The sequence below is a fragment of the Podarcis bocagei genome (assembly GCF_964188305.1).
Source record: "Podarcis bocagei genome assembly, chromosome: 1".
Lineage (NCBI taxonomy): Eukaryota > Metazoa > Chordata > Lepidosauria > Squamata > Lacertidae > Podarcis > Podarcis bocagei.
Window position 1 is genome coordinate 141,399,770 of NC_138125.1, and position 71,464 is coordinate 141,471,233.

The 71,464-nt window shown below is 42.3% G+C and overlaps 3 protein-coding genes and 1 long non-coding RNA gene across 6 annotated transcripts in view; 3 read left to right on the top strand and 1 right to left on the bottom strand.

Annotated features, from left to right (window-relative positions):
• The first annotated feature begins 1,191 nt into the window (after positions 1–1,191).
• Positions 1,192–32,925, top strand: ACADL (acyl-CoA dehydrogenase long chain). 3 transcript variants are annotated; one of them, XM_081190275.1, is made up of 11 exons: positions 1,192–1,289; positions 7,811–7,972; positions 10,462–10,599; positions 12,572–12,736; positions 14,310–14,376; positions 15,956–16,120; positions 16,818–16,919; positions 25,098–25,211; positions 26,346–26,473; positions 29,548–29,634; positions 32,238–32,925. In XM_081190275.1, exons 1-11 carry the CDS (start codon positions 1,207–1,209, stop codon positions 32,329–32,331), a joined length of 1,305 nt encoding a protein of 434 aa, XP_081046401.1. In that variant the 5' UTR covers positions 1,192–1,206; the 3' UTR covers positions 32,332–32,925. The 3 variants fall into 3 exon arrangements, with proteins under 3 accessions (XP_081046401.1, XP_081046402.1, XP_081046403.1); XM_081190276.1 differs by lacking the exon at positions 1,192–1,289 and adding an exon at positions 1,666–1,816; XM_081190277.1 differs by lacking the exon at positions 1,192–1,289 and adding an exon at positions 6,610–6,753.
• A 9,027-nt stretch (positions 32,926–41,952) lies between these two features.
• KANSL1L (KAT8 regulatory NSL complex subunit 1 like) lies at positions 41,953–69,285 on the top strand (the record flags this gene model as incomplete). The annotated part of the gene is made up of 15 exons (XM_081163060.1): positions 41,953–42,401; positions 44,048–44,189; positions 46,289–46,486; positions 47,414–47,535; positions 50,344–50,548; positions 56,597–56,750; positions 57,143–57,241; positions 57,440–57,577; positions 58,024–58,148; positions 59,352–59,476; positions 60,650–60,704; positions 62,146–62,255; positions 66,074–66,242; positions 67,176–67,463; positions 67,552–69,285. The coding sequence occupies 14 exons, from the start codon at positions 41,953–41,955 to the stop codon at positions 67,407–67,409; spliced, it is 2,325 nt and encodes a 774-aa protein (XP_081019186.1). The 3' UTR covers positions 67,410–67,463; positions 67,552–69,285.
• On the top strand, positions 50,555–52,615 carry LOC308584960. The gene is made up of 3 exons (XR_014007055.1): positions 50,555–51,160; positions 52,076–52,095; positions 52,141–52,615. It is a non-coding gene; the product is annotated as an uncharacterized lncRNA (long non-coding RNA).
• A 1,852-nt stretch (positions 69,286–71,137) lies between the features above and the next one.
• Positions 71,138–71,464, bottom strand: part of RPE (ribulose-5-phosphate-3-epimerase) — a 7,432-nt gene continuing 7,105 nt past the window's right edge. The window contains 1 exon segment of the mRNA XM_081190315.1: positions 71,138–71,464. This exon segment is cut by the window's right edge and continues 122 nt beyond it. Coding sequence (XP_081046441.1) covers position 71,464 — 1 coding nt within the window. The 3' untranslated portion in view covers positions 71,138–71,463.

A 71,464-nucleotide genomic window follows, 5' to 3' on the forward strand; every position in this document is an offset into this window, starting at 1 on the left:
GCATGCGGGAGACAGGAACGGAAGGAACCCCATCGTGAAATGGTCACCACGTATTGAAGCATTTTTATTATGCTCTTCAGCTAAGGGCTCCCAGAGTGGCTTAAAATGATCTGTTATGAGATCTGACTCTTCCAACCTAACATGCTTCACAGGGCTGTTTGGGGGTTTTGCTGAGGAAATCCACAAAGGATTTTTTTTGTACCACATCCATATAGGATAACAGATGTGCTGCCTTGCAAATTATCTCTATTCCTTCTCTGATGTAGATGTGGCTGGTCCATATTATTGGCTGGCTGCCACAGTATTTCTTTCCATATGATGCAAACTTCACAGAAATTCAAGGAAGAGAGACAAAAATGTCTGGTCTTCAGAGTATTCTATTAAGATGCATAGCATCAGAGGTTTTTTCTAGCCAGTCTCATTGACTGGTGACAAACAGTTTTCTGAGAGACCTGAATGCAATACACGAGAGGTTTCTCTTTTCTTGGTGTACAAATACATTTCTTCTGGCTGAAAGTCACCTCAAGTCAAACAGATTCTGCAGACAATATCATATAATATATATAACAATATAATAAAAAACTTGAACAACTTGCTTACAAGAGGCAAAAGTAGTATTATGAGGGTATACTCTGGATCCCTCTTTCCTGCTAGCATCAAAATACTAGTTGCCTGTCATCAATATTTGTTTTTAATATGTTCTCCTGCACTGCCATCTTGTGGTTACGTGTAAAGAACAGTGTTGCTTTTCCACAGCCCAGCAGAAGTTCAGATAGAAATTTTACTACAGAAGGCTGCCAGTTAGCACATAATTGGTGAATAACTACTGAAAATCTAACAATAATCATTTGTTCTCTTAATAAGTGATAAACTGTGTAATATGTTAAGAACCATTAACAGTAACTCCTGAAACTATGAATACGTGAAAAGTCTGCTTCTCTTTCACCGTAATCTTTTTCATGACTAACAGACACAAACTGCTTTGGAATGTTTCGAGCTAATATTCATGGCTCCTTGCCAGCATTCTGTGCGGGTGTCTGAATATATATATTTTAGTATGCTGCAAGAAGGCTTTTAAAATAACATCTGCCATGGATGCTTTGAGATTCTTGCATTGCAGGGGGCTGGACTAGATGACCCTGGGTACCCTCCCCAACTGTACAATTCTATGATTCTAAGCAGAGGCTGGGTAGCCACTTGCCACGGATGCTTTCGTTTGCCGGGTGCACACTGCCTGCAACCCTGGGGAGGTTTGCTTGGCGCTTGCATTACCTATGTTTAGGAGCCAGGTGAAAGCATTTCTCTTCAGCTGAGCTGATTAACATTCTACAGCTTTTAAAACGCATTTGTGGGAGCGTGTGTTGGCTTGTGTTTGATTTATTATATACTTTGTACATTCTTGTTTTGTATTTTGCTGCTGTGAACTGCTCTGTGAACTACAAATTTAATAAATGCCACTACTGCTAGCGGGGGCGATTCCTGAGCCGAGGTTGGCTGGCCACCTGTCATGGATGCTTTATTTGAGATTCCTGCATTGCCGGGGGTTGGGCTAGATGACCCTGGGACCCCGTTCCAGCTCCGCAGTTCTCCTGCAAAACCAGACCATTTCCCGGCCCGCCTTCCCTGTGGAATGATCCTCACCAAGTTCTCCTGCCCATCCAGGGCTGCAGCGCGCTCTCCTGTCCGCCGGAGGGCTCCGGGGAGGCGCGGCGGCGCTGGAGAGGAAGCCGAGCGGCAAGATGGCCACGTCGAGGCTGCCGGTGCGCCGAGCCGCGCGCCTGCTCTCCTGTCTCCCCGGCGGCCGGGCGCCTGCCAGGTGAGCGCTTGGCTTGTGGGCAGGGGCTGCGGGGAGGCAGGGGACGGAGAGCGTCTTGCAGGGCGCAAGGATCCCGCATAAGTCAGTCCCCCAGATCCTCGCGAGTCTACGAAAACAGAAACCGCTCCCCTGAAGGATCTTCCGCTGAAGTTCTTTCTCTCCCTCCCCCTTTCCGTGCAACTCTCAGTACTTCCGGAGAAGAAGAAAGAACCCTTGTAAATTTAAAATGAGTTGGAAATAAATAGATCTGTGCCTGTTTATGCCCCTATTAAAGACAGCTGCCTCTTTATAACATCACTTGGCTGTAGGGGGTAGCTGTCCCCAGAATGTACAGTGGTACCTCGGGTTACAGACGCTTCAAATTCCGCTAGCCCAGAAATAGTACCTCGGGTTAAGAACTTTGCTTCAGGACGAGAACAGAAATTGCGTGGCGGCAGCAGGAGGCCACATTAGCTAAAGGGGTACCTCAGGTTAAGAACAGTTTCAGGTTAAGAATGGACCTCCAGAACGAATTAAGTTCTTAACCCGAGGTACCACTGTATTGCAAGCAGTGCCAGATTTATGTATAGGTTAAGTAGGCTGAAGCCTAGGGCCTCTAAATCTAGGGGGCCTCCCTAACCCGCCTGCCCCCCAGTGGGCAATCTCCCCTCTCCCAAAATTGCAAACCCAAGGCTTCATGCGATGGACGGGCAACCCTGTGAGACTCAGGGCCAGCCAGTGGGGCCCAGTTTGAACCTCTAGGGCCCAATTTTGTGGGGCCCTAGTTTATAGCCAAAATTTGCAGAATCTTAGAGATATAAATCTGTGTGCTTGGTCATTTTCATAAGATGAGCAAAGCCCTTAAGAAATCAGACCTGTTACTGAGTTCTTGCGCAAGTTTGTACATTTCACTTCTGGGATTTTTTAAAGAGAAGATTTTGATGAGCTTGAGAAGCAAGCAAAAGCCACCTTGCCAAATGTTAACTACAAAACAAGGAGATAAGGAGCAAGGGAACAGAAGAGCATGTGATACCTTAGATGCACTTTCTTCAAGAGATAAGTTTAGGATAAAATCCTTTATTCCTATATTAGATGCACCTGAAGCCAATTTAAAAAGAAGTGCTGTGTACAGTGATGTTGCACAATTGTTTTTCCATTCTTGCTATTCTGATAGCATCTAAGCAAGAAATTCAGCAAGGTGTTGATGGAAGTATCCCCTGGAAGATATTGACCTGAAACCTATTGATGATATTTTGCACTTTCACCTGTACATGAGACAAAGCCATAGGCTTACAGCTGAGCACTCTTTGTCTCATACAGAGCTTTATCAAATTATATACAAGGAAAAAATTCAGATGGCCTTTCCTAATGTGGAAGCAGTTTTGTGGCTATTTCTTAGTTTTATGGTCACTAACTGCTTGGGAGATAGTTTTGCAAGACCCACAAGAATTATAAATGAATTAAGGGCCACAATGTCACAAGAGAGGTTGTCCACACTGAGCATTGCATACACTGAAAGTGACAAACGTAGACAAACAGATTTTGATGAAGTTTTCTGATATCCTTTAGAGGAGAAATTGTGAATTGCAGAATTTTAAATACCCATCATCATCCGTGGTTTCTTCCATTTTCTTCTTCTCCTCGTGGGGGGGGGGATGGGGAGGGGCCTCACAAGTGGGGTAGCCTAGGTCCTCTCTGCATCTAAATCCGGCCCTGATTGCAAGGAGGGGTTTTCCTGCCACAGGTTATAAATGCCACCGGCGCAGTCTTTGCCAGAACTGAAGGGGCAAGAATGCTGAACGCTTCACCTGTTTAATTTCTGCCTGCTGCACATCTGTTGATAGCGTGCAAACCCAGCCTCAAAAAAAGGAGGAAGTGTTAATTGCTGGAGGGTGTGCAAGTGGTGCAGATAATAATAATAATAATAATAATTTTTTATTTATACCCCGCCCTCCCCAGCCAAGGCCGGGCTCAGAGCGGCTTACAAGCAATAATAAAAACAAGATGAGTGATTACAACTTAAAAACAAAAATAAAATACAACATTAAAATAATGGAACATTAAAATATTAAAATGGAGCCTCATTGCAGGAGAAGGAAAAGAAAAAAGAAAAAGGGGGCGGAGGGAATCAAATTGGCTCCAATCCAAAGGCCAGGCGGAACAACTCTGTCTTACAGGCCCTGCGGAAAGAGATCAGATCCTGCAGGGCCCTGGTCTCATGAGACAGAGCGTTCCACCAAGTTGGGGCCAGTGCTGAAAAGGCCCTGGCTCTGGTTGAAGCCAATCTAACTTCCTTAGGGCCTGGGACCACTAAGGTGTTGTTACTTATGGATCTTGAGGCTCTCCGTGGGGCATACCAGGCGACGCGGTCCCGTAGGTACGAGGGTCCTAGGCCGTGAAGGGCTTTAAAGGTCAAAAGCAGCACCTTAAATCTGACCCTGTACTCCACCGGGAGCCAGTGCAGCTTGAAAAGCACTGGATGAATATGCTCCCATGGCAGAGACCCTGTGAGGAGCCTCGCTGCAGCATTCTGTACCCGCTGGAGTTTCTGGGACAGCTTCAAGGGCAGCCCCGCGTAGAGCGAGTTACAGTAGTCAAGCCTGGAGATGACTGTCGCATGGATCACTGTGGCCAGGTCGGGGCGGGAAAGGTAAGGGACCAACTGCTTGATGCGGCGAAGGTGGAAAAATGTCGCCTTGGCTGTTGCTGTGACTTGCGCCTCCATGGAAAGGGAGGCGTCAAGGATTACACCCAAACTCTTAACGGAAGGCAATGGCACTAATTGGGCCCCCGCAAGAGAAGGGAGTTGGTCCCTCATCCCCATGCTATCCCGACCTAGCCATAGGACCTCTGTCTTCGAAGGATTTAGTTTCAATCGGCTCCCACGAAACCATCCAGCCACAGCTTCCAAGCATCTGGTCAGTGTGTAAGGGGCTGAGTTGGTGTGGCCATCCATCAGTAGATAGAGCTGAGTGTCATCAGCATATTGATGACAGCCCAGCCTAAAGCTCCGGATAATCTGGGCAAGAGGGCGCATAAAGATGTTAAAAAGCATTGGGGAGAGAATTGCGCCCTGCGGCACTCCACACACTAAGGAGTGGCGTGATGACATTTCCTTCCCTAGTGCCACCCTCTGTCCCCGACCAGAGATAAAAGAGCACAACCAGTTACGGGCTATGCCCTGTATCCCCACGTCTGCAAGGCGATGGTCCAGAAGATCATGATCGACCATGTCAAAGGCTGCTGACAAATCTAAAAGGATCAGCAGTCCTGACCCGCCTCGATCCAGTTGTCTACGGATATCATCTGTTAGGGCAACCAGAGCCGTCTCCGTCCCAAAACCAGGACGGAAACCGGACTGAAATGGATCTAATGCTGATGTTTCCTCCAGAAACCTACCAAGCTGTTCAGCAACCGCTCTCTCAATTACCTTACCCAGGTATGGAAGATTTGAAACTGGGCGGTAATTGGATAGGTCTAAGGGATCTAATGAAGTTTTCTTTAAGAGTGGACGCACCACTGCTTCCTTCAGTTCCCCTGGGAATGTCCCCGTGTCAAGGGACAAATTGATAATTTCAACCAGGGGGGTCCGCGCAACATCTGGACACTCCCTAATCAGCCAAGACGGGCACGGATCAAGGAGGCAGGTGGTGGGCCTACCAACTTGGAGGAATCTATCCACATCAGTAGGGAGTATCCGATCGAAATGGTCCAACACTGGACCTGAAGTCAGTCGAGGGGCCTCCAGTTCAGTCACTGTATCTAAATTGGCAGGGAGGTCACGGCGGAGCAACAGGACTTTCTCCGCAAAAAAGCTCGCGAATGCCTCACAGCTGTGGGTCGAATTTGTGCTTAAATTTGGTTGTCCTCCTAAGGACGTTATTGACCTAATTATTCTAAAAAGTTGTGCCGGGCGAGAGCTAGCGGATGCAATGGAAGCTGCAAAGTAAGATTTCTTAGCAGCTTTCATAGCCATCTCATAGGCTTTCATAAGCGTCCTATAAGATGTTCTTGAGGCTCCGTCACGAGTCCGTCGCCATACTCGCTCTAGCCGTCTGAGATCCCGCTTCATTTTCCGGAGCTCCTCAGTAAACCAAGGGGCCCGGTTTCGACGGGGTCGCAGAGGGCGCTTAGGCGCGATCTCATCAATGGCTGCCAAGAGCCGGTTATTCCAGTCCTCAACAAGGTCATCTAATGAGTCGCCAGGAGGAGCAGGGTTCCGCAAGGCTTGTCGGAATCTATCAGGATCCATCAGTTTTCGCGGACGAGCCCAAATAGGTTCGCCACCCGAGCCGGGGAGGAGCGGGAAGTCAATCTTGGCTTTTAAAGCATAGTGATCAGACCATGGCACTTTCACAGCGGGGAGCATGATCACATCTATGCCAGCCCCAAAGATCAGATCCAACGTGTGGCCTGCTTGAGGAGTAATTGCAGTTTGATTGTGATTGTCAATTGCCCCATAATTAGAAGAGGAATAAATTGCCATAGGAATTAAAAGGCAAGTGGCTTGTATCCTTATTTCCAATCCAGAACTCCTGTAAGACTGGAAAAACCAGCTGTGAACTCTGACCCAATTCTTGCCTGTGTTGCGCTGCTTAGATAGTTGCTGTGACATGACAAGGCTGGTGTTGGAAGATACCTTTGCTCTCTTTATCATTTAACTACAAGAGATGATTTATTAAAGGGACAGCCATAGTCTTGGTGGTTTAAAAATAGAAAATTACTTCTTTCTTCCCTCTGGCTTTAAAATATTTAAAGTTCTATTTATAACTCTCTCTCTTCTCTCTCTGATGCTGTTGACAAACCAGTCAGTGCATCTTTCACGCCAGGAGACTGTTAGCTGGTGTACAAAGTGCCAGCGTGGCACAGTTCATGTCCAGAGAGCGTTTGAGTCAAGCTAGCTGCTAGATGAATGGTTTGGAGAGGTCCTGGCAGAGGGGAAAGGGTGAGTGGAAGAGGTAGGGGAGGATCCACTAATATCCAAAAGTGCAGAAAAGATAATGCTTTCTTTTTAGAATTTACCAACCATCCACCATCCAAAAAAAATTGTAGCAATGCACAAAAACAAAGAAAAGAAGTGCAAACAAAATATGAGGTTGAAACAAGAAAAATAGATTGAAACGCATTTGTAAAACCAATGAGAACAATAGCAAACAATGCAAGCCTGAAAAGGCCACAAGAGGGCCTCATTTGACCTGAGAGTTCAAGCAGGCTGAAGGTGACCTCAGGCCCTTGGCTGCTGAGGAGTTTTGCACTCGAGCAGTAAAAACTTAAACTTCACCCAGTAGAAGATTGGCAGCCAGTGCTGATCCATTCGCAGTGGTGCCAAGGAAAAGTTGCTTCTATCTATGGTTAGGGAGCACACATGCTGTCAGCTCCCAGTTGGCCTGAGAGGACTCTTACCAGACTACATTTGGTGTTTTGAAATTGTAAATTGCATTGGGCAGAATGGCAGAAGAGTAATATATTTAAATCCAACCAATAAATGTGACAGCCAGTCCAGAGGATGGCAGCAGCTGCCAGCTTTTTCCTCTTCGTCTCAATGTTGCACTGAATACTTTAGTTATTATTTCACCCTTGTTTCATATAATTTAGGGATTGTGGCTGACATCTTTTGCAACACATCAGAATTATTAAATTGCTCTTTCCTGTTTTTGCAAGTGAGTGTGAATGTGAATAATATTAAGTTTCCCGTAAGATCAGGGAACTGAAATGCCTTTCTCAGTTTAAACTGTGAATCAGAAGAGTCTGAATCATAGCTGAACCCCACAGGGCGTTAAATGAGGAGTGGGAGAACTATGCAAACCACCTTGTGCTCCATGGAGAAAAGGGTAGGATATAAATGCAACAAATAAATAGGTTTTCAGTGGAAGCTGTGTTCTTATAACTCCCAGTTTTGCCCACATTCTTCCAGAAGTAGTTTGATTGTGACTAGTGTTTTGCTTAAAAAAAAAATCATCAGTATAAATGTGATGTTTTTCCTACAGGTCCTCTTATTTAATTTTATTTTTAAAGATATATTCAAACAGAAAATCATGAATTGGCACGCCTTGAAACCTCCTCTGCTAAAACCCTAATGGACATAGGAACTCGGAGGATCTTCTCATCGGATCATGACATCTTCAGGGAAAGTGTAAGAAAGTTCTTCCAGGAAGCTGTGCTTCCACATCATGGAGAGTAAGTTAAACATTGTAAATCTTGTGGTCTTGCCTGTGGTGGTGTTTGTTTGTTCGTTCCATTCTCCCCCACCCGCCACCTCCTGTTAGAAGCAATGTTAAATTACATGTCAGTTCTTCTAGGAGAAGAGATTATACTTTTGCCAATGGAAGTTTCCATCCTACAGTGTTTAGCAACTTTGCAGGACTGGGGTATCTTTGCTGGAACAGTGGCATGGGATAAAAGGATTGCAGAACAAAACCACACACACTGTAGTCGTGATCAGGTCTCTCTGTGGCTAAAAATCCTGCCCTCCCCTTGTTGTGCATTCACGCATTTAACATAAATATAGTTTGGCCCTTGGTTTAATAATGTAATGCAGCAGGTTAACAAAGGCTGCAACCCTATACAGTGGTACCCCGCAAGACGAACGCCTCGCGAGACGAAAAACTCGCAAAACGAAAGGTTTTTTCGTTTTCGAGTTGCCTCGCAAGACGAATTTCCCTATGGGCTTGCTTCGCAAAACGAAGCTTGCCCCGGGGACAGCGGGTCTTCTCTTTTGAAGCAAGGGGCGGCGGGGAGATCGCTTCTCCCCACCGCCCCTTGCTTCAAAAGAGGTCCAGGGCAGCGGGAAGCGCTCCCGCTGCCCCCGGACCTCTTTTGAAGCAAGGGGCGATGGGGAGAAGCGATCTCCCCGTGCTCCGAAGCCGGGCGGGGGGGTGGAAACACCTGCCCCAGCCACCCCGCTTCGGAACGCTGCTCCGAAGCGGGGTGGGGGGGGAACACCTGCCCCAGCCGCCGGGCTTCGTAGCGCTGCTGCGAAGCCGGGCGGGGGGGTGGGAACACCTGCCCCATCCACCCCGCTTCGGAACGCTGCTGCGAAGCGGGGTGGGGGGGGAACACCTGCCCCAGCCGCCGGGCTTCGTAGCGCTGCTGCGAAGCCGGGCGGGGGGGTGGGAACACCTGCCCCAGCCACCCCGCTTCGGAACGCTGCTCCGAAGCGGGGTGGTGGGGGGGAACACCTGCCCCAGCCGCCGGGCTTCGTAGCGCTGCTGCGAAGCCGGGCGGGGGGGGGGTGGGAACACCTGCCCCAGCCACCCCGCTTCGGAACGCTGCTCCGAAGCGGGGTGGGGGGGCGGGAACACCTGCCCCAGCCGCCGGGCTTCGTAGCGCTGCTGCGAAGCCGGGCGGGGGGGTGGGAACACCTGCCCCAGCCACCCCGCTTCGGAACGCTGCTCTGAAGCGGGGTGGGGGGGAACACCTGCCCCAGCCGCCGGGCTTCGTAGCGCTGCTGCGAAGCCGGGCGGGGGGGTGGGAACACCTTCTGAAGGCGGGCGGGGGGCAAAAGTCTTTGTCCCCCCTGCCTGCCTTCCCAGGGGCTTTTAAATCGCCCTGGACAGCGGAGAAGCCCTCCGCTGTCCCGGGGCGATTTTAAAATGCCGCCCGCCAGCATTTTAAGATCGCCCGGACAGCGGAGAAGTCCTCCGCTGTCCCAGGGTTTTTTAAAATGCTGGGGGTGAGAAGAAAAGCCCTTGTCCCCCCCCCCCCAGCCTTCAGAAGAGGTCCGGGGACAGACTGTCCCCGGACCTGGTCTGAAGGCGGTTTCCCTAGGAACGCATTAATTGATTTTCAATGCATTCCTATGGGAAACCGTGCATCGCAAGACGAAAAAACCGCAAGACGAAGAGACTTGCGGAACGAATTAATTTCGTCTTGCGAGGCACCACTGTACCTACTTTCCTGATAGTTTGCCCCATTAAACTTAATGGGACTTACTTCTGGTTATTATTATTATTATTATACCTTGCCTTTTTCCCCTGTAGGCAGCCTACAGATAAAAACAAGAAATGCTTAAATATAGAAAATCATTAAAAAACCATTAAGCATGGATAAAATTAAAACTATATATGTATATAATAACTATTGAAATTATACCAATAATTGCAATAATAGCAGCATGACACCAGCTGCAGTCAGTTCTCCAAAGCCTGTTTTTTTGGCTTTTGGGGACTGACTTTTGAGAACAAGGAAGTCTTCACCTGCTGGCAGAAGGACAACAAGGAGGGAGTCAGTCTAGCTTCTCTATGGAGGAACTTCCAAAGTCTGGGAGCAGCCACTGAGAAGGCCTTCTCCCGCTTCCCCACCAAGTGTGCCTGTGAGGGTGGCAGGACCAAGACAGGGGCTTCCTTTATTTATTTTAATTTGGCTGCAGTATCTCCATTGGGGGGGGGAGGGGAACAAATCCAACGAACACCCCCCCCCCAGTGCTTAAATCTTGCTTCTCTGAATCAGCAGGTGTGAGTGTGCACATGATTGAGCATGTGCACGTACAGACACATATAAGCAATCCTCAACTCTTGGTATTGTGTACAGGTTTGCTTCTAAACGTCTTTGTCTTCAGTCAATGCATTTTTATAGAGCAATTCCTCAGTTTTGTGTCCCCCGCCTCCGCCCGGCACACTGTAAAAAAGTATCCCACAGACTCCGCTCAAATCTTGTTTTATTTGCAGGTGGGAGAAAGCTGGACAGGTGAGCAGAGAGCTCTGGGAAAAAGCTGGACACCAGGGCTTGCTGGGTGTCAATATATCAGAAGAACATGGTGGCATTGGAGGGGATCTTTTCTCTGCAGCAGTCGTTTGGGAAGAGCAGTAAGTAGCAAATGCACTGTGAAATAATTTTTTCAATGTCAAATACCTTTTTGCTCTTGATTTCCTATGGCCATATATTTTGGGAACACTGCTGTTGGCTTCCCCTCCCTTTTGCACCCTGATGGCAGCATTTTAGGGTATTGCTAATTCTTCTGAAATGTATAAAGCCCTGAACAACTTGGGGTGTAGATACCTGAAGGAAAGCTTCTCTGTATATCAGCCTACCCACTTATTGAGATCTGCAGGACATAGTCCTTCTGTGTGTTCCTCAGAGCTCGATGTGTGGTGGTGACTTAGGATAAGGAATTCCATCTCTCCTGAGATACCATTGCCACTGTTGGGTCCATATTTTGACAACTACTAAAAAGTGATCTCATGTTGAGTTGTAGACTGCTTGATCGTATTGTGCAGGACATTGATTTGGTGCTAAATGGTAGACTGCTGTGAATCTGGTGGTTGTTGTTTGATGGAAATTTTATGTATTTATGCCAGCTCTTGCTGAGATGTTAAATCAGCATCTCGGCTGAAATGCTCCCCAGACTACTTGAATGACCCCCATATCAGTATATCCTTTCCCATAGAAAATTTGCACATTGCAGAGAAGGCTAGGCTATAATCCTTGACCCTGACATGTTACTTTCCATTCCATCATCATCCCCAGACTGCAATGGTACAGTTCAGAAACCCCTACGGCACTTGATTCCAGTTATCTATATTTGTGTCAAAATGCCACGCCTTCAGTATGTTGAGAGGCTAGGGTGGAATCTAGACACATAAAAAAGCTGTGAAAATTATATATATATAATTTGCCATAGCTCACCATTGCCATCTAGTGCCACATTTGTGTAATGCACTTTACAACACACTTAAAATGTTTTATCTGCAGCTGTATATCTCAGTCCTAGATCATGGTCTCTCTCTTTCTCTTTTTCCTTTAAAAAAGGAAAGGCCAGTATGCAGAACTATTGTGTGATTTAACTTATCTTTAAGGAATAATTTTGAACAAGTACCGTATTTTTCGCCCCATAAGACGCACTTTTTCCCCTCCAAAAATGAAGGGGAAATGTGCCTGCGTCTTATGGGGCGAATGCAGGCTTTCGCTGAAGCCTGGAGAGCGAGGGGGGTCGGTGCGCACCAACCCCTCTCGCTCTCCAGGCTTCAGGAAGCTCTGTGCAAACCTCCGGAGACCGGCTCCGAGGGTTGCGCAGAGCTGCCTGCAGTCCCGGGACCAGCGCAGCTCTGCGCGGCCACCGGGAGCCGGGGGAGAAGCCCTCCCCGCTCCAGATGGCCGCGCAAAGCTGCCTGCGGTCCTGGGACCAGCACAGCTCTGCCCGGCCACCGGGAGCCGGGGGAGAAGCTCCGCCCCGCTCCCGGTGGCCGCGCAGAGCTGCCTGCGGTCCTGGGACCAGCGCAGCTCTGCGCTGCCATCCGGAGCGGGGCGCTAAGCTCCGCCCCGCTCCCGGTGGCCGTGCAGAGCTGCCTGCGGTCCCGGGACGGCAGGCAGGTCTGCGCCGCCATCCCGAGCGGGGCGCTAAGTCCTGCCCCGCTCGGGATGGCGGCGCAGAGCTGCCTGCCCTCCCGGGACTGGTGCACTTCTCCCCATCGCCAGCCCCACAAGCTCGAGGGACAGCGGGGAGGCAGAGCGTGCCTTCCCACTGTTCCCCGACCTGGTTCTTCCAGCCCCGCACCTGGGGGGGAAAATAAAATAAAATTTCTTTATTTCCCCCCCCAAAAAACTAGGTGCCTCTTATGGGCCGGAGCGTCTTATGGGCGCAAAATACGGTAAATCCAGTCCCTAGCTTCATAACTTCCCCTCAGTAACAAAAACTTTAGATATCAAAAACAATGGAATTATAAAAATAATTTGATAATTAGGTTTTTCTATGTTTTGATATTGTATTTAAAAATCGGCCTGAAATCAATGTGAAGTTGCTTTTTTGAACATCTCTTGACTTCTTTTTTTCTTTTTCAGAATGTATGTTAACTGCACAGGCCCAGGATTCAGCCTTCACTCCGATATTGTCATGCCATATATAGCAAATTATGGTTCAAAAGAGCAGATTAAGAGGTTCATTCCAGAAATGGCAGCTGGCAAATGTATTGGTGCAATAGCTATGACAGAGCCTGGTGCTGGGAGGTGAGCCAAGAAATTACAAAAATTAATTGTTGTAAAAAGTAAGTCCCATTAAGTGTGTGTGCATGTGTGTGCTCTGTAAGATTTCAAATACTTTTGTCTTCCTGTATAAGGTAAAATTGGTGGACCAGTTTGTCAGAGAAAATTCCTCTAACTTTGCTGAACTAGGTCAGAGAGCTAGAGTAGTGGTCGAAAGATGGAGCTGTGACCCAGGAAGGAACCAGTTTTAATTTCTCCTCTGCCACAAATTCACTAAGAGTCCACTGGCAAATCACCATCTGTTGGCCTCTGCTCCTTGTATAAAAACAATGCTAGGTACCTTACAAGGTTGCTCTTAAGTATTTCTGAGTGTGTAGACAGGAGGAACTGTTAACACTATAAATGCAAAGCATTACTACTGTTACAAGAAATTATATGCACATGATTCCAAGTGCAGGAGGCAGAATAATTATCAACAGGAAGCTGTTATTCCAGGACTAGATGAAAAAAGAAGCAAAGCACTCACCCCTGAAGTAACATTGGATGCAAATGCTCCACATGAAAATTAAGTGTTAATGTATGCTTTAATTTTTCTTGTTACCCTGTTTTTCTTTTTAGATAATGCTTTTTTAAAAATTATTGTGGCTAATTAGGCTGCAGTCTGAACCCCCGGAGCCAGGCTGCTGGAGGAGGTTAGGATGTAGCAGATGGCCCTGCCTGCTTACCTCTTCCTGCCTCTTCCTTCTGCAGAGATCCCCATGGCTAGTTGAATGCTATTGCCAGTAGTGTTCCTGATATGGCTCTGAAACAGGGCATTATGAAGGTGGAGCAGGATCCTAAACTGGTCCATAACTTGGATAGGGGCCAATCTGTGCTGGCCAGCTACTGGAGCAGGAAAAAGAGAGAGAAAGTGCTCCTTCCCACATTCTGCCCTGGCTGGCAAGACCTGGCGAGGCTTTTGATTCTGCTATTCTGTCCCACGGCTCCTTGATGAGACCTTAGAATTGCTCATTCTGTGATATTATGGCAGCGAACAAAACTGTATTGTAACCTTTGAATAAATGTTTAAAATAATAAAAAAGAGTTGCTCCCTTACTGTGCAATCCTGTGCATGCGTACCTGTGGGTAAGCCGCACTGAATACAGTGGAGCCTCCTTACGGAGGGCAGATTTTGCCCTTATTGCAGCCCTGTTCGTAAGGGCAGTGCTATACTTTCCCCCCTTGTAGGAGTGAATGGCAATGGATCACCATTAGAATAGGATCTATTTTTTCATATCCCTTGTTAACACTGAATTTCCTCCCACATATGCCTAACTCTCTTCTGGATTCTGCTTGGGGTTCTTTTTTCTTTGTTTTTGTTTGTGTGACTATTCGGAGAACTTGCTTTTATATCTGAAGAAGAAGAAGTGTGCATGCACACGAAAGCTCATACCAAGAACTAACTTAGTTGGTCTTTAAGGTGCTACTGGAAGGAATTTTTTTATTTTGCTTTTATATATAATAGATTCCCTGGTGTGTGATCTATCTATGCTGGGGTTATTTAAAAATAAATACTGTGCCTTTTCCTCTGTACTATTAAGAACTGTTTTATTGTTAGCGATTTGCAGGGTGTGCGAACATACGCAAAAAAGGATGGAAGTGACTGGATTCTAAATGGCAGTAAGGTATGTGCAGGAAGGATAAATTATTCTGGATTCGGTGTAGGCTTCATCTTACAGCCCTTTGAGATAATGGCTTCTAAACTGGCCACGGTGGTCTTGCCACTGTACCTTTTGCCAAAGAAGCAGTGCCAAGCTGCTTCCCGTTATGTTTTTTACGAGAATTCATGCTGCTAGGTAATGTGGCTACTTCTGCCGGCAGCCTCAAAACTCAATCAGCCTAGCAGGTGCTCTTCTGTACTTCTTTTATCTGGGGAAGATATAAAGACCATCTGAAGAATTTGGCCTTTTCGTGTTCTAACATAGTTGGCCTGGACAGGGTAACCAATGTGCAAATATTTCACAGTTCAAAAGAGTTGGCAGTAGAATGGCTTCCCTGGTATGAAACTGCCTGAGGGGACCAAGGAGGCAAATAAAAACTTGACTACATCAATGCAAAAGACAAAAAAGAAAGAGTTTACTTTCTCGGTGAGTGTATTGTTCAGGGTTCAAGGAAAATGCCATGCTGGACGCCAACTGCATGCCGCCAGGTGGCTGTTGCTTTGTTATTAGATCCTTTAGTTTGAACTGCCTCTCTTCTTCTCTGATAAACGTTTGGGGCAGGGAGGAGGAGGGGGGACACCACCTCTCAGTCTACCTCCCAGCTTGTTGTAAGGATAGAATAGATAGCCCCATGTGCAGGACCCTGAGCAAATTGGAGGAAGGCCAGGATACAAAACATTTTCATCAGTCAGTACAATGCCACACAAAGTTGCAGGGCTTTTTAGGATGTAACAGCATTTATTGCCATGTTTGGGAAAAGAGACGAGAACATTGTTAATTTTTTCTATTGCTTTCACTTGTTCACGGCTTTTCTGACATGCTGAAATTAGTTACAGCAAAGTGTTCTGCAGGCTTCGGTGGCATGGTTGATTTTCAGCAGAATCCCAATCATCTTTACTTGGTCAGAATTAAGTCTCATTGTCCTCCACAGGGCTTTACAGCAGCCTTCCCCAACTGGTGCTCTCTAGATATTTTGGACCACAGTCTCCATCATCCCCAAGCAATATGGCTTTGCAGTCTGGGGCTTGAAGTCCAAAACACCTGGAGGGCACTAAGTTTGAGAAGTCTGCCCTAGTTAAGTGTGCTTACTGGGCTAATGTTTGGTTTGCTGCTTCTTTTTTTAAGAGCTTGAGCTGCATTGGAAGAATTGTGAGCCTCTTTTTTCCCATCTGCCTTACTCCTTGTGATGGGGATCACTTGGCAGTGGGATATCTTTGGGTCTCTTCTGTATCCTGTCCTGTGAACAAGAATTCAAAGTGATCTTGATTAAACTAGACAATTAGCACGAAAGCTGCAGGATAAAACGAATAAGCAATGGTTTGCTCAGAGAGAAATCGCCAGTAAAAACTCGAATGGCTGACTCTATGGTAGCATTGTTGTGATGGGTTCCCCTCTCCTCCATCTGAATGTTCATTGCAAAGCACCGCTGCATTGTAAATGGCTGCAGCTGCTTTGGAGTTCCTTAACAGAGACCCTGTCTCCAAGACAAAGAAAGTCATAACAATAGTATGTAGCTACTTTATCCCACTCCACTGTATTGCAGGTGTTCATTACTAATGGTTGGATGAGTGATGTAGTAATTGTCGTGGCTGTTACAAACCGTGAGGCCCGTTCCCCTGCTCATGGCATTAGCCTCTTTCTGGTAGAAGAAGGAATGAAAGGATTCATCAAAGGGCGTAAACTTGAGAAAATAGGACTTAAAGCACAGGTGAGTCGTGGGGGTCTGAGAAGCCACTCTGATGATTGCCTGTGATGAATGCAACTTGAGGAATGACGTAAATATTCTAAAACTATTAAGAAGTGTATTATTTAGCACTAAAATAGACAGCAAAATTGAAAGGTGGGTGCAGGACCACACATCACAGAAAGGAGCCCTTTACCCAGAAGCTACTTGTGCAGCGGCATCCCATGGTGGTGGCAGCCACCTTTGGCATCTCATGTGTCTGCCCCTTTGACACAAAGTGAGCTGTGGGGCAGGAACCTGATCTTAGCATCAAAAGTGGTGCATTGGTGAAGACAGCTTAACTTCCACTGCACCAGTTCCCCAAGGTCAGTTTCCCAAACTCCTGCTCTGTGTATGTATATATGCCCCAACCCTGTTCCAGTAATGGAAGTGAGCCCATCTCACTGGGTTGATGGAGGGGTGGGATTTGTCTCCTGTCCCCCATGCATGATGTTAAGTATTAGGCATACCCTACGGCTCACCAAGTGTTGGCGGTGGGACAGACATTTGAGACAAACATGGCTACTGCTGCTACATTGCATTTGGTCCTTAGAAAATGGATGTGGTGAGCTATAACTTTCATCAGCAGTTAGACTTCTGAGCCTGTGTGTATGAAGGGAACAAGAAGCAGACTTGCAAAATGGTGTTGGCAAATTTTCTGTGTGATTTTTTTAAAAATTAGGACACGGCAGAACTGTTTTTTGAAGATGTCCGCCTGCCTGCTGGGGCCTTGCTTGGACAGGAGAACAAAGGCTTCTATTATCTAATGGCAGAGCTTCCTCAGGTAGGGGAGACATAAAACCACACTGAGGCACACAAAGGCATGAGTTGTTCATTGCAGCAAACTGCCAGCGACAGATCGCATGGTGTGACATTTGATCTCCGACACAGGATTTCAGCAGCCACCACCTGCTGATCTCAGCGTGGGGTTTTTGCTGCTTCATGTTGGAAATACTGCATTTGAAACTGACGTGTGATCTTCTTTCTACTGGGTTACAGACCTGTGTGTTAATTTAAGAGATCACAGCTTCCTAAGAAATGGTTTGATAATGTAACTGATTTTTGCCATGCCAGTTTAATATTAAAATGAATGTGGATGGACAATTTGATTTCAAATTATGATACCATATTGATTAGATTTGTTGCAGACGCATTTGATCACAGCATAATGGATAACTGTTGTTTAACATTAGTGACTCCATCTTCAGCTGTTCCATTCTGGAGCTGGCACAGCGAAAAATGAGGGAAAAAACCCCGTCCCATCCACCTTCTAGTCTGGCTGGCGCAAGTAGCAAGACAAGATGAGGCAGTCAGTGTTCTGCTCACTGTCTGGGGTAGGGTTAGGTCATATCTGCTTTTCAGTATTGTGATATATCACCTGCTGAACATCATGTCATCCTGATATCTCACAATGTCTGAAAAAAGGATGTAACTATGTAGAGGCAAATGGGGTAATGTTTTGGCAACAGCTACTTCTTAGGAGTGTAAAATTGATACCTTTTTACTTATCTTTAACATATTGCCCCGATTCTCGTAATTTGAAGATAGCTTCTGCATATGGCCCTACATGCATATATTCCACGTCCAATTTTTCTCAGGATGCATTGTTATGCGCCATCCCAAACTCAAAGAGCGGTGCAAGATTCCAGGCATTGCAGGTGCGCTTTACATGGAGTCTGTTTCCCTTTGGACAATGAGGCATAGGAAATCATAAATATGATTTATTTACACACACACACACACATATATACAACCTGAGGAATTTAGGGTGTGTGGCACCCCACAAACTCTTAACAATATATTGTGTGTTCAGAATGTACATACATGAGGTGCATGTACTTAGGTCCCCTGTGTGGACAGGTTCTCAGGCGCATGGATGCAAAGTGGTAATCTCAACCCCCCCTCCCCCCGCTGTGCTTATACGCTGCACACTTTGGCCATCAATATAGGGCTGATGCTGCTATTCTAGACACATGTCTAGCAATTTGGATCTGGGACTAAAAATTTTATATCCAAATTGAACCGTGTGGGGATTTTGAAGAATGTTGAAAATATTAGAAGCTTAAGACGACTTCCGGTGTAGCGCGTTCCTGTTACAAGCGGGGGTTTGACCGAGAGGGAAACCCCGGGCTATTTTGGGGGATTGGGGGTGTCTCAGGGCGCGGAGACCCCCCGAAAAGCCTCTGGAGGGTGTCCAGAGGATCTGGTTCCCGCTTAGACCAGAAGCGAGCAACTGCGTCGTCAGGTAGTCTCAGTAGAGGCGAAGAAAGCGGCGGTGTTGCCGAGCGGGTCGAGGGAAGCCATTACCGACCTCCTAATAGCGAAGCCCCGAGCTTGCGGTGAGAGCGCTACATTCCTAAAACAAGAGACTCCGACTTGGACTACCGTAAATTTTTATGAAACTAACAGCGGGAAAGTCGGGGAGTAATAAGAAGCAGTAAACGAGGTTCAGCCTGGTGCCGAAATCAAGCCTGACACAGCGCGACTGCAGTGCAGGGGTAAAGTGAAAGTGAGTCGCTTTAACGGATACTATGTTTTTCTTTTATGTATCTTCCCAAAATTAACATTTCAGTGTAGAAACTGTGTATCAACTGAGAGGTGGGAAGAACAGGGAAACCAGGGCGAATTGATCGAGCTGAAGGTCCTTGAGGAAACGGAGGGCTTGAATAGAGGAAGGGGCGCTTCTCTATTTCTGTGTTTAAAACGCAACGGAGATAAAACCGGAAGAGAAGGCTCCGTCGCCATTGTAAAGACTCTGAGCGTAGCAGATTGAGGAAAGCACAAAGGACTGGTAAAAAGTAAAGCAAAAGGAAAAAAAAGGAAATGAAATTAATCATCAATTGTTACAATTCCGGCAGCGGGAAAGTATATGCATGAAGAGTCATCTGTAAATTTTGCTTCCCGTTTATGTGCTCTTGGAGTCTATGGACTTGTACGACTATACCTCGGGAAACAACGCTACTTTAAAGGGCTCCGGAGCCTCCTGGTGGCGAGGAAAAGGAAAAGACTAATTGGCTTCCAATTTTTCTTACACCTCCTTTTGCTCTCTACCTTCATTACACATTTTGGCATATTAAGTCCGAACTGCCAAGAGAAAAGGACCTATTAGAAAAATAGGATATTGTTATACACTGCTATACCTTTGGACACAGCGTACTTTCTCTCTTTCCTCTGCTCTCTTTTGTTCTTTCCCTCCCTCCATCCCTTTTTTTTTGAAGAGTCCTAGAGACTTTTAGAGACAAGATCAAGACTAGCTGGAACTAAAATCTTCTCCCTCGACACCTCTCACTTCAATTGACTTTTTTTTGTACTAATTTTTGGACTGGTAGGAGAGACTGAGTTACTGGAGAAACAGGTTACAGTGACATATTCGCAAACACTCGTATTCTTAAGGGACCACCAGGGTTGAGATTAAGACCAACAGGATTATTTGACTCAGAAATCCCCCCTTATCTGTTTCTCCTTTTCCATCACCCCACTTTTCTTTATACCAATCCCCCCCAGTGTGACCAACGGAATATCCGGACTAACTTGAGTGGGGACAGTAAGGACCACTAGAATAACCATATTCCTAATATTGTAAATATTAATGTGGGGGGAAAATAATTGTGTTCACTATCATTTGTAAAAAGGAAAGCCTGGTCGGTAAGCATAAACGAAGGAAACTCTACGGAGTGGGGCAACTTAAGAATATAAGATGTCCCACACGGTGAAGAAAGGTATAAACGGGGGGACTCCAGGGGAGAGGAGAGGGTCTAAACAAGAGACGGATTCAAAGACAGATATTGTGAAGATGTTAATGGAAATTAAACAAAGTCAAAATAATTTAGAGAACAAATTAGAGCAAGTGGACAACAAAATTGGACTATTAGATAAAAAAATGGATGAAACAGTTAGTGAACTTAAAGGCCAAATAAAAGAAATATTTAGGAGAACACAAAACGTAGAGGAAGGATTAAAGAAGACAAGATTAGAAGTAAAAGAATTTAAAAGGGATAAAGAAAAGGTTAAGATGGAAATGATGGAATTGAATAGAGTACAGGAGGAGATGAAGGACGCGATAGCGATGAATGAGCTGCGACAGAGAGAAGGGAACCTTAGGCTGAGAGCTGTACCGGAGACACAGGGTGAGAATATTAGGGAAAAACTGATAACGGAATTGGCAGAATGGTTGGACATAACAGTAGAGGAAATGGCTCAAAATGTGCAAAATGCATTTAGGATGCGGATCAAAACAACAAAAGCAAAAAAATTTACAGGGGACTGCCTGATTACATTCAAGAATAAGGAAATGAGAAACAGGATTTTGCAAAAGAATAGGGAAAAGAGGTTGAATATAGAAGGAAATTATATAATTTTCTTTAAAGATATTCCAATCAGGCTACTTAAGCGAAGAGACCCTTATAAACCACTGGTACAGACGTTAAAGAAACACAAAATAGAATTTAGATGGGAGTTCCCTGAGGGGATTTCATTTGTGTATAGAGGTAAAAGACATAGATTATCCAACTTAGAGGAAACTGGAAAATTTCTGAGGAAATATAAGGAGTTGAGATTGGAAGAGAGCGGAACAAGGGGAGCAGAGGGAGGATTGACAAGAGATTCTAAGACAGAAGAGGTAGAGGAAGTGAGTGGAAGTAGTTCGGGTGAAGAGGAAGAGGGAGAAGAAGAAGAACCAGCAAATTTATAAAAGTAAGGAAAGGCTAGGTATATACCAGTTAACATGGGGTTAAAAATCTGGAGCTGGAATGTTAATGGAATGAACGAGAAGAGAAAGAGGAATAAAATTGAGCAATTCTTAAAGAGGAAAAATTTGGACATTATCTGTCTTCAGGAGACTCATGTAGCTAAAAAGCATAAAAAAATATTAATCAATAGAAGGCTGGGAAATGAATTTGAATCCTTGGACAGAGAAAAGAAAAGAGGGGTGGTATTGTACGTTAAAAATAAAATTGAGGCCAAACAGATTTTTAAGGATGAGGAGGGGAGGATGGTAGCGGTTAGACTCAATTGGCAAGGAGAAAATGTGGTTGTTATTGGGGTGTATGCACCAAATGGCAACAAGACCGACTTCTTTAGAAACTTAGAAGAGAAAATACTAGAACATATGGACCAAAAGATCATTCTAATGGGAGACTTGAATGGTGTGGTTTCGTTAGAGGCAGACAGACTAAGAGAGGGTGTAAGTAAAGAAGGGAAACTACCAAAATCCTTTTTTTCGATGGTTAAAAATTGCAATTTGGTGGATATTTGGCGTCTGAGACATCCATTGGAAAAGCAATTCACCTTTTACTCCGAACCACACCAATCGATGTCACGGATAGACCAGGTCTGGATCTCGAGCGAACTCTGTCCAAGAGTTAAACAAATAGAAATAAGACCAAAAGTAATTTCAGATCACAGTCCGATAGAATTAGAATTTGAGAGTTTGGAGAGAAAAACTTTTAGATGGAGGCTAAGAGAATACCTCCTTGACGATCAAAATATTGTAGAGACTGCACAAAAAAAGCTAAAAGACTACTTTGCAGATAATTGTGATAAAGGGACGAAGATCAATGTGATATGGGACGCAAGCAAGGCAGTAATAAGAGGATACTTTATCCAGCAGAATGCGATCAAAAACAAAAATAGAGAGAAAGGGAAAAAAGAAATTCTAGAACAAATAATGGACAATGAACAAAAATTAATCCAGAAACCCAATTGCCAGAAAATAAAGGAAAATATCAAAATTCTACAAGCGCAATTTGCCACTATAATAAACAGAGAGGTAGAGTGGAACATAAAGAAATTAAGGCAAAAGAACTTCGAATTTTCAAATAAATCAGGCAAATGGCTTGCATGGCAAATTAAAAAAAGGAAAGAACAAAGTGCAATAAACAAAATTGTCGTAGAAGGAGAAGAGATAACAGAACCAAAAGGAATCAGGAAAGAGTTTCTGGATTACTATAAAAGCCTCTACAAAGACAAAGAGAGAAACAATTTAAGGAAAATAGAGAGATTCTTGAGAGACAAAAAGGTGCAGAAAATCCCAATAGATAAGAAACAACGATTGAACACCCCAATTGAAACAGAGGAGATAGAGGAAGCCATAAAAGATTTAAAGAGAGGGAAGGCCCCGGGTCCTGACGGTTTTACTGCGGGTTATTATAAGGAGATGAAACCTATCCTGGTGAATCCTCTGAAGGTGACTATGAATAACATTTTGAAAAAAGGAGAAATTCCGGAGACCTGGAAAGAAGCATTTATTACATTTATCCCCAAACAAGACGCAGACTTAACCCAAGTCAAAAATTATAGGCCGATTTCTCTTCTAAATACAGATTATAAAATCTTCGCCGGTATCCTTGCGAGAAGATTGAAGTCGTTGTTATCAGAAATTATCCACAAAGATCAGGCTGGCTTTCTGCCTGGCAGGCATATGAGGGATAATACAAGAAATATAATTAATATGTTAGAATATCTGTCGGTCAAAATTAATAAGCAAGTCATAATGATGTTTGTGGATGCAGAAAAAGCATTTGACAATGTGATATGGGACTTCATGTTGAAGAATTTGGAACATATGGATGTGGGCGAGGACTTCTTCAATGGGGTAAAAGCAATATACAAGGAACAGAAAGCCAAACTGATTGTAAACAATATAGTAACAGAGGAAATAAGGATACAGAAGGGAACAAGACAGGGATGTCCTCTTTCCCCGCTACTATTTATAATAGTCCTAGAAGTCCTTCTAAACTCAATCAGGCAAAACAAAAAGATAAAAGGAGTGACAATTGGAGAAAATGTGTATAAGACTAAAGCATTTGCAGACGATTTAGTAATAATGACTGAAGACCCAGTGACTACAATAGAAGAAGTGCTAAAGGAAATTGATCAGTTTGGGAAATTGGCAGGCTTCAAGCTAAACAAGGGAAAAACGAAAATGATAGTCAAAAATGTGGACCAAAGTGTAATAGACATAATCCAACACCAATACCAGATAGAGGTGGTTAAGAAAGTGAAGTACCTTGGAATTTGGATAACACCCAAGAATATAGATTTGTTTAAGAACAATTACGAGTCGGTGTGGAGAGAAATAAGGAAAGATCTGGAAGTGTGGGGAAGACTAAAGATGTCATTTTGGGGAAGGATAAATACGATCAAAATGAACATACTACCGAGGGTACTGTTCCTGTTCCAGACTATCCCTATAATTAAGGGCAGCCGTATTTTTAAAGAATGGCAGAAAGTCCTCTCAAGATACATCTGGCAGGGCAAAAAACCCAGGATTCAATTTAAACTTCTAACAGACATAAAAGAAAGGGGTGGGTTCGCTCTGCCAGACCTGAAGCTGTATTACGAGGCATCATGCCTCTCCTGGTTAAAAGACTGGATAAATTTAGAGAATAGGGAGTTACTTGATTTAGAGGGCTTCGATAACAGATACGGCTGGCATGCCTACTTAGGATATGAGAAAAGGAAAGTACATAAAGGGTTTGGAAACCATGTCTTCAGAGGCCCAATTATTGAAATATGGGAAGGTTATAGAAATTTATTAGAACCTAAGGTTCCACATTGGTTCTCACCTCTGGAAGCGATGAGTGTGAAGAAAATCAATATGAGGAGTAACTGGGCGACATATAGCCAACTATCAGTTAAAGAAGATGGGAAGTGGAAAATAAAGCCCTATGAACAAGTTAAGGAACAGGTGTATGATTGGTTACATCATCGTCAAGTTAACGAGATGTTCAGGAAAGATATTAAAGAAAGAGGGTATGCGGATAAAGACTCCAAATTCCAGACGGAAATTATAAATAACGATGTAAAAATAATATCAAAAATGTACCGGATGTTGCTGGATTGGAATTTAGGAGATGAAGAAGTGAAATCAGTAATGATTCATTGGGCTATAGATGTAGGCCATAGTATACAATTCGAGGAATGGGAGACATTATGGAAAGAGGGTCTAAATTTCACAGCATGTATAACAGTAAGGGAAAATGTAATGAAGATGTTTTACAGGTGGTACATAACACCTGTAAAACTATCAAAAATGTACAAAGTATCCAACAAATGCTGGAAGTGCAAAGATAAGGAGGGCTCCTTCTATCACATGTGGTGGGAGTGTCGGAAAGTTAAAGAATTCTGGGAAAGAATATATGTTGAGTTAAAGAAAATCTTGAAATATACGTTTAAAAAGAGACCTGAGATCTTTCTGTTGGGGTTATTAGGGAAGGATATTGAAAAGAAAGATAGTAAATTTGTATACTATGCGGTTACAGCGGCAAGGATAATTTGCGCCCAGAAGTGGAAAAAACAGGAGATGCCAACGATAGAGGAGTGGAGATCAAAGTTACTAGACTACGCAGAGCTAGACAGACTGACAGGAAAGATCAGATACCAAAGAGACCAAAATTTTGTCAAGGACTGGGGAAAGTATGTGGAGTACTTGGAATGTATCAGTGAGGGAAAAACAACGTTAAAGGGATTTAGAGAAGCACTGTGAAAGGACTAAGAGTTATTGTTTCAAGCAAATAGAAGCTAACAAAGAAGTCTAATGACAATACAAATTAAGAAATGTGGGATTAGGGGTATGGCTACGAAAGATTTACGGACAAGCTGAAGGAAGTCCACAAAGAAATGACAATGTAAAGTTTTAAGTGAAAAATATCTTTAATGTATATATATTGTGTGCGGGGTGGTTGGATTCTCTTTCCTTTGATATGCTTTTTTCTTTTTTATATTTTTTTTCTTTTTTTTTTTCTCTTTTCTCTTTGGAAAATCAATAAAAATGAATTGGGAAAAAAAAAAAAAGAAAATATTAGAAGCTTAATTCTGGTCCACGTCACTTTTTAAAGACTGGGAAGACTAATTTAGCTTGTGATGAAAGGGCAGGGAATATCAAATACAGAACTCTGCATATGAATAGCTTTTCTGTGGTAATGAGCACATATGAGAATGCTTTCTCCCTCCATCTCTTAAGGAAAGGTTGTTGATTGCTGATATGGCAATTGCCAGTTGTGAATTCATGTTTGAAGAGACAAGAAACTATGTTAAACAAAGAAAAGCTTTTGGAAAAACAGTTGCACATTTGCAGGTAAGCATTTAGGCATGTTTCTTTGTCCTATAAAGTCATAATAAATGTCTTAATCCCATAAAGCATATATTACTCTGACAAGCTCTGACACCACACTTCAGACTACCGGTTTGATTCACCTAATGTGCAATCGGCCTTTCCCCCCTCTCCTTGGCCCCAGATTTGACTCTAGGGTAGCTGGGAGAACCTCCTGGATGGCACATGGGGTAAGGGGAGACGGTGGCATCTGACAAACTGCAAGGCTTGCGCTGGTGGAATGTTCACCACAGCGAGACATTGAATTCCACATCACACTAAAAACATAGTTTAGCAGCATGTGCATGAGTCAGTTCACCATTTTTTCCTCAAGAACTTAATTTTTACAAGTGTAAATTTTAGAGAAATACATAGAATTGGTCCTGGATACAGGACAGCACGACAAACCTGATATACCCTGAGAAAACAGTATCCTTCCAGGTGAAATGAATACTTTCCTTGCTAGCAATTTCAAACAAAATCTGGGTTCAACCTCATATAATTTATTGCCTTTTCTCCCCTACCTCACCCTGCCTTCTGTCTTTATACTGGTTCTGTTCTCTCTGCCAAGCGGTGCTTCTCAAACTTGGGTCTCCAGCTGTTGTTGGACTACAACTGCCATCATCCCTGACCACTGGTCCTGCTAGTAAAGGGATGATGGGAGTTGTAGTCCAAAAACAGTTGGAGACCCAAGTTTGGGAAATACTGATAGGTATCCACTTCTCACCAGAAGCTTTGCCTGTATTGTCTCATTTCCGTTTTCCCAGGCACCTTCCACGTAGCACATCTATATCTGTGCTTCCTTGGAGCACCTCCACAGGTTTTCCTGATGCTACAGTGGCTTACCTTCGCAAATGTTTCCTAGAGTACACAGTGTAATGTACATTTTAAGAATAGTTTGGAACTTTGTGGGTGGTGCATTCTGTGCAGTGGGAGAGCAGAATTGAACCTGCCAGCCTATGGATCATTAACCCACATAAAATATAGGAGAGGTACATTATGGGGTGCCTGACCCGATCTTCCATTTCAAATAGCCCTCTTAATTTTCAGTGCTGCTCAGTTCTAATGGATCTTACTCCCAGGTAAATAAACTGTGCATTTACTTTCTTGAATTGGAAGACTGTGCAGCACAAGCTAGCAGAACTGAAAACGCAAACATGTGTAGGTCGTACGTTTCTGGATAGCTGTCTCCAGCTCCACTCCGTGAAACGGCTGGATTCTGCCACCGCTTCAATGGCCAAGTACTGGTATGTGTGTTAAACAAGTTATCTAACTTTCCATATAACATCTCTGTCTTTTGAACAGTTACATTGAACATAACCTCATATGGTTGACAGGCTGTGAAAGGCCTTTCTTACAGGGGTGCGAAGAATTTCCTGGGGGGTGACAAATGTCTCCATAATCCTTCCTTCAGTTTAATTTTGCTACTTCTGTGCACAAATTGTGCCCATTGTGCTAATGCTAATCCTTGCACTTGTGCAACTATTTAGGTCTGGATGCTCCACATGAGGCCATTCAACACTTAAGTGCAAGAAAGTTAACAGTAACAACAAATACATCCTGATAGGCTGCCACCACAAACGAAATGTGAAACCTCCCCCCCCTAAGTTATCCTTTGCCAGCCTGGGGTTGGACTAGATGACCCTCTGGGTCCCTTCCAACTCTATCAGACATTTTGGACTTCTGCCAGCAAAGGCTCCTCTAGGCTCTTTGGGAGGGTGTCTGAGCCCAGCTGACAAGGACTTCTCTGCATAAGCCAAGCTCTAGAAATATAAACAGTAAGGAGCTTGATATTTACTTTGCTACAGCTGTGAAATATCATTGGAACACAAGGGGGTAGCTTAACAGCCTCCAGCACACAGGGGAAATTGTTAATGAGAAATACATTTTAAAGCAGTGAATTTAAATGCCCAAGTATTTAAAGAATGTTTGATGAGAGGAAATGGAAGGCGACTATCACACACAGGCTTGCAAATAAAATCAGTAAAGTCAATCTAACTTTGCTGATTATACCTTCTTGCCTGACCAATACAGTGTTCCTTGCGAGAAAGAAGTTCTGAAAGAGAATGAGAACGTCTTTAGGTTCCTGATTTAGATCAAGCCTGTCATATTTTTTGGAAATTGGAGACCAACAAAAGCTGTGGTCTTAATGGAGGTGCATTGTTTCGTGAGACCGATGGCAGGAGAGTCTCTGCCTTTGATGTAAGGGGTCTAGGCCGCAGACCAGAAATTCATTTAGTGGTTGGTTCCACTTCCTTGATAATTCTAGACTTCTACTGCAAATCAGTTAGCTATTGTGAAAAAGGGGTTAATGCGAAAATGTGCACTGGGAAATTAAAAATGCAATATATATGCCTATTCAGTATTCACCATAGTGGGTGTCAAATACCAGGCATCAGGAGGCACTGTTGGGAATATTTCAGGATGTAGGGGGGTCGTCACAATAGCAGCAGGCAGGGAATTAAAATGGAAAGAAAACAGAAGAATGTGACAGAGGGTTGTTTCTTGATTGCTCGTCACTAAGAATACTAGTCACGGTCACACCCCATGCAGCACTTGTAGTAGCACAGATGCTGCCTCTAGATGAGGAAAATGCCTTGTCCTCAAAATAATATGATGCCATGAGTGAGGTGAGGTCTATATACCAAATGAACACTGCGTTTATTGGCTATGAACTAGTCTGGAAAGGCAATTAGAAAGTAGGAAAGAATCTGGCTGCATGACTACAATGCAGTACAAATGGGTGAGACCCCTTTAATAAAAGACTCTGGCACCCATTACTGGAAATTACTGGGTTCCTTAGATTTGGAAACTGGGTATGCTGGGTTGGTTTTAAAGCAGCGTTGGCTACTTGCAGTCCTTGAACTGAATAAAGTTTGTCAGCTGATTTATTCAGGAAGATCTTGTATTTCTTTTTCTCTCCCTCCTCCTCTTTTGAGGTAGACTAGTCATCTTGACCTCAGCTGCTAAATTGCTCTTGGCAAAATACAGCTTGAAGAGACCATGATATTAGAAGTCTGGCTTCCATAACAATGCTTAATTGCTGAGCTGAATGGCTTTTGGAAACCGTAACATGATCTTATTACAAAGCGGCTGAAGGTTTATCAAATAAGTAGTTCCATATAGCATGCTGCATAAACATAGACTCGGTATTTTTCACCAAGCATTTCCCCAAATCTCTCTGGCTCTTCAGGGTGGAAATGTTGCCCACTTGCCATGTTATAACACATCCTGACCTGGGCTGCCTCTTCAGAGTTCCATTTTTCATTAGCCAGAAAAAGCCGCTGGGTTGTTATTGCTGTTACATATTAACTTATGTTTTACCAGACAGAGTTAGACAAGTAAAAACAGCTAAGGTAATACTTTGTACTGATGCCAGATTGAATTAACTACATGGTTGAAAGAAATCAGATGCTAGATTAGAAGGACAGAAAACATTTTTGTGAGGCTATACTGATTTTTCTCTTGTGGAAACTATAGAAAGAGAAACACAGAGTCCAGATGGGGTATTTCCAGTTATGGAAAAGAAATTTGGGTATAAATGCCTGATAGAAAAGTAATTTTACTTAGCCTCTAAGAAAAGGAAATCACCATTGTCTTTTTGTCTGTGCAGAATGATTAACTATAGTCATAACCACATGGTGAATACTGCAGCCCATGGCACCCATATCTTATCCCCTAATAAAACTCCTTATAGTTTCCTTAAATAAAGCGGTTTCTTGGTATCATTACTGAGTATGACTCTGGCTGTATTCAGATAGCGCTGTTCTCTTTTTACTGCTGCATGGGAAAAGATCCTAGAGTGTGTGTGCACATTCTAAACTGGAATGGAAAACTCAGCGCTGGGACAAAAGTACCAATCAAACTGTGTTGCCTAGGTAGTGCTTTTATCACTAAGGAAAGCATTACATAAAACCAATCTGTTGCTGGATTGTAGGGGGCTGGATTCAACTAAGGGTTTCCCACTACTGGAAGCCAATTCAAGGTCTTGTTCTAGTGCAATATGGCTTTCCCCTGTTCTCTCTCTTTGTACCCCCCTCTCCTTCCAAATTGGCTCGGGAAGGTCTGGAGAACCCCCAGAACAGGATGGGGGGGGGGGAGATATTGTTCCCTGGCAGAGTGATCTCCTTAGTGCTGCATTGAATTCCCCTCTAAATGTTGCATCAACCTGCATTTGAAACCTTTTCTACAGCCAATACATTATTTTGAGCATCATGCAAGCTATTTCAAAATGGTGATTATTAAAAGATCATGGTGGTGCAACTTATTTAAGAGATCTAAGCTCAACTGCTTTGGAAACAGACTTTTCTCTCTGTTTAAGGGCTTCTGATCTCCAAAACAATGTGGCTACTCAGTGCGTGCAACTCCATGGAGGATGGGGATATATGTGGGAATATCCAATTGCAAAGTAAGTACAACTACTTTTTATCCTCACAGGCATGCCTGTTGTTTGGGAAAAGCTGATCATCCATAAAGAGAGATGTTTCAGTGGTCTTTTACTTATCCAGTTAAGTCTACAAAGCTGTGAAATGATGTTTGTGTTCTTTAAGTACAAAATGTTGACACGGGAATTTTAATTGAGCCCCTGTGTCCTCTCTGTGTCCAGTGACTGGTTGAAACCTGAACACTCACCTTTAAACAGGATTAAGGCAGTTTCTTCCAAAATGTAAAACTTCATTATCTATTGGTTGTGAAGAAGAGGAGTTGCAGAACATTATAATCAATAGGTCTAGAGAAACTGAGACTGGTGCTTGAGCTGAATTACTAACCAGTTTCTCTTCAGATGAGAAACTGTTATGACAGTGCTGCCATGCAGATGTTTCAGCATCATTATTAATATGATTTAAGGATGACAGTGGGCCAGTTTGGACCTCACAAGCTGCAGCAACGAACGGTACTTAAGATCCCAGTTAAGTAATGTATGGCTCCGGATGTATTGGATTTAGAAGCAGTAGAGACGAGATTTGGATGGCATGCCTATTTAATAGATGAAAAAGTGAGAGTACATAAAGGCTTCCTAGGGCATATAATCAGAAAATCTATATATAAAATATGGGAGAAATATAAAAGACTTTTAGAACCGAAAACTCCCTGGTGGGCATCACTAGCAGAAATTGTCGCAGTGAAAAAATTAAATATGAAAGAAAATTGGGCTACCTATAAAACTGTATTAAAGGAAGAAAACGGGGAATTGGAATTAAAGGACTACACAGAAATTAAAGCTCATATTAGTGATTGGTTTCAATATATTCAAATTAAGTATAGATTAGCAAAAGACAAAAAGTTAGGATTTGAAAAAGAAATATCAAAATTCGATAAATATTTAATACAAGAAAAATCAAAAAATATATCTAAATTGTATAATCTGATTTTAGCGTGGGAAACAAAGGATGAACTGGTTAAAGCATCAATGATTAAATGGGTGCAAGACATTGGAAAAAATATTATGTTTGAACAATGGGAAAAATTGTGGAAAGAAGATATGAAATTCACCATGTGTTATATACTGAAAGAAAATTACCTTAAAATGCAACATAGATGGTATTTAACACCTGAAAGAATAGCAAAAATGAATAAAAACTGTAGCGATATCTGCTGGCGATGCAACACGGGAAAAGGTACTATGATACATATATGGTGGAATTGTTTAAACATCAAACAATTTTGGGAAATAATATATAATGAAATGAAAAAAATGTTTAGATACTCATTTAGGAAAACACCAGAAGGTTTTCTATTGGGAATAGTACCAGGAAGCCTAAAGGAAGAAGATAAGACCTTATATTTATACGCAACAGTAGCAGCAAGGCTATTGATTGCGAAAAACTGGAAAAGTGGTATAATACCGACAAAAACAGAGTGGCTTGCCAAATTATTGGAGTATTACAATATATCCAAAACAATGGAAGAAATTGGAAGGATTTCAAAAGAAAAGATAGATAGGGACTGGAAGGTGTTTAAAAGATACTTGCAAAATCATATCGAAAAATCAGAACTATTAGAATAAACAAGTTCCGTTTCAAATACTGAAATATCAAATAAGATGGAAAACAACGTGTAATAGAAAAAGAAGTATGAAATTAGGGTAAAGGTGTGTGAAAGAAAGTAATAGAAGTGGAAAGATATTGTAATTGAGTAGATTGGAAGTCAAACACAAAGGTGGGGTGAAGGGTCGGTGGATGGTGATGGGGAAAGGAACTATTTGTGGGATTGAGTGTAAGTATGTTTGAATATTTTTAAAGATTGTATGAAATGTATGTTTGTATGCTTGTATATGTGTATTAATGATAAATAAAATTATTAAAAAATTTAAAAAAAAGTAATGTATGGCTCATCACCCAACCTTTGGGGTACTTTGAGATACATTATTTGTCTCTATGGTCAAAATTATGTCCTGTTGTCTTTTCAAACATTTAAGGTCCCATCATTTTATTCCTAAGAATTACTGTGTATAAGACTAGGTCTTTTTCCTAAAAAATAATGTCAAAAATTAGGGGAACGTCTTATAGACGGAAAAAAAAGAGATTAGATAGATAGATGATAGATATTGCTTGCAAGGAACTTTATTGGAAACCTCTAAACACACATGGTCTTTTATGGACAGACCAGAACTTCTTTTGAAATGACTGAAGCATCTGGAAAATAAATTAAAAATGGTTATTATTAACAAGAATATAAATGTTAGACAGTGTGCTAGTGTAATCATCAATATGACAATTAGCTTTGTATCTTACTTTCTCCTTGTTGTTGTTACTTTTTAAATATTTATCTTTATAAATAAATAAACAGCATAAAAATAATTTTCTCCCCAAAGCTTAGCATAGTGAGGGAGAATGTAACAGACTCTGATGAAACAATTGCTCTGTAAAAACTACCGTAATTTAAGCAATGCACACTTGAAGATTAAGAGCAGTTTTCTTCCAGGATCCAAGCTTGTGCCCCTGATGACACACGTTTCTCTTTAGAAGTACTAATATGTTTTGCAATCTACTCATTGACATTTTTCTCTAGATCTTTTGTAGATTCTCGTGTTCAGCCAATATATGGTGGTACTAATGAAATAATGAAAGAGCTCATTGCTAGAGATATCGTGATCGACAAATAGGCATCTATTTATACTAACGGATAGTTCCAGATCCCATTTCCACTGATAAGGAATTACATTGTGCCAAAAATAAAAATAAGGAGACAGTATGGGTCTAATTGAAGAAGAAACAGCAGCAAAAGCCTGTTTAGACATTAACAATAAAAATGTTTGTTTTTGTTGATCTCCAATGTTTAACTTAGAATAACTGTTAATGATTTAACTCCCCAAATGCAAAAAAAACTCTTACAAGTATTTGGACTACAAGCACAAAATTCATGATGTCATCTAAAGCTGCATTATTTAAAACCTAATGCAATTCTCTTCTGTTCTGTTGGAGGATGATGTGAAAGATTTCTACTGTAGAAACTGTTAAGCTCTTTGGAAATAAATGTAGGCCCATTTCTGACAAAAAAGAAATAAATATACCTCTTCTAATGATCTGAATGGGTATGCTTCCCTATAAGCAAAGAAGACAACAGGTGGGCAGTTAATCTTCTAATGTTACAGATGATTGCACAAAAAGAGTGACATTTGTATGCAGCCTAAAGTGCCTTCCAACATGTAACTGTATTTTGTATATGACAATAAAAGAAAAAACTTAAATAATAGTAATATCATAGTCCAATAATATCTTTGATATCTTTTGAGTCAACAGCTTGAAAGTGTCATGGTACCTGAGGTGCTCCAAACTGCACTGCAAGATGTGACACACTGGATGTGCAACATGACACCTATTAAATGTGGCAATAGTGCTTAAATAACTTCAGAGACCTGGTACCTAGTCATCAATTAAATCAGGGGTTGCCAGCCTTTTGAGGCCCCTGTGCACATTTGCAAACTGGAGAAATGGTCATGGGCGCTACCCAAAACTTGCAATCAAGCACATAACCCTCCTATTTGATTGGTTAAAACAGAATACTTCTTTGGAGTCTAATTTCAGTGGAGGAAAGAGACTCAGTGGGTGCCATGGAACGATTGGAAGGCTTGCCGATTGGAAGGTCGGCAGTTTGAATCCCCACGATGGGGTGAGCTCCTGTTGTTCGGTCCCAGCTCCTGCCAACCTAGCAGTTTGAAAGCACGTCAAAGTGCAAGTAGATAAATAGGTACTGCTCTGGTGGGAAGGTAAATGGCGTTTCTGTGCGCTGCTCTGGTTTCGCCAGAAGCGGCTTAGTCATGCTGGCCACATGACCTGGAAGCTGTATGCTGGCTCCCTCGGCCAGTAAAGCGAGATGAGCGCTGCAACCCCAGTGTCGTTCGCGAGTGGACTTAATGGTCAGGAGTCCCTTTACCTTTATGCAAAGATTGCATGGGTCTAAGAGTCTCTTACATTGACTTACCTTGCCATTTTGCCCTCTTCTCCCCTGTAACCTTATTCGTAGTCCTATGTGGACAGACTTACATGGAAGCTAAGCTTCTTTGAGCTGAGTTCTAGGGGCGGAGGGAGGGGTTGCAGCCTCAGAAGAAAGCTTGGGGACAGATGCTGCTTTGTTGTGAAATAAATGGTTGGTTGTGCTCAAAGACTGTTGAGTTTGTCAGGAGTTGCCATCTTTAAGCTTTATTCTTAGAACAAGTGCTGCGATTTGAGTGATATCTCCAGGAAACACACACACAATTTATGCATGAAAGCTTTAAACTGTAGAGCATAAAACTCTTAACCTCAGGGTCGCGGGTTCGAGCCCCACGTTGGGCAAAACATTCCTGCATTGCAGGAGGTTGAACTAGATGGCCTTCGTGGTCCCTTCCAAGTCCACAATGCTATTGTGAGAGAGAGAGAGAGAGAGAGAGACACTCTCTCTCTCTCCCCCTCCCTCCTCTGGAAGTAGATCCGCCGCCCACGCCGCCTCATTTGCATAGACCCGCCCACCGCCCCTCCGGATTGGCCGACCGACTCCCGCGGGAGCCCCGCCCACCCCGCCTAAACTACCGCCCGCGCGCGGCCGCTCGGGCTGCTGAGGCAGCTTGGCTCGGGAGCGCCGGGCGGGCGGCTGTTGGGAAAGGCGGCGCCGCCGCGAGTGCGAGAGACGGGCAGAAGAGAAGCGGCGGCGGCGGCGGGAGAGGAAAGCGCGAGTCCCGCTGAGGAGAAGTTAGACGGGGGGAGCGAGACCGAAGTTGGCAGGCAAGTCCGGGCGGAGGGGGAGGGGGGTCGCGAGGGTTCCCCTGAGGGGCGGAGGGAGAGGCGGTTGGCTTCATGCCGAAGCAGGGGCTCCTTCGTGGCGCGCGGGCGACTCGCCTCCCCTAACGGCAGTGGAGCGGCGAAGGGGGTGGGATTTGGGAGAGTGATGGGGTGGCGGCCAATGGGGGGGGCGGGGCGGTGGCGTTGGAATGCGGGGGGGGGGAGCGGAAAGTAGATGCTCGCGCGCCCCGGCGGAGGGAGGGAGGGGGGGTGGCGTGACGTGGAGCCGTGGGGGCGGAGCCAGCGCCCCAGCCGGGTGTATCGGGAAAGGATGGGACAAGCTTCTCGGGAAGCCCCGAAGGAGGGTCGGGGAGCAGCTGCGGGGCTCTGCGGGACAAAGCCCCGAAAGACCGGAAATGGGAACTTTTGCCTAATACAGGTAGGGGGGGGCAACTGCCGCATTTGTCTGTCTTTTTTACTCACACTTAAATGCTGTTTTAGATATGAGTGATGCCTGTGAATCCGGATATATCGCCTCCTTTAGCATTACTTCAGCCTTGCACTTTCCAACACAGTTCGTTCCCTCATGGGGAAGTACCTAGGTATATTAGTTGCTGGAGAGTACTGGTATAGAATTGGGATGTGGGTGGCGCTTTGGGTTAAACCACTGAGCCAAGGGCTTGCCGATCAGAAGGTCGCGGTTTGAATCCCCGTGACGGGGTGAGCTCCCGTTGTTCTGTCCCAGCTCCTGCCTACCTAGCAGTTCGAAAGCATGCCAGTGCAAGTAGATCAATAGGTACCACTCCGGCAGGAAGGTTAACAGCGTTTCTGTGCGCTGCTCTGGTTCGCCAGAAGCGGCTTAGTCATGCTGGCCACATGACCCGGAAGCTGTACGCTGGCTCCCTCGGCCAGTAAAGCGAGATGAGCGCCACAACCCCAGAGTCGGCCACGACTAGACCTAATGGTCTGGGGTCCCTTTACCTTTACTGGTATAGAGTGCTGTTGCACTTGCCCTGCTTGCAGGCTTCTCAAAGACATCTGGTTGGCCACCGTGAGAGCAAGATCAGTGGCAAACTTTGTGTTTTGAAATTTCAGTGCCCAGTGTGGGTGAACCAGGCGTACTCCCATAAATCTGCCTCTGGTTAGATGGGCCTTGGGCCTGATCCAGCAGGGCTTTCCTTGCATTGTTATAACAGTCAGACTGGATGGGACAATGGCAGACATTCAGCTGCTACCACAGCCCTGTGTACTCGGAGGGGCGGTTTGAAGTGTTATTACTTGCAGGTGGTAATGGTGAGCATGCCTTATTATACCTAGGAAATGGAGTTAATGAAAGCCACATTGATAAATATTTATGGACTGCTATTGAGTGAATGGAAATGACTGCTTCAAATGTATGCTTGTAAATGTATGTAACTTGGCTTGCTGCCAAACCTTTAGCCTTGCAGATAAAAATTGGTACAATAGACCAGGATAGAAATCTCATCCACATTTCCTACAGTCATGTGGGTAACTTGTTGGACTTGCCACTCAAGATTTTCTGATATAAGATGAATTATTAATACCTTCCAAAATGGTAGCTAACTGTATTGAAAGGTTGCAGTGTTTGAGACTTCTTAGTTTAGATTAGGGCTTGCCCACACTTCCACTTGTCCCTCCTCTTCCCCCTTGTTTACCACTGAATTGGAATAAATGTCAGTCAGGTTTTCTGCGGATTGACATCAGGTTAAGTACAGTGGTGCCTCGCAAGACGAACGCCTCGCAAAACGAAAACCTCGCAAGACAAAAGAGTTTTCCGTTTTTGAGTCGTTCCGCAAGACGAATTTCCCTATGGGCTTGCTTCGCAAGAAGAAAGCCCATTGGGAAATCTCCGGGGACCTCTTTTAAAATGCTGGCGGTCGGGAGCAAAGACTTTCGCCCACCGCTGGCCTTCAGAAGAGGTCCTGGACCTCTTCTGAAGGCCAGCGGGGGGCAAAGGTCTTTGCTCCCCCCCCGCCTGCCTTCCCGGGACAGCGGAGACTTCTCCGCTGTCCCGGGCGATCTTAAAATGCTGGCGGGCGGCAGCGAAGCCTTTGCTGCCGACCCCCAGCATTTTAAAAGCCCCCGGGGCAGCGGAGACTTCTCCGTTGTCTCGGGCGATCTTAAAATGCTGGCGGGCGGCAACGAAGCCTTCACTGCCACCCGCCAGCATTTTAAAATCGCCCCGGTGCTGGTGGTCGGCAGCAAAGCGCTCCTGTCCCCGGAGCTTGCGGGGCGGGAGGTGGGAAGAAGGGCTTTTCTTCCCAGTGCCAGCCTTCAGAACAGCCTTCTGAAGGCTGGCGGTGGGAAGAAAAGCCCTTGTCCGTCCCCCCCCAGCCTTCAGAAGAGGTCGGGGGACAGACTGTCCCCGGACCTGGTCTGAAGGCGGTTTCTATAGGAACGCATTGATTGATTTTCAATGCATTCCTATGGGAAACCGTGCTTCGCAAGACAAAAAACTCGCAAGAAGAAAAAACTTGCGGAACAAATTAATTTCATCTTGCGAGGCACCACTGTACTTAATTCGTTCTGGAGGTCCGTTCTTAACCTGAAACAGTTCTTAACCTGAGGTACCACTTTAGCTAATGGGGCCTCCCGCTGCTGCTGCGCCGCCGGAGCACGATTTCTGTTCTCATCCTGAAGCAAAGTTTTTAACCCGAGGTACTATTTTTAGGTTAGCAGAGTCTGTAACCTGAAGTGCCTGTAACCCGAGGTACCACTGTATTCTGATTCAGCGGTAAAGGGTGGGTTTTCCCGAGGAAAGTGGTGGGGCAAACAGAAAGCCACTCAGACTTGTTTTTCTCCTTTACTTATAACACTAGAACTTGTACAAGTTCAATGAAGCTGAATATTGTAAGATTTAGGACACACCAAAGGCTGGACTTATTCATGCAGCACATAGTTGAAGTATAGCATTTGCTCCCCCGTGAGGCAGTGATGGTGACCAACTTGGATGGCTTAAAAAGAGGATTAGACAAAATCGTGGAAGAGAGGAGCTGTCAATGACTAGCAGCCCTGATGACAGTGATCTCTCTCCACGGTCGGAGGCAATAATGCTTCCGAATACATGTTGCTGGAAGCCACGGAAGGGAAGATGCTGCTTGCAGGTTTCCCACATGCATTTGGTGGGCCCTTGGCTCATCTCTTCTTATGTTCGACCATTTGTTCAGTGTGCTTGAGTCCTCTCCAATACTTAATGTAACTTTTCCAGGTTAATACTTGAGATCTTCAGCTGGAATTTGGAGAATTGGATGTGTTCTATATGCAAACTTGCCCTTTACCACATTAAGCTGCTCTTTGCCAAATAAGTATATTTTTGATTAAATGACATGGTTTTGTTTATCTGGTAGTTAAAGCAGTACAACAGCTGGGGTAGAGGACTCAACATCCTTCCTTATGCTCTCCAGCACTTCCCTTTTATAGTTGTCAGCCTCCTCTAGAGGAGAGATGAGGGAGCCAGTTTTGAATCACGAATGGACTTATCCACCCAGGGGTCCTTTACTTTTACAATGTAGCCTGGTGAGAAGACCCTGTCCCCTTTGTTCTGTACTAACAAATTGTATAAACAATTTCTTTATAACATTGCATTTTTTTCTTTGATTGTTGAGTTGTTGACTTTTGTCCTATTTGAATATTGATATTCTGTTTAGTAAGAGAAATCTATGAAGGCATGCAGATGGGATTTATATTTGCTGTTTCAGTATCTGCTAATTGGACAAAATAACGTTTTTATGGAATCACATTGAAACGGCTAGTCTTGAGGGAGTCATTTTCTACAAAGCATTTATGGTAGTGTTTTTAATCTGTTGAGTGTATCTATGAAATGTTAGTTACTGAAATAAAGATGACTCTGAGCTGTGTCAATAACTGTGTGATAAATCTGAAGTGTTCAAATCTCTTAGTGGAGCTCTAGTGTGAAGCTGTAAATTTATTTCTTTTAATGCTATTGTCACAAATGTATTTAGATTTGAATTTGAACTAGTATATGCACATAGTTGTCTGCCTTATGCATTTTAATCTATCATGGTACCTCTGGTTGCGGACAGGATCCGTTCCGGAGGTCTGGCTGGATCTCGAGGTTTTCGCAGCTGGAGGACCACTTCTGCACATGCGCGCGCAGCAAAACCTGGTAACATACTTCTGGGTTTGCTGCTTATGTATCCTGAAGTTTATGTAACCAGAGGGTTACGTAAGCGGAGGTACTACTGTATTTTGGTAGTCTCTTGGTTTACTCACTGTGATTATCAGTGTAAAGTGATAGGAGTTCAAAGTTAAACTTTCATTATTCTGTTTCTCTTTATTGTTAACAGATCAACATAGTGAAATATTTATACATTGCAGCTGGCAAATGTTTTGGGTATGAACAAAAGTAGTCATATTGGAGTTTTAAAAAACTATTCGAAGGCATTGCAGGTATTTCCTAGTTTTTGAAACCCTGCAGCAGTTTTCAGCAAATCAGACAATATTTTTAAGGGTCTCACAGAAAACCAATAAGGATGCAATCCCGTACATAAGTAGTGGAGAACCTCCAGCCTGCAGCCCTAAATAGGTGCAGCAGCCCCCCCCCCCATGTGACCTGTGAAGCTCTTTGGTCAAGCCACACTCACCTGCCCCTCTGTCCAGTGTGACACACGCAAAGACATAGGTTCTTGCTAAAGTGAAGATTGTGCTGTCTTCAGCACTTGTAAAGCCAGAGGGTTTGGCAGACACTGACAACCAGCTGATTGGTGGCACTTACAAATTACTGTGTCTTAAAAATAGGGGAAGATGTTTCATCTGACATCACAATTATGTCAGATGTTAAAGAGTTGGATAGGCCCACATGTAAAAAAGACTTGTGGAAATCTGAGGACCTAAGGTCTTAACCAGCTGTAAATGATTCCCAGCCCCCGCTGTATGTGCTTACCTGGGAGTAAGTCCCATTGTGCTCAAAGGACTTATGATCTGAGGAGACATGTATAGGATTGCACCATTAATTGCTAATTAAATGATTTTTCAGGATCAAATAGTAAAAAAAAGTTAATTCTGAAGACATAGAATAGTTTGAAAACAATATTTTATTGTACCTGAAGTTATGTTTCAGTCACTGAAGCTATTTCCTTTAATTGAATTAGTGTTTCTCTGGTAGCTTCCTAGAGAGCATTTCAGGTATCACATTTTAATTTTAAACTTTTAGATCTTCCCTTAATTCATGATATATATTTTTAAGGAATGTTGACAACTGGTTTTGAGTCTTTTTAATTATAGACTTGTATTTAATTGATTGCTTTTCAAAAATTTAATAGTTTAATTTTTACTTAAACTATATACTGTCATTCAACAAAAATTCTCAAAGTGGTTTCCATAGTAAAATTTAAGTAACAATTAAAACACATTTTATTTAAAGTTTTCTTTATATTTTATCTTCTGTTCCCTTTTTTGTACACACTGTTCTGTGATGCAGCTTGTTAAAATATACAAAAAGGAAAAGAAACTGTGTTAGTTCATAACAAAAATTACACCTGACTAACACCTTTATTTGGACAACTGAAACATCAGTTTGGATGGTAGGAGTGAGGAGACAAAGGCAGGCTTATGTTGAAACTACCAAGCCTGAATTTAGTGACTTCAAAATCAAGCCACCTTTTCTCTCTCTTTCCCCTTTCCCCTTCTCAGCATCTAGCCTGATGAAGAATTCTGGAGAACAGGAAAGCTTTGCTCACTATTTTGTGACATTCTGGTTGGTCCTAGTAAAGGCATTGTGCACTGTGGATAGTTAACAGATGCCAGACTTTCCCTTATTTTTTTCCTTACTGTAAAACAAAGTAAAATGCTCTCCCTACCCCCAGCCTTTGAAGTACAGCAGCCAGAAAGTAAACAAATTGCTATAGCAAGAAATTTCATATGCTGTTTATATTTTAGGAATTAGGAAAATGTGGAGAGATGAACAAAAAGTGATAAACTGTTAGGCAAGATTAAATATATGAGGATAGGAAACTGTTCAAGCTGGAACATTAAAAATAAAAACATTGGAGAGAAAAATATAATGGATGTTTTTATAGGACTCCTATTTTTAATTGGATGACTTTTAAAAGAGGAAAATTAGGATATGAAAACTGCAAATAATTATTTTGTATAAAATTGAGAATAATGGGAACCAGGCTTACAGAAAGAATTACAGATATCCTCCTGGCTGTGAAACAATGGTCTGGTTCATATGATCCAATCCTGATTGATTAAGCTTGGGTATGCCTGAGCTTTGTGCACTTTCATCATGCTTTAAAGTTGTCTTCCTAATCTTGATTTCTTAGAAAGCCATTAAATGTAATTCATAATTCACCCATAATAGGGGTCTTTTTTGCCATTCGTGCAAATGAAGTAGTGAATCAGCAGCAAAGGGGTTGCATGGGCACACAGCTCGTGTATGTCTTTGCTTATTGATAATGAAAATATGGGGGGAGGGGGGAAATACCTGCAAACAGAACTGATTTATATATTTAAAATAGTAACAAGCAAAAGCATACCTAGTTATGGTTTCAACATGGCCAGTATTCTGGTGCACCTAAAAATATTACTACAGCCTTTGTTGTTGTGGCAGATGTTCTGAATTAGATGTTTCCATAGATTCAGAGAGCTCTAGAATTGGAAGGGACCCTGAGGATCATCTAGTCCAACCCCCTCAATGCAGGAACACAGCTGTCCCACCTGAGCTATCCAGGCACATAATCGCGGAACAGTTGATAAGATTATTTTATTTTCTTAAAGAGGAACTGCAAATTATATCTGGAATTTATGGCACTGCAGAAGTGGAAATTAACAGTAGATATTATCAAAACAATAGTTTTATTCAGTATTTGCTTTTCTTACAGGTTGGGTGTAAATTGCTTACGACAGCTATGACACCTGCTCTTCAAGAGAAAGCAATGAAAGGGCACGGTATCTGCTTATCATCTTCCTTGTCTTCAAGAGTGATGGAGTCCAATGATGCATTAGGCATGGGAAGTACCAGACCAGTAAAAGAGAAGATGAAAGACGGGTCTGTCACAAAAATTACTTGCTCCATGCTGGGGTTCCCCATTCCTCAAGCCAACCATAGCACTGATTGCTTTAACTTAAAATACTTGGGTTCTCAGTCTTCTAAACACTATCCAGTATTAATGAGCCCCAGTTCTACTTTCCATGTAAACAATAAAAATTGTGTGCAGAGGAACTCAGAAGAGCATAGCTGCTCCAAAGTGAGAAATCCGTTATGTAACAGCACTAATACACACTTCAGTCAAATTATTAATTCAGAATCTGGGGAGCAGGTCAGAGGGGAAACTTTATTAGGATCAACAAAGAACTTACCTGAAATGGGAAAACTATTTGATTCATGTTTAACTGAATCCCGCAATGTAGAAGAAAGGCAGCTTCCTAACTGTAAAGGGTATCAGAAGAATGGCTTTTTGAGCAAGGCATTATTTATTAATCCTGAGACAAAAAAAGGAGACCTCTTTCATCAAGTGTGTGATGATGCCCTGGAACCAAAAATGAACTACAGTCCCAGTACTAAAGAACAGGAATTGAATTTTCATTTACTTCAGTGTGTAAGCAAGCAACAGGCTTTGCTCAGCCGGGCCAAAAGAACTCAGAAACGTTTGCAAATACTCTTGGCGAAGCATGTTGTCAAACACTGTGACCAGCAGATGAAATGCTTTGTGAGACGCCAACTACAGAGAATGAAAGCCTTTCATGATCCATCCGGTGTTTTGGGTGGCAGCTATCATAGATGCACCAACATTAAAATGGAAAACATAGAGGCTAATACAAGTAAAGATATACAGCGTGATTTTGATGTTTCATCTGATGAAATCAAAGTGTTTGCTCGCTCAACAGCTGGACTCCTATTTCATGCGGAAGAGAGTTTGGATTCTGATGCCACTTGTAGCAGCTCAAGTGAAGATGATGATGAGCAGATTTCCAGAAAAGCTATGTCAGTGTAGGTATTGAAAGAATTGCTGAACTTCTGTGCTACAGTCCTGCATGCTCAAGTTCCATGTAAATCTGTGATATCTCTGTACATAAAGGACAGAAGATGTGATATGTTAATGACAGGATCTCCAAATCTTTTATTTTTGGAGTCAATTTCACTAAGTTGATAAAGTTTACTGATGTAAATGGAACTGCTCTTTGATCATAGCTTGTTATATGAGTCAAATTTTACAGTACAGGCAATCCTTGCTTTGCATGGGGGTTCTGTTCCAGACCCCCCATGTGCATTGGCAGGGCCAGAGTAAAGCGTTCTGCCCCGCCCCCGTTCCACTCTTTTAGTGATCAGGTCACTTCTGGGTTTGGCACTGTTGGGAGTTGCCTGTACAAGCAGCAAATTAGTGACACTATTTCAGCACCATTGAGATGTGTTCCCTGTGGCTGGTATCATCCAGCTGTGTCATATTTTTACATCCATTGAAGTAGTTTTCCAAGGTGTTCCCAAACACAGCTCATTATAGTAGTCTAAATGCAAATCATCTGGGAGTGTGGACAAAGGTGACAGCCTATCTGTGCTTGAGGGCCTGTAGTTGGCTCACCAAGCTAAACTGGTGAAAGGCACTTCATGCATTTATTGTGTCACGGTGGCGCTGTGGTTTAAACCACAGAGCCTCTTGGGCTTGCTGATTGCAAGGTTGGCTGTTCGAATCCGCGTGATGGGGTGAGCTCCCATTGTTCTGTCCAAACTCCTGCAAACCTAGCAGTTTGAAAGCATACCAGCGCAAGTAGATAAATAGGTACTGCTTCAGTGAGAAGGTAAATGACATTTCTGTGTGCTCTGGCTTCCATCATGGTATCCTGTTGCGCCAGAAGCAGTTTAGTCATGCTGGCCACATGACCCAGAAAAGCTGTCTGCAGACAAACACTGGCTCCCTTGGCCTTAAAGCAGAGATGAGTGCCACACCTCATAGTTAAATTCGACTGGACTTAATCCTCCAGGGGTCCTTTACCTTTTATATATTTCAAGTCTGGATTGCCAATGTTACATGGATGGTTCTCTCTTATGATTTTATTGGCTAACGTATGCCAATAAAGGCTAAATGAATGAAGGTACTTCATGCCACAAATGCCACTTGGACATGGCCATCCAAGTTAATGTAAACCTGCTTAAGCCTTAGGGTCTGTATCAATTGCCTATGTTCTCTAGGCATTTGATTTATGGGAACCAGGAACAAGGCCTTCTCCGTAGTGGTACCAAAATTATGGACTTCATGTTGCACTCATGTTCTGCTTTCAGGCATTTGATCCACATCTTGTTGGCCAACAGGATGCTGGACTAGGTGGGCCATTGATTCAGCAGGCTCTTACTATGTGCTATATAATAATAATAATAATAATAATTTATTATTACGGCTATGTTTTCAACTCTGTGCAGAAATCAGACTCAATTCAGCTCTTTCTGTTTTTAGCAGATGCTTCTAAAAGGCATTTTATGATATATTCACTGCTGTTTTAACCTGTTACTTGCTAGTTTGTATCCCCAAAGGCTTCTGGGGGGGGGGGAGTGTCAGATTTGTGATATCCTAAGGACTGTTTTGAGTTGTCTTTCTAAAATAGTGATTATCTCTTCTAACCAATGTAATGTGTTCTTCCTAGTAACTATAGATCTGACTGGAAATGGCTGGTAGACAGAGCTAATGTTGGCTGTCGCTGGACATGGCTTCAAGCCCAGATTTCAGAGCTAGAATACAAAATCCAGCAACTCACTGACCTTCACAGGCAGATTCGTGCCACCAAGGTATTGTCAGTAAGGAAGAAAAATGGGTTATTGAAATAAAAGATTGATAAATGTTTTTTCTCTGTGTTCTGTGGTTTCTGGTATCTAAGCAAAAGCCATTATGTAAACTCTACAAAGGTCAGTGAAATAGTAGGCTGAGTTTGAGTGTTGTGTTTGTTTGAAAGTAGGATTGTGGTCCAGAATCCATACTAAGATTTGTAGTTTACTGGGCGGCCTTGGGCAAGTGACTGTTTCCCAGCTTAATTTATTTCATTCTTAAAAAAAAGAAAAGAGGCGAGGGGGTGAAATCCATCTTGTTTTGTTCTTGTGGTAGTGAAGCTCTGCTGTGAAGTGTAGTCATAGACTGGGAACAGTGACATGAGAGAGAGATAGGGACTGGTATGAGGAGGATGAAGAGAGGGTGCTTCTTATTTTGGTTGTTTGGAAACAAGTAAGTTGTGTGCATTGGGATGGACCAACCAAAACATTGTCTATAAGTCTCCAGTATAAGTACAGTGAGGAAGCAATAATTAATAGACAGGACTCCTCAAACACAGTCATAAACAATCGATTAAAATAATTTAATCTTTTCTTGAAGTGTAGCTAAACAGAAAAAACACAGATAGGCCACAACTATCTTTTCCCAAGGGGTGGAGAGCATGGAAGAAAATGTTATTGGAAGCAGAGAGTTGTCGACCGGTACCAGCAATCTGAGTCTTGGTTTTTTAGTGATACCTGGTTCCTTGTAGATTAATCCTTATGGAAATAAAGAAAATAGCTGTCGTGGGCAAGTGAAAGCAGATCTTTACCCCCCCCCCCAAAAAAAAATAATAATTTGTATTGGTTTTCATGTAAATACAAGAACAACATGTAACTACAGTAACTTGTCCAGTGGCACAGTCTTAATAAGTTTCATATGCAGTACACAGTACACGAGCAATAAGCTTTTTTATGCATTGTCAATTCAAGTATCCTCTCCACAGAGGATAGCAGATCTTTATGCATATATTGAATTGCCTGGTGATTACCGTATTTTTCGCCCCATAGGACGCTCCGTCCCATAGGACGCACCTAGTTTTTTTGGGGGGAAATAGGAAAACTATTTTTTTGAAGAAAATTTATTGTGCACTTTGCATGATGATTGAGTTCTTTATATAAGGTAATCCAATAAAGATCATGCTTGGTAATCTAGGGGGACAGATTTAATTTATTTTTAAAAATTAAATCAAATCTTTATTATTACAGTCAACGACCAGCATTAAGGAAACAAGATAAAAGGCACATAGAATGCACTATCAAAATGTGTATAATAAAGAAAAGGCTGGTACTCGTCAATCCAGCATCTCTTCTCAAAGAGCTGGAAATCCAAGACCTCAGCACATTGTAAAACCTGGAGAGGCTCATATGTATGCAGGCAGGCAGGCCTGCAGATAATCTGTTTTGCAAACTAACACTGTCCCAGAAACAAACAAGTTGCCAATATGTGTTCCAAATTGTTGACCATATAAGCCTTCTAGCTGCACCTTTTGTACCAATTGTCTTCAAAGGCATTTCCATATGGAGCAAAGGACAGTAATCCAGTCTCAGTTGTGAACAGAAGATGTGTCACTGATGCAAATCTTGTTTTTTATTATTTATTGCATTTATATCCTCCTCTTCAAGGAGCTTGGTTCTCCTCATTTAATTCTCACAGCTACTCTGTGAGGTAGGTTAGGCTGAGAGGAGGTGACTGCCTCGCAGTGAGATTAATGTTTGAGTGGGGATGAGTGGGCTGATTTACAGCAACTTGCAGGTCTGATTGCTGAATCATAGTTAGTGTTTGGGCAGCATCACATCTACACTGGCCCTCAGGATGTTTCATTTAGCAGATGAAACTAGAAAATGATACAACAATCAATACATAGATTTGTATGCCAAATTTTTGAACTGGAGCAGAAAATCACTATAATGTTAGCTGCTTGCAAAAATTGACGTTGCAGCTTTATTGTCTTGTGAGATTATTCACCTTGTCTGTATACAGATCACACTTTGAGCTCTAAATCATTAAAGTGTTTCAGGGGGCTGCAGCAGTTTGAGAGATTACATTTGTTACACAATTGTGTTCAATTGCTGTTGTCTAGGGAATGGTGATCCTAGAAGAATTTCCAAATCCAAAGGACTTCTTGAAGAAACGAACACAATTGAGGGACCATGAAGCTTTATTAAACACCACAGGGAATTCACATGCTTCCCTTGAGAGGCAGGATGCTTGGCCGGAACATGATTTCGAAATGTCACCCAGCAGTCCAACTCTGCTTCTCCGCAACATAGAAAAACAGGTATTCAAGTGAGAGTGAGCATCAGATAGAATTAGATAATTTGTAGCAAAACTCAGGTACGCTGTAATAGCTTATTAATAAAACAAAGTTCCATATTTCTGTAAGCATGATCTGCATAAGTTGCAGGAAGTGGGAGATTGTGTAGTGGTTTTTGTACACTGAGAAGGCATCTTGGAAGCTGTAGTGTTAGACTTGGTTTGGCAGGTCTTAATTCAGAAATTTACTTGTGAAATTCACATTGTCCAATAACAGTGTCTCCATTTCATCTATCTGTTATGAGGATAAAGTGTGATATATTTTATGTATGCTACTTGAGCACCTTTTATGTCACCCATGGCAGGGGGTTGGACTCGATGGCCCTTGTGGTCTATTCCAACTCTATGATTCTATGATTCTATCAGCATGATAAAGTCAAACATTTCAGTTTCAGGCAGGAGGGCTGTGGAAAAAAGTCTTGGTTTTTCATTTCCCTCCCTGACTTTTTCCCTTGCCCTTGAGCTTAGTATTCATAATTATAGTGTGATTTGCAAAAGAGATTGTTTAATGTGACCATTACATGAATGTGTTTTGTGTTTATCTCTCTAGTGCAGGGGTGGGGAATTTATTTGGTGCAGTGGTTCTGATCTTTATCTTCCTTCTACCCCCACGGGCCAACTTTGACAGGCGAGTGGGACCACCTACCTGTCAAATCATCTGAAATCATAAAGTCAGGTGGGGGCGGGAGAAAAGGTGGGGCTTGGTCAAAAGAGGCTTTGCAGATGTTGCTGATTTGAAGTGTCTGCAAAGTCCCTTGCACTGTGCTTTCCTGAGCACCAGCTGATTGCTGGGTGCTTTAGAAGCACTGTGCTTTGAATATAATCCTGAGTTCTTTAGACTGTTATTTGCTGTGCATTCAGTTCAAGGTTTTCCCTTTGATTCTTCTTTCAGAGTGCTCAACTGAGTGAAATAATCAGCAGTCTGATTACTCCTCTCAATCTGTCTCCCACATCATCTCCTATTTCCTCAAAGTCCTGTAAGCAGAAAGAGTTGGCCAATGGCATCTCTATAAGGTAAGTGACACTTTCATGTATTTCATAATAACTGGATATTTAGCATTTGGGGGAATGTAATATAAAATGACAGTACAACTATTGTTGTACAACATTATTAACATTATTAAATAATAATACAACAGTATTATTATTTAAACAAACTTGCAGTAGTTTAGTATTACAAGGCTGCAATCCTATACACACTTGGGAGTATTGCTGCAATCCTAGCCCGCCCCGCCCCCAATACCTGAGAGCCCCGCCCCCATAACACTAGAACTTAATTCCGAGTAGACATAGCATTGCATGGTAAGTACTTTTAAACTCAGTAGGGCTTGCTTGTGAGGAGACATGTATAGGATCAATGTGTTTTTAAAAACTCCCTGTTTGATAATAATGAGGATGCTGTTCAGAAGAGGCTGACATGTGCTTTGAAATACTGTATATGAATTGCATAGAGCAATTACCAAGATAATAAATATATTATTTTAACGTAATATTCTCCTATTGTAATAATGGTGATATATGATAATGTAAAGCACATTAATACTACAATATAAATCACATTTATAAAGCTAGTAAAGCAAAATATAAATGAGTTAAGACAATAGACTTGGAAAATAAGGTTGTTGTTCAGTCTTCTAAAATCAAAATAGTCATTCTATCATGCAATAGGAGAGGGTGAGAGATGGGATTTCAGTGCTTCTCCATTGGTTCTGCTGAAGGACCAGCAACTTTGGGCTCTTTTCCAAATTGTTCCATTCCAGCTGAACATTACAAGAATGCCGTAAGGAAGAACTAGTGTTTGAGCTTGTTTTCTTGCTATGAAGTCCTTTTCCTTCTGTGCCATGCCTTCTGGAATGTAAGCCTGGGAGCAGGGACTGTTTTATTCCTAATATTTATGAGCTGCTTTGGAAGCTTTTTTTTCTGGCTGAAAAGTAGGATAAAAATGTGTTAAATAAAACATAAATTAATTTTTGTTAATAATGATTAAAGATGATTGGATTTAGATGGTGGAGTAATGAGATTAGGTCGTATTCTAATGAGATTAAGAAATCTCAACTAAGAAGATGATTTCCCATGTTTTTAAAAGCTATTATGGTCTGTCTTGAATAATAAACTGAGGATGTCTCTTTAATGGTTCAACTTCACTAGGGGTCAGGTCTCATTTCTTTGCCACTGATACTTCTCTATGCTGTTTTTCTTGGGAATATTCATGTTCACAGTTTATTGCTTGCAGCAAGTACCTCTGTGGAAGTACAGTGGTACCTTGGGTTAAGTACTTAATTTGTTGCGGAGGTCACTTCTTAACCTGAAACTGTTCTTAACCTGAAGCACCACTTTAGCTAATGGGGCCTCCTGCTGCCGCTGCACCACTGGAGCACAATTTCTGTTCTCATCCTGAAGCAAAGTTCTTAACCCAAGGTACTATTTCTGGGTTAGTGGAGTCTGTAACCTGAAGCATATGTAATCTGAAGCGTATGTAACCCGAGGTACCACTGTATAGAGAAATTATGGAGCAATGTTGGAAGGTTTAGAAGTTGGGCTCCCAGCTTTAGAAGATCTAATTACAGTGGTGCCCCGCAAGACGAAATTAATTCGTTCCGCAATTTTTGTCGTCTAGCGAATTTTTCGTCTTGCGAAGCACGAAATCCCATAGGAATGCATTGAAAATCAATTAATGCGTTCCTATGGTCAAAAAAAGTCGAAACAAAGCCAAATTTGGTACAACAACAGTTTATTAACTGCTCTTTAAAGTCACACATACTGTAAAGAGCAGTTCAAAAATTGAAGGGAAAATAAATTAACTTTATAAACAAAACATGTCTTTGTTTTTAGACAAAGGAAACAAAGCCGCGAGACGTTTTCGTCTTGCGAAGCAAGCCCATAGGGAAATTTCGTCTTGCGAGGCAACTCGAAAACGGAAAAACCTTTCGTCTAGCGAGTTTTTTGTCTTGCGAGGCATTCGTCTTGCGAGGTACCACTGTAAACCAATATGAAGAATAATGTATGGACAAGCAAATCAATATATGTACATTGCCTAGAGCAGCCTTTCTCAACCTTGTGTCCCCAGACGTTGTTGAACTACACCTGGAGTACTGTGTCCAGTTCTGGGCACCACAATTCAAGAAGGACACTGACAAACTGGAACGTGTCCAGAGGAGGGCAACCAAAATGGTCAAAGGCCTGGAAACGATGCCTTATGAGGAACAGCTAAGGGAGCTGGGCATGTTTAGCCTGGAGAAGAGGAGGTTAAGGGGTGATATGATAGCCATGTTCAAATATATAAAAGGATGTCACATAGAGGAGGGAGAAAGGTTGTTTTCTGCTGCTCCAGAGAAGCGGACACGGAGCAGTGGATCCAAACTACAAGAAAGAAGATTCCACCTAAACATTAGGAAGAACTTCCTGACAGTAAGAGCTGTTCGACAGTGGAATTTGCTGCCAAGGAGTGTGGTGGAGTCTCCTACTTTGGAGGTCTTTAAGCAGAGGCTTGACAACCATATGTCAGGAGTGCTCTGATGGTGTTTCCTGCTTGGCAGGGGGTTGGACTCGATGGCCCTTGTGGTCTCTTCCAACTCTATGATTTATGATTCTATGATTCTACAACCCCCTTCATCCCTGACCACAGGTCTGGCTAGCTAGAGATGATGGGAGTTGTAGTCCAATAGCACATGGGGCTCCAAAGTTGAGAAAGGCTGACTTAGAGTATATCACTTAATCCTGAGTACACCTTCTGATCTTGAACATGGTGTATGGAACTCAAATATTATATAATATGCAGGGCTTATTTCTGACATCCTAGGATAATTCTTTGGTGCTTTTCAGAGATTCAGAGAACAATGAGGAGATATCATGCACCAGTAGTTGGTTGGTTGACCAACAACACCTGAAGAGGAGGAGGAAAGAAAAGGCGAAGTTGAGAACATCATCTGTTGCCGTGATATGCACATCTGCTCGCACTAGACCGCTTCAGAGTTTCCAGAGGAGGAAGCTGTACAAAATGAGCACTGCTTTCAATTCAAACCAGCAGGTACAAATGCATGTTTCTATCTCTTTAAGAAAGTATGTTAAGGTTCCAGCTTTGTGTGCCAGATTAGTATGGGTGTGTATCTACTACATGCTCCTGCTCTTGTTCTGTTCTGTGAGATCCTAAATTAGGGGAGAAAATTTTCAAGAAGCAGGTCAGACACATAAGGCTAAACTGGATTTCCTAAGTTGGCCTTGTTGACCACCACAACTTCCTTTTTCTAACTAGGTGTGATGTTGGATGAAGCATTGTATATATTCATCCTTAAAAATAAAATAAAAAACCCAAATTCGATGATTCTAAATTATTTTTCTTTGCTATCCAATGTCTCACCCGTGGGGGTACTCCTGTATTGTCACCTGGATCTTCCCTTTGGGGGACAAAAGAACAGGAGAGAGAAGCGAGATATATTATGGATTAATTATACAATGAGTTTCTTTCATGTGACCATTTATATGAGTCCAGAACTGAAAGCATCTTCCATCTTGTTGGGTCATATCCTTACCCAATTTTCTGGATGACAGCCCACCATGTATGGCAGTGAGGTCACTTTGACTTGACCAGTGGGCTGGGCTGTGTTAACAGGCCACATTCTGCTTCATATTAGTTACAGTGGTGCCTCGCAAGACGAAATTAATTCGTTCCGCAAGTCTCTTCGTCTTGCGGTTTTTTCGTCTTGCGATGCACGGTTTCCCATAGGAATGCATTGAAAATCAATTAATGCGTTCCTAGGGAAACCGCTTGCCAGGCTGGCGGTGCGGAGAAGGGCTTTTCTCCGCACCGCAAGCCTTCAGGACAGGTACGGGAAGAGAGGGGAAGGCGCGCAGCGCTTTCCCTCTGTTCCCGGGGCTTGCGTGGGAGGAGGGTTTTTCCTCGCCGCCGCCAACATTCAGAACAGCATTCTGAATGTTGGCGGTGGGAAGGAAAACCCTCCTCCCACCCCAAGTCTTCAGGAAAGCCATCCGATGCCGCGTGGCGGGAGGAGGCGTTTCCCCCCCCGCCCGGCATCGGAGCTTCGTTCCGATGCCGCGCGCCGGGAGGAGGCGTTCCCCCCCCCGCCCGGCATCGGAGCTTTGTTCCGATGCCGCGCGCCGGGAGGAGGCGTTCCCCCCCCCCCCGCCCGGCATCGGAGCTTCGTTCCGATGCCGCACGGGGGGGAGAGGAGGCTTCCCCCCCGCCCGGCACCGGAGCTTCGTTCCGATGCCGCGCGGGGGGGGAGGAGGCGTTCCCCCCCCGCCCGGCATCGGAGCTTCATTCCGATGCCGCGCGGCGGGGGGAGGCGTTCCCCCCGCCCCGCCCGGCATCGGAGCTTCATTCCGATGCCGCGCGGCGGGAGGAGGTCCGAGGACAGTGGGGAAGACGCGCTGCGCTTTCCCGCTGTCCCGGAGATTTCCCTATGGGCTGTCGTCTTGCGAGGCAAGCCCATAGGGAAATTCGTTTTGCGAAGCGCCTCCAAAACGGAAAACCCTTTCGTCTAGCGGGTTTTCCGTCTTGCGAGGCGTTCGTCTTGCGGGGTACCACTGTATTTAGGTAAAGATTTTTTACAAATGGTTTAACAATTGAGAGTTAATGTGGAAGTATATAAGGAAAGAAAGCAGTGTAACTGAGCTATTTGTTGCATTCAGACAACATGACTGAGCACTGAAATGGCTTTAAGAGGTCAGCTAGGTTGAAGTTACTAATCAAGAAAGTTTTTTGCGAGCAGAAATGATATGCCTCTTCAGATAAAAACAGTATCTTCACTTAGCTTCTACTGAAGCCAAGTGAGGCTAACATGAAATTACAGTCCACGCCCCCCAACCAACAAGGAAATGCAATCTGATTTTACTACACGTGTCAGCATCATTAGTACAATACTATACTGCAACATGTGGAAGACAGGAGTGCCTGGTGTGCTCTGGTCCATGGGGTCATGAAGAGTCGGACACGACTAAACAACAACAACACTGCAACATGCTGCCTTGTTACTTTTGACAGCAAACTTCAGAATTCAGAAATGAAGCAGTAGTATTGTAGTCTGCTCTTTCCACCTAATACATATGTCTGGACAAAAATGGCAATTGAAAACTATCATACAGTGGTGCCTCGCAAAACGAAAAGAATCCGTTCTGTGATTCTCTTTGTCTAGCGGTTTTTTCGTCTTGCGAAGCAAGCCCATTGACGGATTAGCGCTATTAGCGGCTTTTAGCGGCTTATCTGCTGATCGGATCAGCTGATAAGCGGCTTAGCGGCTTAGAAAGGGGGGGAGGAGGAAAAAAAACCAACAGGAACTCACAAGACATTGTCGTCTTGCGAAGCAAGCCCATAGGAAATTTGTTTTGCGAAGCACCTCCAAAACGGAAAACTCTTTCGTCTAGCGAGTTTTCCGTCTTGCGAGGCATTCGTCTTGCAGGGCACCACTGTACTTTGCTAAATCATAGTTCTGTATAATGAATTCTTTGAAAAGCAGGACTTGGCATGCAAGTAAACCCTGTATTGAATACTAAGTTGTTTGCTACGGAAGCAATGACAAGCTTAAGTTGGATGTCTCCAAGAGCTGTTGTAAGACACAGAGAAGGAAAATTCCAAAACAACTCTCAGTTGTATTTGGGCTTCAGAAGTGTGGGAGCACATGATCTAAGTTACAGAGAGCTACTCTTGCTGCCATCAAAAACTTGTAATTGCTAGCTGTTTTCCGAGTCATAGCCAAAGGCCTTAGTAATTTGGGAGTTTATTGAAGATTGAGTTACGTGTTTGTTGTGTGTGTGTGTGTGTGTGTGTGTGTGTGTGTGTGTGTTAAACACACATTTACGTATATGTAGCCATAAATAGATGTATTTGTATGTATGTAAATGTAACTGTTTAAGCCATCCAAGCTCTTAGAGACATGACAGAATCTTCATACAAAATACATTTTGTTTGTACAATAAAACAAATAAAACATTTCATATATGAGTTTCTTAGGAGTCAGAGGCCTAAAACTAATAATAGTTCAAAATCTCTCATATCAAATTAATGTATCTGTTCTAGTTTCAGAGTCTGGTAAAGGTGATGAGAGCATAAAGATTCCCCCCCCAAACACTTACCTCTGAGGAAGTATGTTGCCATCTAAATCTGCTGTTTCTTTTTGGACTATTTATTTAATCACAAAACCTTACACAGCTGGCAGTGCTCAAGTTTAAAGGAAATTGAAAAGCTGTATCTTCTCTTTGTCTTTTTTTAAAAAAGATTTTTGCTGTTCCAAGCTAGCTTAGTTTTCCTCTTCATAGGCTCAGAAGTGCCTTAAGCTGATCTGTGTTAAATTAAGATTCGACCTAGCATAAACAGCTGCAAAGTACCTGAACTGAAATAAATATTTAATTTGGAAAATTCTGCTTTGCTTCTGTTTTTGCAAATGATCTTAAAACTTAAAATCTTAAAACTTTTAAAACAAAATATAGCATATCGTGTGTATAGAATCATAGAGTTGGAATAGACCACAAGGGCCATCGAGTCCAACCCCCTGCCAAGCAGGAAACACCATCAGAGCACTCCTGACATATGGTTGTCAAGCCTCTGCTTAAAGACCTCCAAAGCAGGAGACTCCACCACACTCCTTGGCAGCAAATTCCACTGTCAAACAGCTCTTACTGTCAGGAAGTTCTTCCTAATGTTTAGGTGGAATCTTCTTTCTTGTAGTTTGGATCCATTGCTCCGTGTCCGCTTCTCTGGAGCAGCAGAAAACAACCTTTCTCCCTCCTCTATATGACATCCTTTTATATATTTGAACATGGCTATCATATCACCCATTAACCTCCTCTTCTCCAGGCTAAACATGCCCAGCTCCCTTAGCCGTTCCTCATAAGGCATCGTTTCCAGGCCTTTGACCATTTTAGTTGCCCTCCTCTGGACACATTCCAGTTTGTCAGTGTCCTTCTTGAACTGTGGTGCCCAGAACTGGACACAGTACTCCAGGTGAGGTCTGACCAGAGCAGAATACAGTGGCACTATTACTTCCCTTGATCTAGATGCTATACTCCTATTGATGCAGCCCAGAATTGCATTGGCTTTTTTAGCTGCCGCGTCACACTGTTGGCTCATGTCAAGTTTGTGGTCAACCAAGACTCCTAGATCCTTTTCACATGTACTGTTCTCAAGCCAGGTGTCACCCATCTTGTATTTGTGCCTCTCATTTTTTTTGCCCAAGTAAAGCAAGAGGAATGGAAACCTTCACAAAAATAAGTATATTCCTCCTACAGTAACATTTCATTAATCAGGTTTTTATTTCCCTAAATATAGCAATATGATATTCATAAGAATAGTTTTCTCAGGAAAAAGGAAAGAAAAGAAAAAGGTCAGAGCCAGTGATTGAAGCTAAAAATGTTATGTCCCAATAAAACTTTGTCTTCACCTAAAAGGGGGGGGGGTAGTAATTTTCACCTGTTTAGAGTAAAGCAGGGTGGTATCCAGTGCTGGCTGTTTACTAGCAGGACAGGAGAGAGAGGCATTTTTGCATGTTCCATCTCCCTTGTACTCCAAAGGATCCCTTTTCAATATTGTTTGCATTTCTATTTAAAAGCTAAAGGTTGCAATTTCAGCTGGCTGAAGATCTTTCATTGCAGTCAGAAGTAAGCACCACTGAGTTCAGTGAACCTTGCATCCAGGAAACTATCGTGCTTATCCTCTTTTAAAATTCTTTTATTGATTTTTCAAAATAACGTGAGTGGTAATCTGTGAAAAGGGGTGCCATATCACTATAAAGTTAGTATCTTCTCCTTTTCTGACTAATGCCTTGACTTCCTTTGTTAATTTTTTAGAGACTGCCAATGTCCATGCTTTTTATTTCCACTGTGATAATTCCAAATGTTCTAGGGACTTTCAGTTTTGAGCAATAGGTTGTCTAGTAGCTATAAAAGGAAGGTGATTAGTTCTTTATTTAAGGATGATAGCAGTATCATCTTTAAAACTTGATAGCAGAACCAAGGTTGTGGTGCAAATAACTTTTTGGTTTGTAATCTAGCCAACCTCATTAACAGAATTGTTCCAAAATAGTTGCAGTTTTTCACATGCCCACCACGTATGAATAGTTGTTCCCCTTACACTTTCTCCAACAGAGAGGAGAAATGGTTTTATTGATGTAGTTGCACCTCAGAGGGGTCTATGTAAGACACTGAGAGTGTTTTCTTTTACACATGTGGATACTGATTTTTTTAGCCCACAAGCTTTGCCAATCTGCCCCTTCAAATTATGGTTTCTAAATCTGATTCCCAAGTATGTTTTATTAAATTTGTTTGGCCCAATTGTATGTCATGTACTATTTTGTAATTATTGATAATACAAGTATGTTTTATTAAATTTGTTTGGCCCAATTGTATGTCATGTACTATTTTGTAATTATTGATAATACATGTTCAGATTTTGCATTAGTATTCATAATTAGAATTTCAAATGGAGTTAGAGGCATAGAAGCATATGCGATAACTGTTGGACTTGCCAAAAAGTGTGTAATTTGATGCATATTCAGCCAATTCCCGATGTTTTGTCTAGCTTTACATATTGATTGTTCTTATGTTCTCCTTTATTTAAAAGTTTCTTGAGCTGTCATGCTGATCCTAATAAATTTGGTATTGTGTTGCTCTTTGGTAAGTGTGCAAGCTCACACATAGTATTTAGGGGTGTGGGTTGTGGCTTTGTGAAATGTAACTTCAAAATTTGACACATTCTATATGACAAGTAGAATAAATTGGAGCATGCCCAATATATTTGCCTGCAGGTTGATGTTAGGTGACTTTAAAAGGAGTTAAGAAATTCATGGAGGATAAAACTAACAGTCATTATTAGTCATGATGGGGGAGCAACAGCAGGAGGGGATAATTGCTTTCATTGGATTTTTGGGGTAAACAGAGAATGGAAGTTAAGAAAAATATTACAGATTTAATTTAGTAAAGTCAGGGATAAACTGGCTGAAGAATACCTATATCTGGAGCAGTAGTCCTGCTGTCTTGTCCAGCTTGAACTTCAATCTGTTGACACGGTTTGCTTTAGAATGTGAACAAGCTTTAAAAAGTTTTAAATCTGTGTGCCACCTTACAGGCTATGCAACTGAGAGATGCCTTGTTTAATACAGAAGAGGTGGTTCCAGCCTCCATGTGGAGTACATATGAATTGAGCACCAAGCCCAGGACACAAAAACAACTCATGTTAGAATTGGACACCTCATTCCATCCCGTCTTATCATTTCCTTCTGGTAAGTGGTTGCTTGCTATCATATGTACAGCAGAACATCCCTTTTATTGACTATTTTATTATTATGCTGTATTTTCTGCATTCCTCCAAGGAGCTCAAGGCAGTGTCAGAGCTCCCCTGCCCCCATTTTGTTCTTGTAAGTACTCTGTGAGGCAGTTAAGATTAAGAGAAACAGTAACTGTCACTAGGGGAGCTTCTTGGTTTTGTACACTCCACTTAGCATTTTCTCCACAAAACTACTGGCACTTACATAGTGGAGAGTAGGCCAGACTTCATGAATTAGCCTTTGAAAATAGGCATGCAATGCACATGTAAGTGAAAAGATTTTGGGGATAGTAGATTGCAATTAGATGATTTATATTTCTTTACCTAGATTGAATCTCTATTTTTCAGACACTTCTCTTCATGTACACTTTAAGACACTGCTCAAGAATTATGAGGTCAAAGGTGAATCTGCCCTTGGTTTAGAGTTAAAAATGTCTCCATCAAATGGTATGCAGTACATAATTTTGACTTTTTTTGTTTCAAAATTTATTATTTGACATTGTTTTGTTGATTTTTCTCCACTGTACTTTTTTTTTAACTGATGGGGATGAATTTTTACATTGTAATTTAAAGTGCAAATAGAAAAAATAGCCTTCCTTTAAACTGAGAAGAAACAATAGTAAGATAGTGTTTATTTTGTTGTAGAATATTTTCATTATAAAGGTCCTCCTCAACAGTGGATCTGTGGATTTGAATCCAGTTTCAAACATCAGACTGTGTCAGAAGCATCTGAACAGCTGCTAGAGGGAAGAAAGAAAAGACATTTAAGTGAGACAGTGATTGGTAAGTTGCCTAAGCTATCAGGAGGTCAGGTAAATGACAAGTCCCCAGCATACTGTCCACAAGAAGAAAGTAGCTGTTTGCAGTGCAATCCTATACATCTCGATTCAGAAGTAAGTCCCATTAAGTTCACTCGGACTTGCTCAGAGGGAAGTGTGTATAGGATTACAGCCTCAAATGGATGTTTTGTCAAACTCTTGAGGATTGCATTCCAGCTGTAGAAACCATGTGGTACTGTGGAGAATAACGATGTTTGCATTTATACAGATAAGACTCTCTTAACAGTTTCATTGTCACTTCTTGCTATGTTCCATTTACTTTTATTATAACATCATGTGGAGCAGCTAAGTCGTAATTGTAGTAGTTGTTCAGAAATATCGTTCATTACATACAACTTCATTTTCTGAAAGATAAAGGACTCTTCCCCTTTTCTTTCTTTTGTGTGGCAGGAGAAAGTAGTAAGAGATGTGAAGCATTTTCCTTTCAACACGCAGAACCAGAATCCCAGAGTCCTTTTACAGGAGCAGCCAATGGAGACATGATGTCTAGATCAAGTCATAGTATATCAACACAGGTATGCTAAAATTATTGTACTGGAAGATTAGCAGTCTAGACCAACCTTCTCCCACCTGGTGCCCTTCATATTTTTTTTTAATTGGAGCTCCCATCATCCTGGCCATTGACCATACTGGCTGGGTCTCAGGAGTCAGGTAGGGTGAGTCTGGTCTAGAGGGGCTGATCTGCTTCAGATGTGTTGCATAGTATAAATTACTCTCTCAACAGCTAAATCAGTATGCAAATCCTGGCAGGTGGAGAACAATACAGATGTGCCCCCAAGCAGCCCCAGCTCCAGCATGGTCCCTGTTCACATGAAAGCCATGATACAGGATACATGAGAAGACCATGTTGGCGAAGTCCGATGGATAACAACTAAAGGGTGCCAAGTTGAGGGTTGTTGCTGTCTCAGCACCATCCTTTTGCTTCCTGCAGTGCACTGGCTATGGAGTCAGCAGTAGGAGCATGTCTCCTGAGGAATGTAGCAAAGGAACATATTCCAGAGACACTCTGTACCATAACTGGAGATATTAGGGACAATATAGGGGAAAAAAGTTGTACTTTAAAAAGGAGTTAGGACCCTTGTTCGTTTATAGGATACCTTGCCCTTCAGTAAAAAAAACTCTGAGCGGCTTACCAAGACCAGCTCTAAGACAGTCATTGCCCTCAGGCTCACAGGCTAAAAAGACTTGATAGAAGAGGAAAGGACTAGGAGGAAGAAGCAAGTTCCAGCACTAATTCTTAAAGTTACAGCTGACATCAGTGACATTTCAGGCTGTCTTGTCCTTGTCCATCCTTCCCATGAATCACTCTTTCCACTAGACCAGATGTAGGAGCAAAGCTGGTGGTGATGTCTAGGTAAGGAGGAAAGGGCAGCTCTGGTACACAGTTTTTCTCTTGAAAAGGAGACTTGATGGCAGTTAAGACTCCTCACACAGGAGGGCACTCGGTGGATTTACAACAAAGCCAATAAAAAACATTTTACTTTGATAATTTAGTATATCAGTTTGTATTTCCATGAATTAATGATTATATATTAGTTTTAAACCAGAGCTTGTTTATAGTACTGACATTTTTCTGTTGGGATATAGTTTCAAAAATTTCTGATCAGCTTTGAGTATTAAAGATGGTTTTCTAGCGAGTTCTGTGCACTTAAGTTTACTTTTGACTTTGAGTGTCCATTTAATGACATCCAATGTATAATGTTATGATTTTTGCACAGCTCAATTCAAGACGTAGACTGAGAAGTGAGAGCTCCTATGATATAGATAATATTGTTATACCTATGTCACTCGTGGCACCGTCCAAGCTGGAGAAACTGCAGTATAAAGAAATTCTCACTCCAAGGTACAGTTAATTTGTGTCCATTCATAAGACAGTGTGAAGCTATATTTTGCTAGGGCCATACTCAACCTTAAAAGTACATTTGAGCCAGACTAGGAGGCCAAATTGCAAATGTTTCTTATCTCTAGAAAAACCCATATTTTGATGATGTGGGGAGGAGGTAACTCAAAAGGGCAAAGGACAGCTTACTTTTGCCACTTTCTTCTGCAGCAATGAAACTGCCACAATGCATCAGAACAGCCCAGGTGTACGCTGGCATACATGTTTGAGCATATATATTCCTCCCAGTGGGTTATGTTCTGGAATACACATTCAAGAATGCATCAAAACATTCTGATAGAACTGTAGCCATTTCAGAATTTCTCTGTGAAAGCAGTCAGGATTTGCTTGCCCTTAACTGGTTTCAGCAGAGCCAAATCCTGATTAGTTCCATAACACTGTCATGATTCCTGACTGGACAGGACTGTAGTCAATGAGGAGCTGTCCTGCTTTTGTTTTATTCTGTTACATTAAAAATGATGCCAAAGCATCAGTAGGAAATTATGCCTGCAAACAAGTGTGAAAAGCAGTATTAAAAAACTGGAAGGTGGGGTTCAAAAGGCTTTATCCACCCCATGGAAGCATGTTATTTGCCATTAGAACAGAGGACAAATATTTTAAAGTCTCATGCTGAGCCAGATAAATTAATTGCGTCACTGATATCAAAAGCTCTTTAAGCAGTGAAAGCAAAGAGTCTTGATTTTGCATCATATGAGGCTTCTTCAAATGTGTTTAGATTAAGTTGCTTTGGTCAGTGTCCAGAATTCATTGAAAATCATCATAATTCATGGGTACATGTCAATCCTAGATTAAATTTGTGCATTTTTCTGCTTTTCAAGTATACACCAGTGAGTTTTTACTGTCAGATTTAGTTAACTAATTGCAGCTCACTTTGCCCATAAAGCAACCAACTTTATAGTACTTAGAGGAGGCAGATGAGCAAAATAGTGGCTAGAGAGCGTCCAGTTCATATCAGCTTATAGTCAATGGATTTAAACTAGACAAGCACTAACCATACACAGAAATTCAATTATTTCATTTGTTGAATTAGTGTATTTGTAGTGTTTACTATGCAAAATGATTTTTCACAATGTGACAGAGATGAATTGTGCATTGAGGAATCTTTTTCATCAACAGCTGGAGAACTGTTAACCTCGAGCCTTTGGGAAGCCTGCATGAAGAAGAAGAAAAGGTTGGTTGTGTTTCCATCCATCTGATAATTTATAACATTGCTTTTGTTTTATCCAGTAGTTTTGTAGATCTCTTAGAGCTGGAATAAACCTCCCAAAATAAACAGTATCCTTGACACACACTTGCATGTTTATGAATTGTACAAGCGAGGAAAGGAAACAATAAGATCAGAAATATTGTATGAATGTTTTCTTAAGGTATTGGCTAACTAGTGCTTGAAAGTTCACAAAAATAAGTTACATCAGCCTTTTCAGAAGTACACCTTGAATGACCCCAAAGCCATTTTCACTTGCAACATCTACTGTTAAATTCTGGCTGAAATATCTTTGCTGAACAAGTTTTTTTATGGGTTATTGGAGAACATATGTTCCTGCTTCAGTCTTTCAGAGGGGAAACTTAGTCAAAATCAAGCAAGCTGTCACCCATTTCTCAAAATTTGCTTGCCCTGTACTGCAGGGTTATCATGTTCCTCCTTCAGCTGAAAATAGTAATTTAATGAATGACATCTATTTAGACAGGGCTGCTATATCACATACACTGCCATATTTCACAATCTGGCAATGCAAAAAGTAGAGTAAGCACATTTAATAAATCATAATAGAGCCGCACACGGACACCACAAACCTAGATTTATATATTCACGGATGCCAGGGAGGTGCAGGTCCTGCAAGTCCTATACACAGTGCATTGAACAACCCTACAGTAGGCACAGGCAAGAACTCTGGTTACCTAAATCATTTACCTAAACCAGTTTGGTTTTACATAGCTATCACTGCTCTTTATGCCTTTTGTTTCCCCCCCCGACCCGATTTATCCCAACAGCACCCCGACCTATGTGTACGTCAGCCTGCGAGTATATTTCATACCTCTGATGAAATAAGCCTGCTCCACCCAGCTCCGCCCCCTTTCATGACCTATTTATGATGTATTGGGGCTACTTCAGGTTTGGGGCAATTGCGCATCTAACGCACCTAAACCGGGCGTTGCCTGTATAAACAGCTTCATGTAGCACTAAAATACACGTTCTGACCAGAAATTGACCAGAATCAGTTTCACATACTGTATAAACATTTTAAAGTAATACTCTGTCCAGGATAGTAAAAGAATTGTGAAAGAATTGTGTCTTTTTACGGTCGAAACATTGGTGTTTTATTCTTACCAAAAAATTAATGTATGTTCTAGAGATGTGTCAAGTTTTAAATTTGTATAGCTATAAAATGTGTTTTATAGACATACATCTAGGTTGCTTTTTTGCAGTTTTTGTTGATTGGTTTGATTTCCTTTTGGTTTTCCCACAAAAGCTTATGCTACAATAAATTTTGCTAGGCTTTAAGGTGCCACAAGACTCTGGGCAAGATCCAGCATCACGACAGTTGATACAACATCATTTCCCCTCTTCCCCTTATAAACAATGTTTATAATCTGGGCACTTTAATATTTAGGCAGAAGATCTGTCCGATGATGCCTATGCTTCGCGTCATGTAAACTACGAAGACAAAGAGAGAGCACGGTGGTCGCTGTGGCAACAGTGTCGATGGCCCAGAAGGAACAGGCAGGTTGATACCTATATAAGAGAAATGGTTTAGTCATGTTGGCCACATGATCTGGAAAGCTGTCTTTGGACAAATGCCGGCTCCCTCTGCCTGAAGCGAAATAAGTGCCGTGGTTCATAGTCACCTTTGACTGGACTTAACCGTCCAGGGGTCATAGAATCATAGAATCATAGAGTTGGAAGAGACCACAAGGGCCATCGAGTCCAACCCCCTGCCAAGCAGGAAACACCATCAGAGCACTCCTGACATATGGTTGTCAAGCCTCTGCTTAAAGACCTCCAAAGCAGGAGACTCCACCACACTCCTTGGCAGCAAATTCCACTGTCGAACAGCTCTTACTGTCAGGAAGTTCTTCCTAATGTTTAGGTGGAATCTTCTTTCTTGTAGTTTGGATCCATTGCTCCGTGTCCGCTTCTCTGGAGCAGCAGAAAACAACCTTTCTCCCTCCTCTATGTGACATCCTTTTATATATTTGAACATGGCTATCATATCGCCCCTTAACCTCCTCTTCTCCAGGCTAAACATGCCCAGCTCCCTTAGCCGTTCCTCATAAGGCATCGTTTCCAGGCCTTTGACCATTTTGGTTGCCCTCCTCTGGACACGTTCCAGTTTGTCAGTGTCCTCCTTGAACTGTGGTGCCCAGAACTGGACACAGTACTCCAGGTGAGGTCTGACCAGAGCAGAATACAGTGGCACTATTACTTCCCTTGATCTAGATGCTATACTCCTATTGATGCAGCCCAGAATTGCATTGGCTTTTTTAGCTGCCGCGTCACACTGTTGGCTCATGTCAAGTTTGTGGTCAACCAAGACTCCTAGATCCTTTTCACATGTACTGCTCTCAAGCCAGGTGTCACCCATCTTGTATTTGTGCCTCTCATTTTTTTTGCCCACGTGCAATACTTTACATTTCTCCCTGTTAAAATTCATTTTGTTTGTTTTTGCCCAGTTCTCTAATCTGTCAAGGTTGTTTTGAAGTGTGATCCTGTCCTCTGGGGTGTTAGCCACCCCTCCCAAGTTCTTTACAAAGAACTTGCAGCCTCATAGCCAGTTATCCTAAGAAACCAAACGTATGATATGATATTTTTCTGGAACTATTTTTTTTATAATGATATTTATTGAAAAAAGAATTTTTAAAATTACAAAGAAAAAAAAAAGACAAAATTACAGAGAAAAAAGACAAAAACAGAAAAAAATAAAAACATCATTTTCAGATTCTCCACTTTCATTACCTTCTTTCCATGACCTCCTCCTCCTCCCATCTCTTGTATCTTGATTAATAATTGTCCTTTTCATAATTCATAATATTCTGTCATTACATTACCTTGCTCTATTTTCATCTTACCTTATAAAAAACCTTAAAACTTAAATCTTATTTTTACCAGCTTCTCATAACCATTACCTTTTTACCCAGTTCTTTAAACATTCTTACAAGAGCCAAGTAATTTCATTTCAACATTTTTGCAACGTTCATAAAACATTTCTGATGATAAAAAAACAGAATAAAAACAATCCAATCTTCTTCCAGCGTCCCCTCCCCCCGGTCCCGGGATTGTCAGTCCTTTTTATCCCATTAGTCTGGCACATTAACCTGGTGATCTTACATCCGAGGCCTTCAAATCTCTTCCATGTCCCTTCCGCAGTTCTTCTTCATATTTTCCTTTCACTCGTGGGAACTCCAGCTTGGTAGTGTTTTTGACCATTTTCAACAAATCAGCCCCTTTCTCATAGTCCAGACTAGACTCCATGTGGTATTTTAAAACATGTTTCAAATTCCCTCCAAGATTGGAAGTCCCAACAGCTCCAAACCTCTGACGGCCCATTGCCAGATTCGGAAAGTCCAAACATCCCTGCATAGGGGGGTCAGTCCAACCCCCCATTTCCAGCCAAGCTTTGTCTTTCCAAATCTGGTTTTTTCCAAGTTCATTTGTCAAATCCAAAGGTTCATTTTCTTGCTGGGCCAAAAGTCCCTCCATCCCTGGCGCCCAAGATTCAGCAAGGTCCTCTTCTTTCAGTTGTTCTGTCATGGCACGCTCCTGTTTTGGTTCCTGGGTGGGCTCCATATAGTTTCCCACTACCTGTTCAAAGGTTCTGGCCGCATTAGTCATAAAATCCGTCTTCTGACTTAACTGATCCAATAGGGCATTTATTTTACAGAAAGCACCCAACAGTGCTTCTTGAAGGCATTGTCCTACAAGGTCACAAATCCTTTCCCACAGTTGTAATCAGTAACAGCTGCAAGTTCCCAGGATTTAGTTACAATTTCACAGTTCCCCTCCAGGGGGAAAAACTTCTGGTTGTTCTTTTCCTTGAAAACAATAGCAACAAAGTTTCTTTTTTAAGATATTTTGTCCATATTCTTTTAAAAGACGAAAGGAAACAATGGAGTCACAATGTTTCTCTTCTTTTAACTGTCTGTCAAAGCATTTATTTCTGGTCAATGAGCTTCAAACATCAAATCTGACACCCCGCTCCAGGGTCAGGACGGTGGAAAATTACTTTGCTTTAGCTTCACTTCTGCAGGTTTAAACGGCTCAGGAAAAAGTCCCCCTTCTTCTCCTGCTACCGAAGGGGGGTTCAGTGATTTCAAATGATGAAAGTCGATCCTTTAAACGTGATTTTTAAGGCTCTAGTTTGCGTTGTCTTTGCTTTGTTCTGACTATAAGGAAACGGAAGGTGACTTCCTGTTTAAACCTTCCCGTTTCAGTACCAAATTAGGGTTAATGTTCCAGTACTCACGGTTGGTTATTTTAGATGCCAAATTGTCCCAGGAAAAAGGCAGCGCTCTCCGGCAACGGCTATGCGGCTTCGCTCCACAGAAAAAGCAATTAACTCACAGCACCGCGCCACTTCCCCCTCTTCACTTCAGATCCCGTTTGTGGGTTCCTTTGTGGGTTGGGGGACGCTAAGGGTGCCCGCAGAGTCCCACGGTCACAGGCTTCATCCGCCTGTGATTTCCAAAAGGGTCCCCGCTACGCCGCAGCGGAAAAGACCCGTTTCATGCGGAGCTAGTCCCTCCAGTTCAGAGGGAGTCCGCCATTGCCGGTGGCGCCACCCCGGCAATAGTTTCTGAAACTATTATTGCTCAAATAGCGCCCCCCAACCCAATCAAATAGCGATATTAAAATTTCACAAAAATATATTGCATGTTTCACACACAACTTTGAATAACTAAGGAAAGTGTTTATTAAATGCTGTTTAATGCCCTGTCCCAGTAAAGATTATAGAAAAGGATGTGGCAGGACAGCACACAGGAGGGTCCTACACTTTGCTACTCTTAAATGCAAGATTTCTTATACAGGCAACTTTCCATTATGCACATTCAAGGCATGCAGCGCTGCAAACCCTATATGCATCGCTGCAAACCCTGCAAAAATTGCCCTAAAAGAGTGCAAAAACGAAAATAATGCCTAGCAATCCTACAAGCCTTTGCAATTCCATGAGCCTTTGCACCAACCTCAGGCCTGTGGAAAGTTGGGAGTCTGCGCAAGGAGGTTTGGAGGGAGCGATTGTGGTGGAGTTTTGTTTTTTTAAAGGGCTTTTCAAGGGTTTTCCGGAGCTTAGAGGTGGTTTGCAGGCTTTCTCAGTGGTCTTCCCCATATATGTGATTTCATTTACCATGAATGTATGGTGCCTTGGAATGCAACACCCACACAAATAGGGAATTGCTTGTATACAGTTGTCTGCATTCAATTTTTGGGTTTTCCTTTCAAAATATTAAGAAATTTTAATTCTACCCCCTTAAAATATGACAGCATCTTATTTTCCATTAGATGGTTTCTGTTTGGAAAAAACTGGAGCTTTGTCTCATTAATAGAACATATAGCAGAAGTTCTGACGGACAAGATCCAGCATTGAAAGAAAAACAAGGCAACACTGACTTAATATCTGATTTTTCTGAAAACATTGCTGACGCTACTTCAGAAATCCACAGTTCTCTCTGCCTTAGGGAGTCACAGTCTTCAGAAAGAAACCAAAAAACAAAGGTAAAATATATATATTTAGTAATAGCTGGGTATGTTAACTTGAGTCGCACTGACAGAAGGGACCAAAACCTGCTATCTATAAACCTTTTTGCTTTAAATTATTTAGCATTATATGTATTAGAAGTGTAAAACTAATTTAAAGGTCCACATTGTGGTGGTGGGTTTGTTTGTTTTTATTTAAAAAAATTTAAAAAACAAATTAAAGCTAGTATTTTTTGTTGACTATACTATACTGTTTTTAATTGTCCTATGTAGCAGTCACTAAGAATGTGAGCTAGAAAATCCCTGGTCATCCCTTACCTCAGTCCTGAATAAAAAAATTCCTTCCAGTAGCACCTTAAAGACCAACTAAGTTAGTTCTTGGTATGAGCTTTCGTGTGCATGCACACTTCTTCAGATACACAGCACACGAAAGCTCATACCAAGAACTAACTTAGTTGGTCTTTAAGGTGCTACTGGAAGGAATTTTTTTTATTTTGACTATGGCAGACCAACACGGCTACCTATCTGTAACTCAGTCCTGAACTCACTGTGGGGTGTAATACTACAAATCTAGCCCAGTGGGGCTTACTTCTGAGTAGATATGTATAGAATTACCCTGCATGACTGAAATCAAATGCACTTTCCTTTAAGTAAGTCCCATTAAACATAGTAAGCTTTGTTCTGAGAATTCAGGGATTGGATTGCAAAAGGCCTCAAGAGAGGAGGCACTAGATCTTGGTTTCATAACCTTTATCAAGATGTTGTTGTTCTGGGGAGGTAGCAGGCAGGAAGGTTGTTTGTACTACAGAGAGAATATGTGAAGAACATCAACATTATTTTTTTGTTAATTACAAAGACTGTTCATAAAGTGGAGGATAAGCAATGTTAAGAAAACACTACTGCTTATTTTCAGTTGAATTCACCTCTTCCTCTCTCTTTCATTCCTTTCAGTCTGTTCTTTGGGAACGCCGGTCTTTTCCACTAAAGGTTGAAGAAGCAGGTGCTTTACTATGCCAAGATCAGCAAGAGAATTCGGATGCGGCCATCCCCAGTGACTTTGACTGTACCTCACATGCTGCCTTCAGTTTACCAAATAACCAGCCACAAAAGAAAAGCTCTCCCAATGCGCTGGAAGAGTACAACCAAGTTCACTTGGGAATTGGCAGCCTGAAAAAACAGAGGTGACAGAAAGTAATGTGGCTCATCAAGAAAGCTGACAAAAGTGAAAGAATGTGTAAGGTAAAAATATTTTAATGCTCCTAAAAGTGCTAACAGCTTTTGACTCACAGTATTTTAAATTACAACACAGATTTTGTCTTTTTTATAGTTTTGACAGGCAGGATAAGAGCCCAAGAGATGTAAAGAGTGAATGCTCTTAAACTGCAACCACCTTTGCCTACACATCTGAAAGGAAGACCTATTTTAAATGTACGTATGGTTGCTGTGCAGCAGAATAAGGTTTTTCCCCATAGCTATGCAACAATTTCAAATGAACACAGAAAAAGCTACCCAAGAAGTTGTTTTTGTAAGTGGCAGGAGCACACAAGTCTACTGTCCTCTTAAGGAATCTGCTTTGCCCAGTGATACATCAAGCACTGTAAATGTGATGAATGGTTACTCAATTCTTACTATAGAAAGACAAAAAACTTTGTGGAAAGAAAAATCAATTGAAATAATTGATTTTCTGAATTTCACAATGGATATGTTTCATTTTTGAGTGCCAGGGAAGGACTAAGAATTAGAAATACTATACTTTAGCTACTTAGCATTTTTATTATAACTTATTTTAAACACTTTGCCTAGCCTACAAAAACTATTATATTACACCTGAGCAGATTTCTGAGTATCCATTTCATATTTTGCATTAGCTAAAAAACTACAACATTTAATTAAATGTCAATAATACAAACAAGGCAATAGCAATGTTTTAGATACTGAGGGAAAACCAAATTATTTTCATACTCAAATTCCAGATTGCAGTGTGTGGAATGTTACCTGCATCCTCCCGTGATGCTAAGTGTTGAAAAGCATCACATTCAGTGATGTTAATGCAATATGACTGTATGCTGCTGTGAAACCAAATAGCTCTTCTGTGAGGAACTGTTGAAGGTTTTAAGAAAAGCCCACTTGTTAAGCAAGCTTTTCTTCAATGCCATGTCCAATTGTAGTCCCCCCTCCCCACCCTGGACTGGAAGTACACTGGATATTGTAAAAATGTTCAGTTGCATTTCTACACTACAGACTGTTAAGATTGTAGCTTACTGCAAATTTGGTTTTTAACTTTTAAAAATACTTTTTGTCCAATGAATTAAATTTTTAATCTTATCTCTGACACAACTATTTTAAATGCAAGTTTTTAAAATTAAAAAATTATTTCTGTACACTACAGTGTGATGTTGATAGATTGAGATGCTGAACAGAAAGATGAACCATGTACCCCTTTAGGAGCTCAGATTTTGTATGTAATATCACAAATCATGATTATGGCTTGACATTGTTGGCTTATTTGTATAATGGATGATGAGCTGGCTAGTCTTTCCCTCTTCTATCTCTTCTGAATTTTTTCCAGGCCTGGGTAGCAGTTTGAGAGAAACTGCAGCGCCATGGCTAAAGAGTGGCAGTTCTTACTTAGTTTGCCCTTCAAAACTTTTTAAGCAATATGTTTACTGCAAGATAATTGAAATAATGTATATAGACAGCACCCTAGAGAATAAATTAGCCAGCTTGTCTTTACTCTTACCACACACACACCAGGCCCCAGCCTGATAAGAGTATCCTTAGAATCTGTATACCATGTGTTTGAACCTGTCCTCCGGCTAGCCAACAGCAGAGTTGACTCTTCCTGGGCATAGCATCTGTCTCCCAAATCTTTTCTAATGCTTTGTTTGCAACACTGTCATGAAAATAGTGCACTTAGGAGCTGGCCAGAACTCTATTCTTAAATGTGACCAAAATAGCACGAGTAGCAAAGGGTGTGTATTTAAATGAAATAAATTTATTTGGTTCACTCTTAAATCCAACTTCATTTTCTCCCTATAATAAATGGAGAGCTGATCTGCAACCACTCTTAACTCTTTACTGTACTGGTCAAGTTTCTCTGGCTATAATATTTAGAAAGACATACTACAGCTCTCAAAGAACTCTTCTTACAAATTAGTTTGTCTGATGTTGTGTGCGACTTCCATTTATCCAATTGGTCACAACTAAAATGGCTGTATATCCAGCACATTCTGTCTTTATTGTAAAATACTGGATGCCATATCATAATTCACCTGTTTACCTCTGCATACAGCTACTGTACCTGTCCCCGAAAGTATTATTTTACACCCTCCCTTCAGTGTTTCAGATTTGTAGAGGATTAATTTGGGAGTCAGCACCGTATTTTTCGGCCCATAAGGCACACCTAGTTTTTTGGGGGGGAAATAAAGGGAAAAAAGTTGATTCCCCCCCAGGCACGGGGCTGGGGCGGGGGAAGCCCGAGCTTAACTGGACCCCAGCCCCCAGAACAGGCAGCTCTCCGCAAGCCGTGGGAGCCCAGCGCTGGGCTCCCACCGCTTGCAGAGAGCTGCGCAAAGCCTGGAGAGTCCGAGAGCAATGGCGAAGTTGCGCGCAGCTTTGCCATCGCTCTCGGAGCTTGCGGGGCTGGGGGGATAGCTTCCTTTTTTTATATATAAATATTTATTAAAGTTTTCACAATATTACATAATGAAAAAGAAAAAAGAAAAAATAAGAAATAAAAAACAGTTAAAAATAATTCCATCTTTACATCACTTATCTTTAATTTACTTGTTTCCCGGACCTCCTCATGCCTCCCTTTTTTGTATTCCAGTTCAATTTATTAGTTCAGCAATTCCTTTCCCTCCTTATTATCCTGATGTTTAATCATAATTATTATAACATTAAATTCTTACCTATTAAAAATCCAATTTTTCCATATTCTTTTAAACCATTACCGCTAGAAACCACTTAACTTCAATCCAACATCATTCTAACATTCCTTAATTTTGCAATATTTCTGTAAATAGTCTTTAAATTTCCTCCAATCTTCCGACTCTTCTCCCTGGTCTCGGATTCTTCCAGTCATTTCCGCCAATTCCATGTAGTCCATGGGGGGATAGCTTCCTGGAGCCTGGAGAGTGAGAGGGGTCGGTGCGCACCGACCCCTCTTGCTCTCCAGGCTTCAGCGAAAGCCTGTATTCGCCCCATAGGATGCACACACATTTCCCCTTCATTTTTGGAGGGGGAAAAGTGTGTCCTATAGGGTGAAAAATACGGTAATTGGTGACCCTGTCACCTTCTTAGAGATTCTTATATTGTAATATTTTTTCACAAAAGCACCTTCAGTTTAACAGGTGTTAGAGCAAGATTTTAGAGCAATACTGATTACTTTTTCATATGCTTGTATTCAGGAATCCCTGTATTTTGCAAGTTCTTGTTTTCTATATAGATTTTTTTTCAAGCAGACTTCCTGCTTCTGCATCTCCCCTTCCCTTCATTTTGTATCCTTAAATTTACAGAGCTTTAAGTGGGACGTGGGTGGCGCTGTGGGTTAAACCACAGAGCCTAGGACTTGCTGATCAGAAGGTCGGCGGTTCGAATCCCAGGGACGGGGTGAGCTCCCGTTGCCCAGTCCCAGCTCCTGCCAACCTGGCAGTTCGAAAGCACGTCAAAGTGCAAGCAGATAAATAGGTACCGCTCTGGCGGGAAGGTAAACGGCGTTTCCGTGCACCAGAAGTGGCTTAGTCCTGCTGGCCACATGACCCGGAAGCTGTATGCCTGCTCCCTTGGCCAATAAAGCGAGAAGAGCGCTGCAACCCCAGAGTCGGTCATGACTGGACCTAATGGTCAGGGGTCCCTTTACATTTATCTTACTAAGTGAACTGGACCAAAAACTAGTTATCAAGATCAGTTACTCTTGTTTATCAGTGTTTATTTTCAAAACATTTAAGTTGTTAAGGAATGAACAAATCTGTGTTGAATGTAGAACAAAATACATCTGTCTTAGATTGCAAGCTGACACATACAATCTTCAAGCAAGAGGCACCCTGATTTTGTAATGCATATTGCAAAGTTTTCTGAAATCAAAGGATAGCACTGGGCCAATATACTTCCAAGCTGCCAAGATGATATTCTCTGCAGCACAGGAAAACCTGCAGTTTCCCTTTAGCAGCACCATAATTCCACAACATCCCACCCACACATATACAAGAAAGCAGCCCTCCCAAGTCGCAACCTGATTT

Excerpts from the sequence above, each read along its gene's own strand:
- ACADL (XM_081190275.1), top strand. The coding sequence starts at position 1,207 with ATGCTTTCGTTTGCCGGGTGCACACTGCCTGCAACCCTGGGGAGGTTT. Across the intron at positions 10,600-12,571 it reads GCAGTCGTTTGGGAAGAGCA|AATGTATGTTAACTGCACAG; the intron begins GTAAGTAGCAAA and ends TTTCTTTTTCAG. Across the intron at positions 26,474-29,547 it reads GCTTCAATGGCCAAGTACTG|GGCTTCTGATCTCCAAAACA; the intron begins GTATGTGTGTTA and ends TCTCTGTTTAAG.